At 45.2% G+C, this 71,931-nt stretch overlaps 1 protein-coding gene and 1 long non-coding RNA gene across 7 annotated transcripts; one reads left to right on the forward strand and one right to left on the reverse strand.

The window, feature by feature from the left end:
* Positions 1 to 28,172: 28,172 nt before the first annotated feature.
* GATA6 (GATA binding protein 6) lies at positions 28,173 to 59,594 on the reverse strand. 6 transcript variants are annotated; one of them, XM_044243287.1, is made up of 7 exons: positions 59,321 to 59,594; positions 56,776 to 57,938; positions 51,913 to 52,079; positions 48,255 to 48,380; positions 47,316 to 47,403; positions 47,122 to 47,225; positions 28,173 to 29,562 (listed from the first exon to the last, which is right to left on the reverse strand). In XM_044243287.1, the coding sequence occupies exons 2-7, from the start codon at positions 57,899 to 57,901 to the stop codon at positions 29,395 to 29,397; spliced, it is 1,779 nt and encodes a 592-aa protein (XP_044099222.1). In that variant the 5' UTR covers positions 57,902 to 57,938; positions 59,321 to 59,594; the 3' UTR covers positions 28,173 to 29,394. The 6 variants fall into 6 exon arrangements, with proteins under 6 accessions (XP_044099222.1, XP_044099225.1, XP_044099227.1 ...); XM_044243290.1 differs by lacking the exon at positions 59,321 to 59,594 and adding an exon at positions 58,654 to 58,993; XM_044243292.1 differs by lacking the exon at positions 59,321 to 59,594 and adding an exon at positions 58,649 to 58,993.
* Positions 59,595 to 60,434: 840 nt separating this feature from the next.
* LOC122902988 lies at positions 60,435 to 66,644 on the forward strand. The gene is made up of 2 exons (XR_006383902.1): positions 60,435 to 60,825; positions 63,782 to 66,644. It is a non-coding gene; the product is annotated as an uncharacterized LOC122902988 (long non-coding RNA).
* Positions 66,645 to 71,931: the final 5,287 nt, after the last annotated feature.

Below are 71,931 nucleotides of genomic sequence, written 5' to 3' on the forward strand. Positions count from 1 at the left end.
AGGACTGTTTCAAGAATAAATGAGGGAAGGCATGTAATCCCACTGGCCCTGTGAAACCAAGAAAGACAGACAATTCTCTGCATACAGATAGGTTGTACTGTACTTGCAGCCCAAGCCCGCTCAAGGACCCTTCATGGCACTTGGCACACACTGAGAAGAAATCATAACCATCCTCAGAAGCCATCAGGTGCATCTGAGAGACGTCAGAGCCAATAATCGGCTAATGTAAGGGACCCTCTATTGGGTATCCTCACAGCCACTGTCTCTTCCTTCAAAGACAGGAGCCAGGAGACAGAAGGTCTGGGGAAGATGGACAGTGTCTCAGTATCCACAGCACCTACCCCCCCATTACAGAAACCTGTGTGGGAGGGGGAGAAATGACCCCCAAAAGTGACCAAAAGGCAAACTGGAGATTAAGAGCATAATTGCAGGATATTCCTAAACTCCAAACTAACACAAAAGTATTATTGAGCAACATAAACTTTATGTAGCGTTTTGGAGAAGAGCTCATAGGACTTCATAGGAGAACGTTTTCATTGCACCTGCCAGAGGCAACTTTCAAAGTCTTGATTAGACATTTCTCTGCACCATTCTCATCTGCCACTCCCCTCCACCACCCCAAGCGTTTCTGGATCTGCTTCTACCCAAGGAAATTCCTGGTCCTGCCTGCCTCTTCTGTTAGATTTTTTCCTTTCCCAAGCCCCCAACTTTAAATTCTTTATGCCTGCACTGTGTAGAGCTGATTAGCCCCCACTACTTCATAGTCCAAACCTGGCACATTTCCAAAGATGGCTCTAGCAAGATGGCGTCCATCTAATGACATCCAGCATTATTGGAAGGCAGCTGTGGTTACAGATGTCAGAGTATATTTCCCCCAGTACAGCCTTGCTTGGATCCCACAGTGAATATATGTATTAGTCAACCCAGCATCCATCTGACCCCTTTTCAAGTGAACCCGTATTCCCCTTCTAGTATCTACCCTCCCCTTCATGCAGTCCAATGCTTTAATGGAACCTGACCTTTATCCTAGCTCCAGTGGTGAACCCTGAAGAATCTAAGCCAATTAGAGTATTCCCATCACCTTTGCCAAATTTCTTGATTCAGAGATGGCTGTGTAACTAATGAGGGCCAATGAGAAGTGACAGGGGACTTTCTGAATTTCTGAGAATGGAATTTCCTTGCTCTTCTGAGCAGACTGTGGGATGCCAGCTCTCTCCCACAGGATATGAAGCAGGTCCTGTAACCCTGACTGCTACCAACTGCCATCCTACAGCCCAAGATGGAACAGCCTTGGGGTTGGCAAAGGGAAATGACTCACAGAATCCGGGTCTTAACTAATGTTTTTGAGCCGCTGGACTTGTAGCTTAACACCAGTCCACCTCTGATGTCGGCTTGCCTGACTAGATACTCATTTAAGTCAGCTCTGGCTGAGGTTTTCGTGTCCTGCAATCAAAAGCATTCTGAGATATGCCTCCTTGTTTCTCATGTACTGATCCTAAAATCCAACTAGACCACAAATTCTTGAAGGGCAGAGACTTAGATTTCTTCTGTATTTCCTGCAGTCCGTGGGACAACACTGCAGAGATGGCAGGAGTTTGAGGCTTCAACAAAGGGCTGGTCTGTTATTATTATAAGATCCTTGAAGGAAGGGTCCTTGGGTTTTGAACATTCACTCTGAAGTATAAGAGTTCAAATTCCTGTCAATAAACAATTATTAACAAAAATAATGGCTTTGGATAGTTTGGAATCTTAACCATGTGGGAGTCATAATTATAAATTACAACTCAGCCTGAGGGAATTTGAACATTCTCCACCTTCTCATCCTCCATATTCCTAAGAATCGACTTCCATCCAGGCAGCATTGGGCCAAACCCCCAAATCTGTAGAGTCTTGGTGGTTTTTAATAAATGTACTGGTACTGATGAATTTGGAAACATAGATTTTACGGACTATATTAACAAACTTTGAAGAAATAAGCCTTTCAAGAGAAATTCAACTGAAGATTCTCTAAGGTTGAAAAAATAAAGAAAAATTAGCTTCATCAAGCAAGCAGCCAGTGAGTAGACATTCCTATAACTCAGGGTATAGACTGCATCATTTCGCAAATCATACGAAAAGCAGAACATTTGGAAGCCACCCAGAACTTGTGCCCAAATCACAGCTGTGCCGAACCACCTATATTCCGAGGAACGACTCTGAGCACATTCAGTGGCATCTATCTTGTTAGCAAATATATTCTTACTTGCAGGGAAACCCTACCCAGAAACCACACACACCCTATTGTGCTAAAGGATCTAGAATTTGTGCCGATTTTAGAAAAAGAAAGACAGGATTTCTTACAACACATTAAAATACTTCTGTGCTAACCCAGGACTGTGTCTTGGTCATTTAGTAAGATTTTCTGCATGTTTCAGTGATCAACCTGAAAACTCTCCAGAGCTCCAAGCCCACTCTGGAGCCTCACCCTGTCCCCTACACTCTGCATCTAGAACTTTCATGCTGTCACTATGAGCGCTCCTGAAGTCTGCTATTTCTAGGAAGCAGTCCCTGACTCCCGACTCCATAGGAGTCAGGGACATTTTCAGGCACCCTATCTGAAAATGAACTTCACAGAACTCCCCATCACTCAACACCCCACAGGCTGCTTTTACCATAATGGAAATACTCGATTTATCATAGGTATTTATTAATGTCTTCAATATGTATATTTATATGGCCATCATATGAGCTTCTGCATGTCAAGGATCTTGTCAGATTTACTCAAATTGAACAACATGGAAAAACCATAAGGCAAATGGAGGCCTCATCATTCCTTCTCCTTGGCTCTGGGCAGGCTGCCTTTCAGACATCAGAATACCTCTGACCACAGGCCATCTGCTTGTAGCTTCCTTTCTTTCTCCTTCCTCTCCTTCCTTTCTCCTTTCAAAATGGACCTGTCCCTTCCTCTGCTTTCTGCTACATTTTCAAATCAGCTGCATTATAGTAAGCCCTTACTATGTTACCCCATCCACTTGTCATAAAAGCAGGATAAGTGGTGGGAATCTGAGCCTGAGTTGTTTTGCGTGGCAAGTACCCACCTTAGGTGCTAAAGCCAGCCTTGGTAAAGGGCCAGCCGTGACACCCCACAAAAAGCAAAGCTTTAATAAGTGCTGCTGGAACAAGAATCATTTCCTATACATACTCCTTTTATTCTTCTGTTTCTTAAGATTTTATTTATTTATTTGACAGAGCGAGTGAGCACAAGCAGGGTGAGTGGCAGGCAGAGGAAGCAGCAGGCTCCCCGCTGACCAGGACCCTGGGATCGTGACCTGGGCCCACGGCAGACACTCACCCGACCGAGCCACCCAGTGCCCTTCTTTTAGCCTTTATAAAGCACTTTCACACGTATTATTTTGTTAATGAAGATGTTGATACACACACACATGAAAACAGAGCTTTAGAGTTCAACTCCCTCTCTAAGCATGCCACTAGGATGTTATCGGGACAATGAAGGTATTTGTAGTTTCTTTAAAGGCAATTTTTACAAGTTTGGGGAAACCAGTTTTGTTTCCCCTAGGTAGGTTCACTCTTCTACCTCCTCAAGATAGGCAGAAAGGGACTTGAAGCCATTCTCATCTTATTTTCTATTCCGTATCTCTCAACTATGACCAACCCCACACCTTGGAATGTTGTGGGAGGGAAGGAGAAGCTATTTCTTCCTGCTTAGAAATCTGATCGCAAGACAAGCAACATGTCAGGAAGCAGTGTTCTTCAGAGGAAACATGTAGGACTCTTCGATCCCCAAGGACTACGTAAGGGAGGCAGCCTTCCTCATCCTCTCCCTCAGGAACCCCCTGCCATTAGGCTATTACCCCATGGATAATGGGATGAGAGAAGTGATCTCGGGAGAGGAGGAAGCTGGGGACTCAGGAAATTGGGGACTGATTTCCTCAGGGATCAACAGCCTCTTAGACCCAACCCAAGAGCTGAGTTTCCAGCCAGGACCTCTACACCTTCACACAAACATGAACATGGCACGCAGGGGTGTGCCTGCCCAGCCTCCAGGTGGTACGGCAATTCCTGCCTTCTCCCCAAACACGTACGTTCACAACTCCCTGGATTCCAATTGGGAGTAGGAGGTAGAGAGTGGAAAGGCAGGTCAATCAGATACTTAAAGATGAAACATCCCAGGTGTGAGGCCAGAGGCCAGGTGGCTCTGCATGAAAGGAAGGTGGCAGTTTTTGTTTATCTAGAAAATGCAGGAGGGGAGGTCTGGCATTCTCATATGCCTGTTTCTCTATTCTTTTCATCCAAACTGAGAGTTCAACACCTCAAATCACTGGAGAAAGTTATTTCACAATATCTTGTGAATTTAACAAATTCTAGCCACAGCTTACCCAAATCTTACTCTTTGCAAAATTCCCCAGAAGACATATTTTTTATTAATTTTTTTAAGATTTTGTTTTTTTATTTGACAGAGAGAGCATGAGCACAAGCAGGGGGAGGGGCAGAGGGAGGAGGAGAAGCCGGCTCCCCAGCTGAGCAGGAAGCCTGACACAGGGCTCCCTCCCAGGAACCTGGGATCACAACTGAGCCGAAGGCAGATGCTCAGTTGACTGGGCCACCCAAGTGCCCCCTATACTAGGAGATACAAAACCTCATCAGGTTAGGGTTATAGAGGAGGCACTAAAGGGAATTCAAGGGCATTGCACAGTTCATTATTTAGTGTTTCCAAAACACTAGAATTTTTTAGTGTTCTGCTCTGCAGAATACTTAGGGTTCCACAGTTAGACTACATGGGAAAATGCTACATATGATTTCCCCCTCATGAAAATTCCCAGTGTCTGTGAACATATTCAATGCTTTCTGGATGGCTGGATGGCTCAATTAAAATCTTTATCTCAGGGACACCTGGGTGGCTCAGTCGGTTAAGCATCTGCCTTTGGCTCAGGTCATGATCCCAGGGTCCTGGGATCAAGTACCCATCAGGCTCCTTGCTCAGTGGGGAGACTGCTTCTCCCTCTGCTTGCCTCTCCCTCTGCCTGCTGCTCCCCCCCCCCGCTTATGCTCTCTCTCTCTCTGATAAATAAATAAAATCTTTAAAAAAAAATCTTTATCTCAAAAAAGACAAGATATAACAAGTGTTGGTGAGGACAGGAGTAAAGGGAACACTTGTGCCCTGGTGGCAGAAATATAAACTGGCACAGCCACTGTGGAAAATAGTATGAAGGTTCCTCAAAAAATTAAAAATAGAACTATCATACGATCCAGCAATTCCACTTCTGGGTATCTACCCAAAGAAACAAACCTGCTATCTTGGAGAGGGATCTGCACTCCCATGTCCACTGTGGCATTATTTACAATAGCTAAGACATGGAAACAACCTAAATGTCCACTAACTGAATGGATAAAGGAAATAATAAAGAAATATTATCCAGCGATCAAAAAAAAAAAAGCCCAAAAAACAAAAACCAAGGAAATCCTGCCATTTACGACAACACAGGTGAACTTTGAGGGCATCATGCTAAGTGAAATAAGTCAGACAGAGAAAGACAAGTAATGTATGATCACATTTTTACATCGAGTCTAAAAAAACTGTACTCACAAGAACCGGTGGTTGCCAGGGGCATGGGGTGAGGAACAGGGCAGGAAATGAGCAAAAGTGACCAAAGGAAACCCATTTCCAGTTGGAAGATGAACAAGTCTCAGAGATATACCATACAACATTGTGACTATAGTTAACAACACTGTATTACGTATTTGAAAGTTGCTAAGGGAGACTAGAGTCTTAAAGTTCTCAACACATACCCCAAAATTATAACTATGTGTTAACTAACCTTATTGTGGTGATCATTTTGTAATATACACATATATCAGATCACTGCAGTTGTAAATCTTCAACTTATACAATGTTACATGTCAATTACATCGCAATAAAGCTGGAAAATAAATGTAATTAAAAGCTCGTGTCTTTTTGACACCTGTAAGCTTAACAGGCACAGAAGAGCTAAATAACAAATTTAGCCTTAGGGATAACAGGCACTTACCTGAAAAGCTACACATTAGAAACTATCCACAAAAACCTGTTCTGGGAAAGGATGACATCATTTTAAGTAGAATTCCAGTAAATTCTACAAGTAACAACTTCAAGAAACAATCTCAGGGAGATACGGATATAGGCTTTCCATTTTTTATGGAAGTCTGTTTATTGTCACATCCTTACGACCTTCAGAAATCAAACTTGTAAACCCCTGGCCTTGTCCATTTCAAGGAACGCAGTCAGATGACTGCGTTCAGTTCCACACTTAATCCAGGTATCCGGATTAAGACCTGAATCATGAACCTCTGAATTGTGGCACACTGCACTTCTAAATGTTCTCTTACCCACTAATTTGCTGACATTTCAAACAAACGATGTCCACGAAGTAGATCTGAACCCGGGCTTTACTTTGCAGGATCAAAGAACTGATTGAGCCAATGAAGCCTGTGAAGTGGATAAAAACAAAGTGGAGAGATGACACGACATAAATATTTGAGTGTCAGCCTCTCAGTTGCTCACAGAACTGCTGGACGACGATTGCCTGGTTCTCCTCCGTATGGCCTGGTCACCCTGCTCGCTCCCCACACTGGGCTATGCCCAGAGCAGGACCCTGAATGCTGCGAACAGAGCACCCACACCCATCCGCAACCATGCCTTCCCTGGTCTGGTTTAAGCCACAGAGCTGTGGCTTAAAGTCACTTAAAAAGGGCTAAGATGGGGGTGCCTGGGTGGCTCAGTGGGTTAAAGCCTCTGCCTTTGGCTCAGGTCATGATCTCAGGGTCCTGGGATCAAGTCCCACATCCGGCTCTCTGCTCAGCGGGGAGTCTGCTTCTCCCTCTCTCTCTGCCTACCTCTCTGCCTGCTTGTGATCTCTGTCAAGTAAATAAATAAAATATTTTTAAAAGGGGGGGGCTAAGATGGTAAATTTAAGGGTATATGTATTTTACAATTTTTAAAAAATGAAAAAAATTCAATTAACAACTGAAGGACACACCTAGCATCTATAACACAGCTGAAGAAAAGTTAGCCTTAATACTACTACTACTAACAATAATAGCTAACATTTACTGACCCCTTACTAAGGTTCTTATTTAAAAAATAATCAGAGAAGGAGACAACCATGAGAGACTCTTAACTCAGGAAACAAACTGAGGGTTGCAGGAGGTGTGGGGGTTGGGGGCATGGGATAACTGGGCCATGGGCATTAATTAGAGAGGGCATGGGCTGTGATGAGCACTGGCTGTTATGTGCAACTGATGAACCACTGAACTCTACGTCAAAAACTAATGATGTACTGTATGTCAGCTATTGAATTTAATTTTTAAAAAAAGGAGAACAGTAAAAAAATAAAAACAATCAATCCACATAATAACCCTATGTTGTAGAGAGTAATATCTTCTCCATTTCATAAATGAAGCACAGAGAGATGAAGTCACTTTCCCAAAGTCACACAGTAGTAATAGTGGATGTACCAAGTAGTAATAGTAGATGTAATAGTGGACTCTAAATACATATGTAGACCATTCATGTAATTTAAAGGTAATTTGAACGCTTATGGATTGCCTATTAGAGGCTGAAAAAAGTATTCGCTGCTGGTAGGGAACCAAAACGTGGCAAGGAGAACCTAGATCTACTGGAGATTCCAATCAGCATTCCCAGGGCAGCATTACCCACAGTATTTCTGGGGTAGTTACAGCATTCCAAACACGACTTCGTAGTGTCAAGTCTCCTTCAACTCACCCATCAGAACATTTCTGTTTAAATGCATCCTGTGGGCTTCACGTGGTGTCTAATGGATGCTTTTAGCTGAGTTGGCTTTCCTCCCCTCTTCCAGTTCTGTTTCCTGAAAATCCACAAGGCTGCCATTTCTGGGCTGCAGGTATTGGCTATTTCACAAACAAAGTCCAAGGAATTTCCTGGAATTTCAACAACACAAGAATGATACCCACGAGGCAGGCAATAAGAAAGGATGATAAGGGCAAATCACCGAATACTCATAAAGACAGAAAAAGGATGCGATTGCACCAGAAATTATTATTTTCCCTATCCGAGAGACAACGTGAACCTCGACGAATGATGTTGAGCTTAAATTCTGATCCGACAACTTATTGCCTTGAATCCCTTACTGTCCTTTGCCTCCATGTCCACGTCTATAAAATAGAAGTAGACCAACATCTACCTCACAAGTTGTTACGAGACTTGAGAGGATGTGTATTAAAGTGCTTGCTGAGCTATCTAACAATATGTAAACAGTTATAGGCATCTCTCCTATGCGATTTATATTTTAAAATTCACAAATTCATAACCATCAACACATTTCAAATCCAAAGACATATTCTGCATTAAAAAACCACCCATTTGGAGAAACATCCTGCTCATCTGTGTTATTTGAAAACCTGATGTGAAAGGTCCTGACCACACAGGATTTTGATTTCTATCCTATTTGTAATTCCTACACAACTAATGAAAGACCTTAACTGAAATCATCAAGGGAGGTTAGGTATGTATCACTAATATCTTAAAATAGTCAAAAAGATAACCATTTACCCTCTGTTGATGTCACAGGGAATGGATGGTCCCAACAAGAGATTTTTAGACTTGAAACATCCTCTGTCAAGTTTACCCTCCATTCAGAAACTTCAAATATTAAAACATCAAAACTGTCAAGAAGTTCCAGTCCCATTGCTCAATGTCACTGAAGGAAAACTCAGCCGTGTTTTTGTGCCACTCCCTTGTCCAAGGCCCTGAGTTTAACTTGGGACACAAAATATACCAGCAAGTGTTGTCCAAGTGCGCAACACCCCATCCGGGTGCCTACTTGGATGTCAGGATCTCCCAGTAGCAGAAACCCCAGACTCTTCACTGAACACATTGGTGAAAGCTCGGCATCACCCCTTTCTTGTGAAGACCTTTTCCTTAGTGGTCTTCCCAGGAAGCCCCATTCATTTGTAGCACAGTTTCTACTCTCGTCTTCCAGTCACTAACACCTCACAGCCACAACAGTAAGAGCCCCGGCAATGCTTTCTCTTCTCTAGGCGGGCATGTAGAGGCATGGCCCTTGCCTTGAGGGCTTGTGACATAAGCAGGACAAGAAACAATATTTAGACAAGACATCAGATGCAGGGGCTGATAAGATTCAAATGCGAGCTGTTCTCCTCCCCTCTCCATCCCCCAGAGGGCAGTTCTTCAAAAAGGAGCTGGGATAGGAGAGAAGGATCGATCACTCTGGGAAGGCCCTTCTGGGGATGGGGTGATCGATCCTCACCGAGAGTCCAAGGGGTGGACGGGGGCTGAAGAATGATGGTTGGGAAAAGGAAGAGTAGGAAAAGAAGGCAGACGCATAAGCAGGAACTGAGGCGGGATCATTTTTTTTTTTTTTAAGATTTATTTATTTATTTGGCAGGGGGAGGAGTCAAGGAAAAGGGAGAGAGAGTCTGAAGCAGACTCCTCGCTAAGCCTGGAGCCTGACGTGGGGATTGTTCTCACCACCCTGAGATCACAGGCTGAGCCGAAATCAACAGTCTAACACTTAACCCCCTGTGCCAACCAGGAGCAAACCCTCCCCCCACCACACACACACACCCTGAGGAGAGACATTTTTTTTTTATAGATTTTATTTATTTATTTGAAAGAGAGAGATCACAAGCAGGCAGAGAGGCAGGCAGAGAGAGGAGGAAGCAGGCTCCCCGCTGAGCAGAGAGCCCGACGCAGGGCTCGATCCCAGGACCCTGGGATCATGACCCAAGCTGAAGGCAGAGGCTTTAACCCACTGAGCCACCCAGGTGCCCCGAGGAGAGACATTTTAAAGGGACTGAGAAAGTATTTCAGACAGTGGCCCCTGGGAGATGGCTTAAAAGCACTGAACGCGTCCCCTTCAGTGGGGACTGAAGCAGAAGACTGGGACCATCCTTCCAGCAACCTTCCTTCAATGGTCCCTATGGGTATTTCCTAGAGGAGACAAATTCAAAGAGGACAGAGTTTCTACACACCAGAATGTTCCTGGCCATTTCAATAACAGAAAAACTAGAAACAATCAAAATGTCCATCAGAAGAATCTGGTTAGCACACGGAAGGTGTCAGTGTGGTAAGTGCTGTACAGACACACTGTGGAAAAGAGCATCATTACGGCAGTATATCAACACGGAGAATTTGTGTGTGGTGAACACGAGAAGCACAATACGAAAAGGCTATGTTACAACGAACTCGCCACAGTCCTCCACACACACATAACGTGGAGCAAGACTAGGAAAAATGCAAATATGAAAAACAAGGACTGCAGTCACATTCGGATGGTAGTGGTATATAGGTTTTTACCTTTTTTTCAGACTTTTTCGGCATTCCTTCTACGTGCACCCTTCCAGTTTAAAACTCTTCAATGCTACGGTGGTTTCATTAACGGAAACATCCTTCCAGGGTTAATCCAAGTAGCTCGTGGGGAGCAGAGTGGGAGGAGAGTTGTTCTTTTTAAACATCCACCTATAGGGGGTGCTTGGATGGCTCAGTGGGTTGAAGCCTCTGCCTTCGGCTCTGGTCATGATCCCAGGGTCCTGGGATTGAGCCCCACATCAGGCTCTCGGCTGCTTCCTCCTCTCTCTCTGCCTGCCTCTCTGCCTACTTGTGATCTCTGTCTGTCAAATAAATAGATAAAATCTTAAAAAAAAGAAAGAAAAAAGCTTAAACACCCACCTATAGCCTATGCGGCTGCAGCAGACTGAGGGGCGCTAATCAGCCATCTCTCACATTTGCTGGGGAAGGAGCCAGCTGGGGAGGGGTCAGGGGACCACCTGAGCATGGAACACAGGTCACTCAAGCAAGGGACTCAAGGGAATTACTGGCTTGGAAGGGAAGCTGTGAAAGCCGAAGATACTGAACAGCCACTTGGACCATTTGCCTGCGATTCTGATACCCCGTCCTGTCAGCAGCAGCCCGGCTTCCCGAGGGTGTCATGGCTCCTCATGTGACCGCTCAGATGTGACCTGGGCTGGGCGTCCCTCAGAGGAGCCCAGCCACTTCGCTCAGCTTTGCTTTCCTGTGGAGTTTGTTTCTTAAAATGTAGCACTATGGATAAAATTAAGAAAGGTTTGGGTAAGTGCTTGGCCAGACAAATGGAGGAAGGGGAGAGAGTCCTCCTAAAGAATCATTTTGCCTATTGTTTCCTACCCAGGATCTTAAATCTCCTGAGAACGTGCTAACTTGGGGGAAAATCCCACAAACACAAATACACAGGGTTAATCTTCTCCCTCAATGGCTACCAAGAAAAGCATCCCCCATTTTAGCTGACTTTGTCGGTACTTAAGCAGCACAAGTGAGACCCCAGGGTCTAAGGTGGCCAGAAACCTCGGGACGGGAAAGAGTCCCGGAACCATGGTCCATGTTACCCACGTCGCCCTGCGGCTCCGCACTGAAGGAGGTCACTTCATTCACTGAGTTTCTCTTTCTTCAGTCCAGAGGACGAGCACACGACCTCTCTAATACCATCGCTCACCCATCCGCTTCCCAGATACTGTCGTAAGAACTAAATGAGATACAGGAATGAAAAGTTTTATAAAGCTTTATACATAGGCTAGTAATATTATTAAGTAAACCAAACAACAAAAAAAAACACAAAACCACAAGCAAAACACATTAAAGGGTGTGTTTCGGGCATGTTATTTGCCCCTAGATGCTGCCTGTGAGGGCACAGCTTGGGGAGTGGGCGGGAATGTCCCTACACGGAGATCCAGGGCTGCCCGGTGTCAGCAAAGCCCTTGAAAGAGCCACCACCACAGATCCCAACCATCTATGGAAGAACAAAGGGGGAAACATAGCCCAAAACAACAAAGAGAAGCAAAAGCCAGCGCCTGGCACTTCTGGGCAGGCAGAAGCCCAAGGTGGGAGCCTCCAGGCTCTCATGACTGATCAGCACAACCTGAAAGGGAACAGCATGTCCCCTGCCCCCTCCCACCAACTCCAAACCAGGGGCTGCTCACTGTCAGCGGTGTGGGCCCCTGAATCACCCACACGTCAACGCCCTGGGTTTCCCTTGGCTCCTCTCCTACCGGTGTTGCCAGATGATGAGATCATGGCACTTGACAAAACCCTCTCTTTCAAAAGCACCTTTTATCCAAATGGATAAAAAAAGAATTTAACAGGCTTTATCTTTCTGGCTCTCCCATCTTTGGCAAAGCCTACCAGCTCACATACTCAATTGTGTTGGGTCAGTTTTTTTTTTAAATATATATTTTTAGAGCAGTTTTGGGTTCACGGCAAAATTGAGTAGAAAATACTGAGAGTTCCCATATACTCTGTCTCCCCACACATGCACAGTTGCCCCCACGATGGATAGCCACGCTGGACTGACACATCTGTTGGAATCCATGAACTTCCTCATCACCTAGAATCCATCATTTATAATAGGATTCACTCTTGGTGTTGTATATTCTATGATATATTCAGTTTTCAAGGAAGGAAATAGGCAAGAGGAGATCAGAAATTCACAAACCGGTCAGTAAGCAAGGACTCCAGGCTCTAAAAACAGAACTTCCTTCTCTCATCCTCAGTAGAAGGTTTTCCTTGAACCATCAAGCAAAGGAACACCTGATGTGTATTATCATGTAGGACAAGTTTTTTAAAAAATCAAGTTGCCTAAACCAGTTGCTTCTCAAACTTTCCCATAAATATATAACCCTAAGAGTCTTGTTAAATCCAGATTTTTGCTTGAATGGGTCAGTGGGGGAGGGCAGCACCCAAGATGTTCCAACAACCTCCTAGGAGATATCGATGCCCCTGGACACTGGACCCCACCCTGAGAAGAGAAACTGAATTTGAGGTGTATTCGATGGGTTGGGAGCTTTCAAGTTAAGTGTATCTGGGTTCAGATCACAGCTCTGCCGCTGCCTGGCTAGCCAGCTAATGACTAGATCTATAAAAATGAGATGATCAAACTTACCTTGCAGGATCTCATGAGGTCATGACTGCGAAGTTCAGTTAGAGCTGATACTCAGTGAACTGAGCAGGAATCACCATTACTTATTTTCATTGCTTTTATCAATGTTCCATTTGCTTTTATTCTTCAAAATTTTGTTTATTTATTTAGAGAGAAAGCATTTATTTAGACAGAAAGCATGCACAAGCAGGGGGAGGGACAGAGGGAGAGAAAATCTCAAGCAGACCTGAACCTGAGTGCAGAGCCCAACCCACAGCTTGATCTCACGACCCTGAGATCATGACCTGAACTGAAATCACAAGTCAGATGCTGACCCAACTGAGCCACCCAAGTGCCCCTGTTATATCTGCTTTTGATCAGTTCTGCTTATACCCACCTTCGTTTAAAAAGCATATTAACCCCTTTTAGACAAAAGCTATGCAATCTCATTAAGAACACCTCATAAAACCAGATTAGCATGTGTTAAGAGAATCATGTAACCCAGAAGTTTAAACAGATCCCCCCAGTTTTTTCTCCCACTGTGTTGTTGTTGTTGTTTTTCAGGATTTTATTTATTTATTTATTTGTTGGAGAGAGAGAGAGAGAGAGATCACAAGTAGGCAGAGAGGCAGGCAGAGGCAGAGAGAGAAGCAGGCTCCCTGCCAAGCAAGGAGCCTGATGTGAGACTCCATCCCAGGACCCTGGGATCATGACCTGAGCCGAAGGCAGCGGCTTAACCCACTGAGCCACCCAGGTGCCCTTCCCACTGTGGTTTTTGTGAAAAATCAAAAAAGAGAGTTTTCTCTCTACCCTATTCCCCTCAAGGCTCTGGTCTGTATTCATACGAACTATATAATGTTAGACTCGGACCAAATTTTAAGAAGTACCAGCCCAACTCTGATTTCAGTAAGAAAATTAAGGCCCAGGGGTGCCTGGGTGGCTCAGGTCATGATCCCAGGGTCCTGGAATGGAGCCCCGCCTCAGGGTCCTGGGATCGAGCCCCACGTTGGGCTACCTACTCCGGAGGGAAGCCTGCTTCTCCCTCTTTCACTCTCCACCCCCTGCCACCCTGCTTATGTTCCCTCTCTCGCTGTGTCTCGCTGTCAAATAAATAAATAAAATCTTTAAAAAACAAAAAAACAAAAAAAAAATGGAAAAAGTAAAGAAAGAAAATTAAGGCCCAGGAAGATTAGGTTATCTTCCCAAAGTGATAGTTACATTTTCTTAGAACCACAAGTAACTGGGTTTGATTAGGTTAAATTAATTAAAGGAGAGGCCATCAGACTGAGGTGATTCCAACACCATAACAGCCTACATAAGCAAATCCAACCCAAAGCCTGGAAATGCCTCAAGGTTAAGAAATCCAAACCTGGGGGCGCCTGGGTGGCTCAGTGGGTTAAGCCACTGCCTTCGGCTCAGGTCATGATCTCGGGGTCCTGGGATCGAGTCCCGCATTGGGCTCTCTGCTCAGCAGGGAGCCTGCTTCCCTCTCTCTCTCTCTGCCTGCCACTCCGTCTACTTGTGATTTCTCTCTGTCAAATAAATAAATAAAATCTTTAAAAAAAAAAAAAAAAGAAATCCAAACCCGGACAACCAATCACAAATGGCCAACTAGGCTTTCCACACTGGGCAGCCACTTAAGCTTTTAGCCAATCAAACAATTTCCTTGCTTTGCTTCTGCATCTTCCCTATAAAATTTTCTTTTTTTCTTATTTATTTATTTATTTATTTATCCGTGCTATAGGAATGGGGTGGAGGGCACTAAAAATCCTAGAAACAGTATCCGGTGACACCCAGAAAATGATGTGGGTGACAAAACCATCACAGCCTGTTTTCGAGTGATAAGCCATGGGAGAAGCTTCTGGACCTTCAGAGGCAGGCAGATCGCTCAGAAGGGCTTCTCAGCTATGTCTGTCTTAATATGATCAAGCCTTCCTGCACCATCCATCCACCCAGCCTGCAGTTCCTGAGGTTGCCCATACAGAGCATACGATATCATTCTACAGTATCCCTCTGGGAAAGGCTGAAGAAAAGAGATCTTTGTTGCAAGCCTCGGTGACTGTTTATTAAAGAGAGGAAAATCCTCCTGCAACCTCCCCTCCCACCCCCTTCCCCTGAAAGAAGGGTAACGGCTTCTTCCTTAAGTCTGTAAAGTCCTGGCTCAAACTTCTGCAGACTTCAAGAAGAGTCAGGTAGCTAGTGGATGTTATTCATAGAATCAGGTCTCTCTAGATGGATTATGAACCTGGTTTTTGCCAATAAAGGTTAGGGAAAATCTCTAATGGTGGCTAGAGTGGGGCAGAGGCTAATGAGAAAGGTGTGGGGAAAGTCAGGAATCCCTTAAATCATTAAAACCAGGTTGTATCTGGGCTGCCTCAATGGCTCAATGGTAGAATATGTCACTTGTGATCTCGGGGTTGTAAGATCAAACCCCACTTTGGGCATAAAGCTTACTCGAAAATAAAATAAAATAAAAAATAAAATAAAACCCATTCTTATCTGGAGAATGCCAAAAGAGGTGATAATTTGGCATATTTAAATGTAAATGTATGGTGGATTCACATACCTACCTGACCACCGAAATCTGTTCCTAGAACCCCCCAAGGGATTAACGAATACTGGTAATGTTTTACTTCTTAAGCTGTGTGGTGGGTACCTGAGTATCTCATGATTATTCTTTGAACTGGAATATATGCAGATACATATGCTCTTTGGGTTATATATTTCACTGAAATAAAAATATTTAATTAAAGTCGTCTCTCTTCCCATTGCCTATGCTACCTGAAGTTAACAGAATGAGTCGATTAGTGGATCAGATTTGAGAGTTTATCTTTTCTCTGCAAGGTCTCTCCCTCTGTACTTCTTTCCTCTATGTGGCTTCCTGTTTCCTGACCCTGCTGGAACGTGAGCAGCAATTCTTTAAGAAGGCTATTTGTGAACAGGACTCAGGGCAGTCTGTGTCTTTGTGTGTTCAGGGGTAAGGCTGAGCCACAGGCCCCCTGTCCTCCACTGCCTGAGGGAAAGAGAGATCAGGCCAGTGGAACAGAGGACTCCCTCTTGACGGCCCACCTGTTTCAGGCAAGAGACAAGCTGTTGGACGGGCCACAAACTGCAGCCTCTTGGAACCCAGCCTAGCACTGGAAGGGATGCCAAAGGGCGCAGGCTCTAGAGAAACAGGTATCTTTGGTGCTATGCTCACTCTTTTCTCATTCTTTCTCTCACCATATAAATGGCGGCCATCAGCTTGGATAGAGCTGCTTGGGCTCCAGGCCTTGGGAAGTATCCACCGCAGGCAAAAGTGAGCTTGCCTTTCTACTTTTGTAAAAGAAGAGCAAGGAACCCCAGATCCTTGGCTCCTGGTTAAAATCAGCCCTGCCAGAAACAGCTTTGTGCGCTCCACATGGAAGTGGAATTGAAGCAAGTGGCCGGCCGTTGACCTGTCCGTCTGTTGACCTGACTGGTTTGTAGTACCCAATCCCAAGAGCCATGAGTCTAATGGGACAGTGACATCAACTGCCAACTGCAGCCACTTGGGGTCAATGAAAATCACATTCAGGGGAAAAAAAAATTATGTGAATAACTTAAGAATAGAACAGCTGAAAGAAACCGGTCAATGGAAATTAACATCAAACTGGAGCTTGAATGAAACCAGTGAACTACAGGGTGAGGACGTCTTGGTTGGGGACAAATCTGCTAGGAAGGAAATGGTCAGGCCCTTGTGCTCACCCCTGCTGGAGGGCAACATGAGCCGGCCTTGGGTTCCAGAAACACCAGACGTTCCCCATCTTCCACAGCTGGTAAAGAACTTTTTCCCAGCAACCCATGGAGGCCCATTTTTAGTTACTCATCATTATCTGTCATTATTCCTACTGTCGATGGTCTTCTAAATCTTTTGCTAGGAAGCAGCATTAAACAGATTTATTTTTCAATATACAAGCCCCTTGTGGCCTTGGAGACATCACGACAGGGATTAAAACCATAACAGGATTAAATAACTCCAAGAGGTCAACTCCAAACCAGGGATGCCCACCTCCATTCTTACTTCTCCCAAAACTGTTCTCAACCTAAGTTTCTAGTCGTAATTACTTTCATTGGTGAGGTACTTGAGGAAAAAAAATAAAATACGAAACTACTTCCTGTAATGATTAATCATTTCTTCCTAGAATGGAAGAATGGCTGATTCCTAGAGTATAGCTTATCTGTTAAAAAAAAAAAAAAAAAAAAAGGCACTCTGCGGCCTAACCCTCCCCTTTCTCAGTTGATAGACTCAGATAGTAACCACACCCTAGGTCGGATCTGGGGGCTTTTTGTGTTTTTTTAAGCAGATAGAATTCTTCCACACCCCTTAAAGTAAGCCTCTTGCCTCACAGTTAAGTGGCACTGTTGGTCTCCAGAACTTCAGAGACAACTGAGCGGATGAGAAAGGAGTTCATCTTTATTTCAAGTTTACCTGGTGTCAAGTACAATGCTTGTCAGTTCACATACAGCATTTCATTTAATTTCACAACAACCCCAAAAGATATCCCATTACTCTCACTCTGCAGATAAGTATACACGGAGAGTGTCAGGAAAGTCAAATATCAAGACCACGTTTGCACAGCCGGTAAGTGGAAATGCAGGGTTGAAGTCGAGATCTGTCTTCTTCCAAAGTCTTGGTTCTTCCCAGGATCCTCTGTATCCCTAAGTTTCAAGGAAGCTAATAGAGAAGGTGAGTCTACCTGTCATTACCCGGAGTTTGTGCTGGGAACATGTCTTTTTGATGAGGCATACTTTTTAAAAAAGTATTTTTTAACCTAAAAACATGTCTCAAACACTGACTAGATGAACGACATCCTCACATCACCATGATAAGACGACACCCCTTTTCTGGTTCATAAACATGTGATGTCAATTTTTAATACCATCTGAAAACACAGTCATATCCAAAAAAGTGAAGCAATCACAAGCTGTGAATTCCTAACAAGTCTCTGCGAATCTTGTACCCACACTAGAGGAGCAGAGAAATGCGGTCTTAAAAGGGAGAAGAAAACGTTAAGCTGCGTAAGTCTAAACATCCAAGCAGAAGCCCAGAAGAACCCAGTGACTTGCCCAGAGTCACACAGCTAGACCATGGCAAGCCAGGCTCAGGACTCGGCAGAAGGGAGTCAACAGCTCCCACCCTTCAGGAAAACACCCTTGTACAGAACAGTCCCCACCCAGTGACAAGCCTACGGTGAAGTCCCCAGTATTAGTCTACATGATGCTCTGAAAATAATTTTTAGATGTAATTAACATATGAGCAGTAAGCTGAGTTAAACAATTACCCTGCATAAGAAGGGTGGGCCTCATCCAGTCAATGGCAGGCCTTAAGACTTTCCAAAGAAAAAACGCCTCCTCAGGAATGCAGCATAGAAATGGGGCCAGAGTTTCCAGACTACTACCCTACAAAGGAGACTCAAGACTCCAACATCAACTCTTCCTTTTTTCATCTTCAACTCATTTCTCCTACCTCCCACTCCCTGCCTCCGGCAACCACCCATCTCTTGTCTGCATCTATGAGTTTGGGTTTTTGCGGAGGGCTTTGTTTTTGTTTTTGTTTTAGATTCCGTATGTAAGAAAGATCAGATGGTTATTTGTCTTTCTCTGCCCAACTTATTTCACTTAGAATAATGCCCTCAAGGTACATCCATGTTCTCACAAATGGCAAGATTTCCTTTTTTATGGCTGAGTAATACTCAGATGTCTCTCTCTTATCATCTCCATGTGTCCATCCACTGATGGACACCTTGGTGACTTCTGTATCTCGGCTAATGTAAATAACGCGGCAGTGAACAGGGAGTGCATGTATCTTTCTCCAATACCCAGAAGTGGAATTTCTGGATCATATCGCAGTCCTATTTTTAATTTTCTGAGGAAGCTCCGTCCTATTTTTCCTACTGGCTGCACCAGGTTGCATTCCCGCCGAGAGTGCATGCACAAGGGTCCCCTTTCCTCCACAGCCTCACCAACCGTTGTTGTTTATCATCTTTCTGATGCTAGCCCTTCCAACCCGTGAGAGGGGATATCTCCTGCAGTTTGGATTTGCACTTCCCTCCTGACTAGGGCCATGGAGCACCTGCACATGCATCTGCTGGCCATGTATGTGTCGTCTTTGGAAAAATGTATATTCAGATCTGCGCGATTTTTAATCAGATTTTTTGTTTTATTGCCACTGAACTGTATGGGTTATTCATGTATTTTGGATATGAGCCCCTTATCAGATACGTAATTAGCAAATATAGTCTCCCATTCATTAGATTGCTTTTTCATTTTGTCTGATGGCTTCCATTGCCATGCAGCGGCTTCTTAATTTCATCTTCACTTTTGTCTTTGATTTTGGGGTTTGATTCAAAAAACCATCACGAAGACCTTCATCAAGGAGCTTACCACCTATGCTTATTTTTTTAGTTTTATGTTTCAGTTCTTATATTCAAGTCTTTGAGTTAGTTTTTGCGTATGGTGTCACAGTGGTCCAGTTTTGTTCTTTTTCATGTGGCTGCCCAGTTTTCCCAACATCATTTACTGAAGAGATTGACCTTTCCCCTTATACATTTTTGGCCCCTCTGTTGTAAATTAACTGATCATATGTGTGCAGGTTTATTACTAGGCTATCTATTCTGTTCGACTGATCTACGTGCTTTTCTGCCAATACCACACAGTTTTAATTACTATGTTTTTATAATATCTAGTTTAAAATCAGGGAGCATGCCTCCAAATTTCTTCTTTCTCAAGATTGCTTTGGCTGGTTGGTATTTCATGGTTCCATTCAAATTTCAGGATTATTTGCTTTTTCTGTGAAAAAAATGCCCTTGGAATTTTGATGGAGTTGCACCAAGTATGTTGACTGCCTTTATTTTAACAACACTCATTCTTTCACTCTGCGAGTATGAAGTGTCTTTCATTTATGTCTTCCATTTCATTCATGTCTTGTAGTTTTCAGTTCACAGGTCTTCCACCTCTTGATTAAATTTACTCCTAGGCATTTTATTATTTTTGATGCAATTATAAATGGGATTGCTTCCCTAATTTCTCTTCCTGGCAGTTTATTAGTGTACAGAAACACAACAGATTTTTGTGTATTGCTTCTGTATCCTCCAACTTTACTGAATTTATTGGTTTTTCGATGGAGTCATTAGAGCTTTCATGAGGGTGTTCTATATATATCATGTGATCTGCAAACAGTGACAGTTTTACTTCTTCCCTTCCAACCTAGATGGCTTTTCTTTTTCTTATAATTGCTCTGGATAGGACTTCCAACACTATGGTGAATAAAAGTGGTGAGAGTGGACATCCTTGTCTTGTTCCTGACCTTAGAGGAGAAGCTTCCAGCTTTCCACTGTTGAGTGTGCTGTTAGCTGAGGGCTTGTCATACATGGCCTTTATCTTGTTGAGGTACATTCCTTCTATACCCACTTAGTTGAGAGTTTTTATCATAAATAAGTGTTGATCCAACATCAACTCTTCACAGAGTTATCAGCTTGCTGGCCTGCCCTATGGATTTCAGACTTGCTATCCCCCCCCAATCACTGCATGAGCCAATTCCTTAGAGGGGAAGAGAGAAGAGAATATACACACAGAGATAATATATACATGCACTTACCAATACACATATAGAAGTACACACACATGTCCATGTACCTATGCATATATGGTTCTGTTTCTCTGGAGAACCCTAATAGAGGATGAATGAATGAAATGTGGTTCTTCTAGGTTGCATATGGGAAATAAAAAGCAACTAAATCAGTGAGTGTTTACTTCATAAACGCACTCTCGTAGAACCATGCTCAGAGTTATAAATGCTGTTCCTCCCTTCACAAAGCTTCACAAAGCTTCACAAAGCCAGGCTGACATGGTAATATCACTCTTCTTTTTGAACACTGAACACTGCAGCCTGGAGAGTTTAAGCAACTTGGTCAAGCCACAGACCTGATGTGTGGAGCCAAGATTCAAAACGTGTTGACTGCATGACTCCGAAGGCCACATTCCTTCCCACCTCATCGCACTTCTGACTTACTCGTAACATCGTGAGAAGTCAAACGTGGAGAGATCTCAGGGAAAATGGAGCAGGCCACAATGTCAACTGCTTTGAAGAGTTTGATCAAGGAAGGACAGCTGAACCGAGCAGCCTCCTGCATGGCCCCCGTCGAAGATACAGCCACCAACCAAAGGGTTTCTCTGGTCAGTTCCAAAGTAAAGGAACCTCTCACTCATTTGGAAAGGAAAGGAGGCACCTTCTAGGAATGTCTCCTGGAAGGATTCAACTAAAAATTTCAGCAATGAATCTAGTGGTATCCAAGTATGAGAAATAACAAGTATTCAACAAAACGTAAATGGGGAAAAAAATTTAAAAAATAAAGTCCTAGTCATAAGTAGGTAAGGAATAAGAAGTGTGTAAGAAAGAGCATAGGGAGGATTAAGAGTTACAGAAACATTAAATATTACATAATCTATGCCAGTGCGTTCCCCCCAGACCAACTGGTATTCAGTAGGTCTTTATAAATGACAGGTAATACACACAACACGTGCTCCCAATATGATTTACCACAAGTAAGATGGATTGTGTTCTCAAAGTGTACGGTTCTCCGAATTAAATGCACAACACAGGGTTTACAAAGTTCATTCGACTGGAGTCATCTCTCTCAGCCAGCTTAGCTACTGGTCATTGCTCAGCGGATTGGAGCCAGAGATCTTCCCTCTGCCAGATTCAACAAGGGAGCATACAGAATGCAGTCTCTTATTTACAAACTGTGAGGCCTACAAAAACTTTGCAGAGTGTATCTGTCCATTTGGTGATAAATGATCTCCAGGGGCTCAGAAAGGGAAGCTGTTTGGGTTAGCAAGTTTAGGTGTTTGTCCCGATTTCCTGCTCTCACAATATTTTCATTTATTCCAGCAAATACAGCCTGATGATTCACTGGAGACTGATGGTCATTTGTGCTACTCCCTAAAGGTAACTCTGAGCTGGTGTTTGGGGACATACGCAATCTCTGAACAACTCTATTGGCCCAAGTCTCAGTAGCTTGTTAATTTCTAAACTGATTAACAAAGCAAGCAATGCTTACAGTAGTAGAAGTTACTAGCCTCTGCCAAAGGCCAAATTTTTGCTCACAGTGTTTGGTTCTCTAGTTTCACTTAGTGACCTCTCAGCCTAGCCCAGAGCCAAGGCCACTGAGTCAGAAGCCTGGAAACCCGGGGTCCACAGGCCAGCACGACTTAAAACTCTCAAGACTCAGTTTCCTCTGCTGAACCTCAGGAAGGTCCCTTCCATTTCTAAGTTTAATGAATCCATGATCTCTAAGTGAACAAGTACATTAGAAGGTATGTATTTCCTCAACCAAGATCAGGGCTTCCCACCAATACCCAGGCCTCCAGCAGTGCAACAGAAACTGCATGTCCCCTCAGAAAAAAACAGAGAATAAACTGAAAGAGGATAGGAAAATTCAGAATGATTCCGGGAAACAAGCTCAATATACACTTATCATATGTAACAACTAATTAGAAAAATGAGACTCTTAATATCAGAAAGTATGAAACACCTAGGGATAAACTTCACTAGAAACATGTACAAGATCTAAATGGAAAGTTTAAAATGCTAATGGGGGATGCAAACAAAAAATATCTGAACAAATGAAATGATATACTTCAGCCTGGATAGGAAGAAGATGTGAATTCTCCCTAATTCAAAACTTTAGTTATTATCCCAATAAAAATACCAGTAGGTTTTTTTTTTAACTGAACAAGTCGAATTTAAAGTTTATATGGTAAATAAAGTGAAAATAGTGATCAAGTTTTCATTTTTAAAAAAAAATTAATGAAAAGGAGTTAGCCCTCTTGATCTATATAGTAAAGCAATTTGGGATCAAAGCATGAACAAACAGATCATTGATACAGAATAGAAAAATCCAGAAATAGAGCCAAATATATATAAAAATTTATATTATATATATCCACATAAGAATTTATACAAGAATACATATACATATGAGAATCTACATATTTTTTTAATTCCCATTTTGAATCAGTGGGAGGTAAATGGATTATTCAAGAAATGATGCTGGGACAATTCGGTTGCCATTTGGAAAAACATAAGGTTAAATATATATTCTACATATTACAACCACCAAAAACAAAAATTCCAGATGGAACAAAATGTAAACCTCAAAAGCAAAACCATAAAAGTACTAGAAGAAAACACGAGATTAAAAAAAATCTTAACAGTGGAGAAGGCTTTCCTAAATATTATGCAAAACTCCAAAGCCATAAAAAACAAGATTGATAAACTGAAATACCTTTAAAAAAGAAAAAAATCATCATGGTTTCTTTTAAAAGTATACACAAAGTCAAACGAAAAACCAGGAATAAATATCTTTAAAGTGTATTTCAGACAAAAGGCTAATGTCCTTCATATACAAAGAGCTTCTCAAATCAATGAAACCAGTAACCCAGTAGAAAAAATGGGTAAAGAATATGAACAAAATTGGGCAAAGAATTCACATAGAAGACTACACACATGGCTCTTAATCATAGGAAAAAATGTTCAACCGTATTCACAATAAGATAAATGCAAAACAAAACTCAAGAGATACAAAAATGACAAAAATCAGAATGTTTGCTAACAAACGTATCTGGCTATGGGAAAACATGCAGTCTTGTACATTGCCTGTGGGGAATGCAAACTGAACCAACCTCTGTAGGACCAATTAAAAGTAGAGATACCCCTTGACTCAGTAATGCCACTTCTAGAAACTCACCTTATAGGTGTATCTGCATCTGAGTGAAATCACACAGATAAGGGATAATTGCAGCACTGCTCAAATAGCAAAAGACTGGAAACAAATATTCTTCAGTAAGGCACTGATTAAATAATGAACTACCCAGACATAGTAGTGAAAAAAGCAGTTAGTGTGTATAGTACGCTACCAGGTATGTAAAAAAAAAAATGAGTATATGTACTTGTATATGCTTATGTATGCATTGATAGTCAGTGCATATAATCAATACAAGAAATAAATTACATCTGGGAGAAGAACAGAATGGCTTGGGGAGTAAGTGATAAGGGTGGCAATTGTTTTTCACTGTATTCCAATTTTTAACCTTTGAATTTTATACTATTCAAGCAATTTTATAAATAATGCAAGGCCAAAAAATGCACAATCTTCAGCCTTACAGGACCTGCAGAATCAGATTCTCTGGGGAAGGAGTCAGGGACTGTGCAATTTTCACACACACAATGCATGATTCTCATGCACACGAAGTCTGAGTACCCCTGACAGAGAGCATCATTAGTAATGTTCATTTAGCAAAGTAATAATAGCAACAATGATGTAAGCACTAATGAACACTTATTTAAAAAGATAAAGCCCAAGACACCACTGCCAACATCTTGCACAAGTTTTTCTGAACAAAAAAATTCCTTGGCACAACCAGGAATAGAAAGACTTGGCACCATGATGAAGCATTCCTTGTTCTCTCGTGTTCGGTTTTAACCACTATTAATAACTTTGCCGGCTTTTTACACTTTGCAAAAGGCTTTACCCTCATCTTTTGTGCCAGGTAAGGGCATTAACAAGCCTTACTTGGAGTGCTGTAAGTAAACTGCTTGTAATTCCTTCAAACTCTTTTCCCTTACTTTCCGGCTAACTACACCCTACCTTCCGTGTTCTAAAGAAACGTGTTGTGGGAAGAAATACATTAATTAACTAGGTGTCTTCAATCCAGGTAGACCTATATTGCAAATCACAGTAATGGACTTCTGAGATGCTGAGGGAGAGGAGGACCACCTAGCATCATGTCTCAGGCAATTCTGGCTTCCCTTCTGCGTTCTTCAGTTTCTTCCCCTTTAAATCAAGATGAGAAATAACATGATGGAGAGAGTAAGAGCACGTGCTTTGGAACTGGACTGCTGGGGCTCAAATCCTGGCTGTGCAACTGTGTAACCTTGGGCAAGTTACTTCTCTGTGCCTCTGCAGACACATCTGTAAAATGGGGATAGCACCACTTCGTTCCCTTGGGATGAGGATTACATGTATGGACATTATGTGCAACACTTTGTACAGAAACTTGATATGTCTGAGCTAGATAAACATTTGCTATTTCAGACCAGTCTTGGAGTGTTAAAGGAACAGAATTCACAAAAAGAGAGATAAAACCCCAAGGAAGGGTGGAAAGACCCGCAGGAAAACTCTCAATGGCTAAAGAGAAGACACAGAAAGCAAACAATGAAAAGCTGGTTGTTTCCAAGAAATAAAAAACCAACTGCAAGATATTGTAGCAATGGGGCCAAGCAAAGCAAAGCTGTTTTTTCCTTGTTCTGCGGACGACTCAGCTGCCAGACGTTTCCATTTTCCGGTCTGGGTCCATATCGCTGTATTAAGTTTTGTGTCAGGGCTCCAGACCAAGCAGGTTCGGCATGAGCGGTTAGGGCAGTACCTCTTACAAAGCCCCTATGTTCCCGAGTATGACCAGGCTTCTCACCCTCTGTGGCTCAAGGCAGCAGGCAGACGGCACATGCACTCTGGAGACCAGAACCCAAGGTGGTGAAGAGACTGAAGACAGCTACAAGGGAGTCCAACTGCATCAGCTTCCCACAGGCACACCATCGCCTCGGCACAGAACCTGCACCTGGGCCTGTGGGCAGCAAATGCTGATGGGAGGGACCTCCGAACAGCCATGCTGCCTGATTTCCACATTTTATGGCTGCTCAGAGACAGAGGTCCAGAGGGAGGCAATGACTTACCCCAGCACCCCCATTGCAGCAGAAGGTTCGGCCACACAAAATTCATCTCGAAGCCTCCAGTAGCCAGAGCTGTAGGTACCGAATTTTTACAACAAACCCTGTTTTTGAAAAATCTGGTCTAACAAACGTATTGGTATTTCTGATGGGCAGTCAGATAGAATTTAATTATAAAATAATTAAATTCTATCTGACTGCCCATCAGAGCTTCTGAGCAGGGGATAGGTAACGACCGTTGCCAAGCTGACTTGGTTATTTCAACCCAGAAACAAAATTCATTTTCATCAGCAAGAGCTGCTTTGCCCTGAATGAATTGTTTGATCCTGCTGCCGACCTGGCCTCGCCTACAGTTATTTCCTCCTCCGAGTCCCAGATTCGAAGACCCCATGGAAAAATGCCAGGACGTAGAACTGAACGCACCACAGCTGCCACACTGCCCCGAACTCCCAGTAGCCTGGAACCCGGCCCAACCACCGGAGACTTACTGCACTGCCCTCCCAGCAGCTCATCTAGCTATGGGCTGAAATTGCATCAAGTTTCCAAAGACTGGGGAAAACATTTCCCATTAGCAAGAAATTCATTTATTTGTGGGGGGGAAATGAATGGCTCCCTTTGCTTTCCTGACCCTCCCACAGGCACCGGGAAACACCACAGTGACCCCGGAGAGAGATCCCAAACAGAGCCTTCAGTTACAGAAGGTGGCCTGAAACGGACAGGCGACAGGAATTCTGCCACCCATGGTAATGTGGTCCGAGGCTGAGATGCACCATCTATTTAAACGCCCTCCCTTGAGAGACAGGACTTGGTTTTTGTAGGTCATCCTCTACTGGCATAGTGCTGATATCACATATTTGAAACAAATTACCTAAGTTCTATACCTAAGACTGTATAAAGATACAGTCACAGGTGAGAAAGTTATTGTTTAAAGGCCTACTTTAGGAGAGTTCATGGTGTTAGGACAGGCTACATACACACACATACACATACACGCAGCCCCACTCCCCTCGTTCTTGCTGCTTGTATTTTAATGAAAGCTGAATTCCTTCCCTTTTGTGTTCTTTGAAAAAAAAAAAAAGCGAGCTTTAGTAACCCAATGGTGTGCTGGGTTTGGAAGCAGCAACATCTAACACCATTCACAGGAAAAAAGATGATCTAGAAGCCCCAAAACGAGTAATTCATTTTCCAACCAACTCCTCTTATTAACTCAACTTATTTTATTTAATTCAACTCTTACTCTCAACTTACTCACTCTTTAACGAACTCCGAACCCACCAGAAAGCAGTGAAAGTAATGAGAATCAGAAGAGAAAGAACAGGAAAAAAGTAGTCTGGTAACAATTTTCTTCGGCTCTCAGACTAACCGTTTTCTTTTAAATAGCCAAACTCAGCACTATCTCTCCTGTGCCTCCTCCCTCCATCCCTCCAACTCTGCCACCCCCCTGGGCTGAGGAAATCCCTCATTTCACTCACCCCACACTTGTTCAGAAAGTGCAAGCTGGTCAAGGGACACCATACCCTCACAGACCGGAAACTTCTGAATACCCCACAGGGAGTAAGATATTCCAAAAGCACTTGCCACCCTCCCTCCAAGTCAGCACTTAATGCTTACTCTGTGCCCACACTGCTCTGGGCAATTCATACCGGTTCTCTCATTTAATCCTGAGAGTCATATGCTAACTGGACTGGTTTTAACAAGGAGGAAAATGAGAATAGGGGAACCTCACCCAAGGTCAGAGAGGCACTGATGCAGGTAGAGGAGGGACCTACCTGAAGCCTGGCAGTCTGACTTTACCAGATCATTCTTCTAGACCCCTGTAGAGGTAGCAGGGTGCATGTGGGACTCTGTGGCTTCCCCGAACACACATACCCCTCAGTTCAGAGTCTCACTTGCATTACTGCCCACCACAAAGCAAAATTCCGCCCCCCTTGGAAGACTCCACGTAGAGTGACTATCAGCGCACAAGAAAGAAGTAGAACATGTCCCACATTTCAGGAGCCAAAATGAAATGCCAGAATCCTGGTTTTCTGTTGTGAAACAGTCTCCTGGTTTTCTGAAATCCAGAGACTGTCCAGATCACCTCCTACCTTCTGGAAGAGTGTTAAGGACTTCAACCTCAGATGAGCTGGGAGACTTCAGTGGCAAGAGGAGAACTAGAAGGGAAAACAATTCTGTTTCTGGGTTGTGAGCATGTCTTTAAAGACTCCAGACTCTCTAAATGTTTTCAAGGATGAGTCCCTACACACAATGCTTATCATCTCAGATCCTGTCATAGACATGGGTCCTTTTCACTTACAAAAGTCATTTCCCCAATGATAACTGAAGGCGCTAACTCACTCCATGTGCCAACTTCAAATAAACCAAGGAAGAAAGCAGCTCCAAAAGGACACTTCATTGAAAGTCGAAAGGCAGTTTGCAAACACCACGTGCACTTGTTTTATGTGAGTTATCTCTAGCCACATACAATATCCAAATGAAACTGAAAGGCAAGGAACTCACTGTACAGAAGACAAAACAATACCCTTTTTATTTTTGAAACTTTGGAGAAATGTTTCCATACGCCATCCCATTTAAAAAAAAAAAATTAATGTAAACCAACCTGCCTGTGGGTCAGTCATGCTATAGACTTCATCGTAGTGTGTGTAGATGCCTAGAATATTTACAAATGTTATCTGTTAGGTAGTCAAGTTTTGTTGCAATTTTTCCAGCACGTATTCCACAGTAAGAATGAAGAGGGGATCCTGGTATTCTTGTATAAAAATTCTTAACAGATGGTTAAAGGCAATTTTCCTGAGAGAAGATTTGTTCTTGAAATATTTTTTCTTTCACAATTGGAAATATAGAAATGGGATGCAGTTGTAGAAGGCGGCTAAGAATGTCTACGTTAACATTTTTTTCTTTTAAATTATTTAAGTACCATTAAGTTAAAATGTTTACATTCATTATAAAAAATGTTGTTAAATCTTATGCAAATGATTTAACACTGATTGCTGCAACGCAAATTGCACTTTTTAAAAAAATTATTGTTTACATGGAAGAAAAATATCTTGTTTGCTACCCTGTTTACAAATCCCGACTGACTGCACATCAGTCACACAATATGCACTTTGAGAGAACGTCAGTCACAGTGTACGTTAGTCATAACGCAGTCTTGCGAACTGAGTCACAGTTCTGACTCAGCCTCCAGAGGTGTGTGTACCAAATGGCCTCAAATGGTCTTCTCCATGAAAGCAGGTGAAATTCAAGGTGTGGAAAAGGTACGAAGAAATTCTGGAACAACCAAAACCAATCAGAAGAAGCACATGATTTGGGGCAATACACGTAAAACCTTTAAAAAAAAAATTTCTCTCAATATTCCTTCGCAGGCAAGGCCCCAGTCCTAGTCCCAGGTTCAGGAAGTGGCGCGGCAGACATGAGGTGCCCCTGGCAGGCCCAGAGGCAGGCTGGCTGAAGGGGCCGTGGGCAGGGAGGAGGCAACAGGCTGTGGGCTGCACCAGCCCTTCCCTGGAAGCTCTCGGTCTTTTCGCGGGCTCTTCAGAGACGGGGGGTAGGGTGGTAAGGCAGAGCAGGCCTCGAGGGAAAGAAAGGAAAATACATCTCTTTCAAAGTAAAGGCACAGAAATCACGCATCAGAGGAATGTTCCATCAGCATGCTCCCCCTGGTGTGGCCGGCTTGACCCAATGCCCACAGGCCATGCGGCCTCCTGCTCCTGGGCAGTGGGCTCAGGCCAGGGCGAGGGCGCACCAGGAATCCTGTCTCACCGAAGATGTGACTTCGGCCGGCGAGGCCAGGCTGACGCCTATGTACAACCCATCTTGACCTGAGTACTTGAGCTCGCTGTTCTCGGGATTAGTGCTCTCTCCTGTGCCAGACATCACCGAGGCGCCCGCCTGGCGGAAGAGAGAGACAGAGAGTGAAAAGAGAAGGGGAGAGTCAGTTATCCGTTAAGTCTGTCAGGCGGCACTCTCCTGCAAGGAAAAACCTGGGGTCAAAGGAGATGGGACAGTGTGGCCAGCCAGAACATGGAGCCATTGGCCTCAGCCTGGCCGGGTAAAACTCCTAAAACACTTTCCTGTGAACTTGGGAGCTCATGGCAGCAATCACCCAGCAAAATGCACAGCTGGACCCAGGCGGGAGGCCTATTTATAAGAAAGCACCGAACTCTGAACTCTCCTTTCTGAGAGTGAGACAAACCACATCACCTGGGTGAACAGGTCTCCATGATGCCCACGAAATCTACGCATTTACAGAGAAAACGGAGTACACCGCACACACACACACACAAACACCCGCCACACACACACACACAGAGCAGAGCCACCACTTAGCGCTTATGCCAGAAAGTCTAAGATGGAAAAGCTATGCACCTCAGCAAGGCCTAATAAATGAAATTTTTGAGCACCGACTTCATAGAAAACTAACTCGTGCGTACACAGGTTTTAGTATCTACCGCATTTACCTTCAATTCTTGCAAGGAGAACGGGGCGTTTTGAAAGCAGAGCACAACATAAAGAAAATACTAACACCCAGTACCTGTCATGACCGTGGCCGTGATTTGTTGAAGCCAAAGGTCACTGTTCTCTTGTTTCATTCCTTCCCTCCATCCAAATGAGAAAAGCCAAATAGAAAACATGATGTAACTTAGTAGAATCAAACCAAAAGAACTAAAATCATGTTTACAGTACAGGTTGAGAAAAGTTGCCTTTGACTTAAAAAGAAAAAATAAATAAATCTAGCCATAACTAGCAGGACACCCAGGCAGCTCCATGTGGCTCCGAGGACAGGGTCAGTGTCGTGAACAATACCCAGAAAGACAGTGCCCCGTCCACACACAGTGCCCCTGAAGGTTGAAGCAGCTCCAGTATGTCAACAACAACGTCTTCCTGGAACATCCTTACTAATCTGAGCTAAGGCACACACACCACCTCCAGTGTAAGAACTTGGCCTGTACACATGCATCAGCCTCAACTCCCACCTGCAGAACATTCCACGGTTCCCTCCAGCGACACGCAGTGCTGACAGCCAAGTACAGGAAACTCAGGGTGTTTCCCTCAGCATTTATATGCATGCTGTGCCTGGTTAAGGAGTTAAGGATCTAGGGGCACCGAGTGGGGTCCTGGGATCCAGTCCCGCATCAGGCTCCCTACTCAGCAAGGTGTCTGCTTGGCCCTTTCCCTTCGGCCTGAAAGCCCAGAACCTCGCCTTAAGTCAGACAGACTGAATGAGCTCACGGAGAATCGCAGTCCAGAGCAGGCTCGAAGACCTGCAAGGCATGAAGAGGAGCCTTGCTAGGCCAAGTCTGAGACAGATGCCCCTGGGGGGTGGGGGCGGGGGTACAGTATCTTCAGTCTGTCAACAGACAAATGTCCCTTCCACAATTTGGACAAAAGCATCCTGAAACCTGAGAAGCTAGCACCTGGGGAAACTGAGTGAGGGGTACAGGAGGAGCCCTCTGCATCACCTTTGCAACTTCTCTATAATCCTAAGATCATTCCAAAAAAAAGTTTGTTAAAAAATTTAAAAACAGGGGTACCTGGGTGGCTCAGTGGGTTCAACCTCTAACTTCGGCTCAGGTCATGATCTCAGGGTCCTGGGATCTAGCCCAGCATCAGGCTTTCTGCTCAGCAGGGTGCCTGCTTCCCAACCCCCTCTCTCTGCTGGTCTCTCTGCCCAGTTGTGATCTCTGTCAAATAAATAAAATCTTAAAAAAAAAAAAAAAAAAAAGATGCCTGGGTGGCTCAGTCAGTTAAAGCTTCGGCCTTTGCCTCAGGTCGTGATCCCAGGGTCCTGGGCAGTGTCCTGCATCGGGTACCCTTGCTCAGTGGGAGCCTGCTCCCTCTCCCTGCCTCTCTGCCTCTCCCCCTGCTTGTGTTCCCTCTCATGTATTTTAAAGTAAGTAAAAGCTGAAGATTAAAAAAAAAATCTAGGGATGCCTGGGTGGCTCAGTTGGTTAGGCAACTGCCTTCAGCTCAGGTCATGATCCCAGGGTCCTAGGATCAAACCCCATGTCGGGCTCCTTGCTTGGCAAGGTGCCTGCTTCTCCCTCTCCCTCTCCCTCTGCCTGCTGGTGCTCTCTCTCACTCTCTGTCAAATAAATAAGTAAATTTAAAAGAAAAAAAATCTAGCCATGATTCCATACTTAAATGACAGCTTTTCCTCCTGAAAAACTCAGAAGTCTGTTATTTCTCCCTAGCTTCCAGGGTTTTATCCCATAAGTTACTGAGTATTTGCTTTTTGACATAGGCAGAATCAAAAACATCCCTTGGTCTGGCTGAGCTGATGTGACATCTACTTCAGACAAACGTTGAGGCACCAGACACAGGCTGCACTGAACAGAAGGTACTCTGACCCTTCTGGCTCCACTCAGGGCCTGGAAGTCAATGTGGTTCTGCTCTTCATAGACCTAAACACCTTGTTTTCTCTCATCCTCACGGTAACTGCATGAGGCGGGGGTCTGGCCATGGGAATTCCTAACTGCCCATCCCAACTTCCCCATCCCACCCCTCACAGGTAACCAACCAATCCTTCCCGTTCCTGGCGAAAATAAGGGTTTGTAAAAAATCCAGTCACAACAGTACCACCACACTCCAACCTCTTTTTAACATGAGACTTAAACTGAGGGCTTTGGGTGCCTAAGAAAGCAGATTTTGTGAAGTCATTAAGATGACTGAAACTTAAAATAGGTTTTGAAATGACTGAAATAATCCTTTCGAACACACCAAAGCAATGGGTTTGGTTACCCATGAATATGGTAATTCACATTAGCCATTAAGTCCAGAAACTTCACTGTGAGCAAACCCAATGTGGACCCAGATTCACCCCCTGAATAATAAACAAAAGAGTGACATTCTATTATGAAAGGACTTATTTGAGAAGGGAGCTACTAGACAACTAATACAAAGAGTGCAATTATAAATGATTTATCACATTCATCCAACCTCATACTGATCTACCTAATCCCAGAAAAAGCACTAAATCCGACAGCCACGTTTGTTTTCTGAAACAAAAAGGGTACCTGGACTGGCCCAGGAAGCAGGCTACCTTGCCTCGCCAGACATGCTGAGATAGCAGAGAGGTCAGGCAGCAACAGGAAACATTAGCAAGGTGCTTCTGAGAGCCAGGCACCGGGACCATGAGCCCCAAAGAGACAGTCAATCCCTGGACAAGCTCCCAGGCCACATACACACTGGAAAGCAACAATCATCAACTACCTATCATGAATGACAAATGAGTGGCTGAGATACGGAGGTGGGGCAATAGGTCAAAAAAGGAATCAGAGGGGCAGGATTCCTGGGGACAGACCGCATGCAGCCTTGGTTCAGCCATCTACTGAGTAAGGTCACCGCTTCTCCAAGCCTCCTCCCTGGGTAAACTTGCCTTCACATCACCCATCAGGCTGTGAGGAGTCAGTGCTTCTAAAAGATCAGCATGGTGATGCCTTGCAGTGCATGCAGGACACACCAGAGGCCTTCTGAAACAGGATAGGCAAAGAAGGCAAGGAGACAATATGGGAGGTAAACCAGAAGGCCAGGCTTAGAACTCTCTATGCCTCAGCTTCTTACCTAGGAAATGGAAATTTTAAAAAATATTTTATTTTACAGCAAAAGAGAGAATAAGCAGGGGAAGTAGCAGAGGGAAAGGACAAGCTGATTCTGCGCTGAGCACAGAGACCAATGTGGGGCTTGATCCTAGTACCCCAAGATCATGACCTGAGCCGGAATCAAGAGCCAGATGGACACTTAATCAACTGAGCCAACCAGGCACCCCTAGAAAATGAAGAAGAGGCACCTATGTCCTAAGGTTATTGCAAGAATTAAATTCATTAACATACATAAAGCATTGCCAACATTATAAGGATGACACCAAGTATACAATACTGTTACTATTTTATTATTCTTGCTAAGGAGTGCAGACCTGATTTAATCTCCCCAAGTCTGCCCTTCACCGGGTGAGTTACCACCATCACTTAGCAGAAGCAGAAGGGGAATTCATTCAGAACTAACTGAAAACCATCCACTTCAGCAATGACTTTCTTCTAATTGTTACTGACAACTCTTCAGAACAGGAAAAAAAAAAAAAAAAAGGTGCCCCCTTAGCCTTTTAAAAGGCTTATGGGCCTTCTTCAAATAAACTACATTAAAGAATCCTAGTACCTTGAACATTATTCTTAATTAACACTTGAGCATTAATTCCAAAAGCTACCAACGCAAGTACCCATTGTCTTCGTTGTTCAGTCAAAAAATGTTAAGCTATGGCAGACCAGGACTCCTGCATCAAAGGGAAGGCAAACCCCGAATTACCTGAGTGACCCCTATCAGCTCATCTGAAATCAAAAGCAGCATCTAACGACTTTCTCAGAACAAAATGGAACAAGCGCTTGTGCCAACACTTGAGAACCCTATTTGTAACTATTTAAACACGAAATACTGCAACATACAGCTTTTGTGTATCAATCATACCTTAATTAAAAATGTTTATGTAATGATACATAATGAGATCATAGTAATGAAATGAGACTGTGATAACCCCAGTCCCCTCATCCATGGCCAGTAGCGCTATAATGTGGTATATGCCTTGGAAGGCAGTTAGCAAAGCTACCAAGAACCTTATACCCCAGTTAGCTCTGTAATTTCACTTCTGGAATGTGTAAGGCAAGAATTCAAAGGAAGGGAAAGGCCCCACAGGGGAAGACATCCATTGCAGGTTAACTTACAATAGTGGAAACCATGGAAATAATCTAATGCCTAATAATAAGGGATGGTTTGGAAAAGCAAGGTACATCCGCTCAATGAATTATTAGGCAATTATCAAAAATAGTAAGATCACATAGCGAAGTGGAAAAAATCCTGTAATGCAGTGTTAACTGAAAAACAGCAGGATATAAATTCTGTCATCATTAGGATTTATGCACATACGAAAAGTATTTCAAGGGAACCCAGTAGCATGTGCATACAGAAGACCATCTATCAGCCATCAGTACCTTCCTTTGAATATTTTAACTGAATGGCACAAGGCAGTCTAACTTTGGGGAAGGCTTTTGAAAACAGCAGCACCAGAAATACAAGCACTTGAGGGATGAACCAGACTGGAAGGAGTCATAAAGTAGCATGAAAAAATAGGGAGAAATCTGAGTGGAGTCACTAAGTGGGACCAGAAGGGGTCCCCATGCACCCCTTGAAGGCATCTCCATCCATGCCACCTGCCACCGGCTGGACCCTGGCTGATGGGTGCAACGTGGTTCCAGATACGCTGAAACGCTGAACACACTACATACAATGGGAGAATCTGAGCTCTTGACACCAGTATTCTGTGTGAAAAATCCAGAATCAGCACAACTCTCCTTATGAAACCTGGCTTGTCCTAATTGTTTGTCTAAATGGTCTTTCCCTCTTTGATGAAGTTCAAGAGCTACCTGATCCAAAATCAATACAACTTGGAGGAAAAATGAAAAGAAAACTTAGAACCCTGGACCCGGAACACACCAGAAAATTATAAGCGTAAATTCTGATTGGTGAGTATGTTTTCCCACATCTAGTTAGACCCCTGAAAGGACCCTAGCTCAGATGGCAGTTATCTGAACACAGAAAAAAGCCGGTACTTCACTAACTGAAACCCACCTCACCCGCAGCGTTCCTGCAGGAGCTCTGAGGCGAGCATTTCCACAATGCCCACAGCTGAACCATCCTTCCTCCTCTGGGCAGGCAGCTCACGCAGGCGGAGCGCCCCACTTTCTCTGATCAAAGTGCATTATGAGGGTGGGGCAGAAATCTGTTCTGTGTTTCCATTCACGGCTTATCTGCCCTCCACCCTCCCACAGACAACTGAAAATGGAGGCACTTCCTGTTGAAAGAATGTGTTATCAGCTCCAGACTGGGCCAGGGCTTAGCACTGAACTCAGGCCAGGTTAGGTAGGAGACCCAGCTGAGTGGCTGAGTGGCTGGGCTGGCAATCTCCCTCTTCAAGGAATAAATGATTTCAGGACTAACAACCCAGGCTTCTGCCTGGCAGTCACATGGACAGTCACATGGAAAATGTCCACTAGCCTGTGAAGTAGGCACAATTCATCTTTAGATCACACCGTTTTTTTTTTTTTTCCCCTGTGCGAACAACTTTTGGATATGATCTGGGAAAAGTCGAGATTTTATTTATTTATTTATTTATTTATTTATTTATTTATTTATTATAGTTTACTTGAGAATGAGTGCACAAGGAGGCAGAGAGGCAGGCAGAGGGTAAAGCAGCCTCTCCATTGAGCAGGGAGCCCAGCATGGGGCTCAATCCCAGGACCCTGGGATCATGACCTAAGCCGAAGGCAGATGCTTAACCGACTGAGCCCCCTGGGCGTCCACTGAAGAGTCAAGGATTTCTAATATGATGAACTCCTGAAGTCAGTGTCCAGCAGTGTCTGGCTCACAGGGGGCTCTCACCAACCCTGTCAATTCTCTTATCTTTTCCACTACTGCACATTTCCCTTACAGGCAGGCCCAGAGACAACTCCTAAAGCAGCTCTGGAGGACACAGCCATTCCAGAACACGGCTTTTCTAGCTTGTGAGTTACAAACATCAATTTCATCTCTGAAAGGAAGGAAACCAAAAAAGGAGAGACTACTGGAATGTGTCCAGTCCTCTGTGTTAGAATCTCTCTTAACGGAGTCCTGAGCAGAAGAAACACACACACAGAGCCCCAGGCAGGTTGAGGTGAGGGTCTCTGATCATTCCCAGAGCGGAGACTTTGATGATCATCACACTGCTTCCTTAGCTAGAATTCAGACTGTCGGCTTCCGTGGCCTCTGGTCTGTCCTTCCTACACATCTACATAAGCTTGTGGCTACGGCTTTTTCTTGTGTGAGGGAAAACCAGCCATCCCTCACTGCCAACACTCTCTTCTCTGCTTTTGTAACCTCTTAGGTTAGGCTCTCACAATGCTTTCCAGAGGCCTGCCTCAAACAAAAATAAAAATAAAAATAACCATATGTAAATTCCAACAAAAAAGAAACACTTTCAGGTAAGTGAACTTGAACTCTAAAAACTGTACTTACTTCTGTTTGGAGGGAGAGACAGAACTGGCTCATCAATTAGAGTTTAGGTGAAGTAGCACAAGGAGACACACACACTCGGGTTCCATCTCTATCAGGACCCTTAAAAATCCTAAAAATTGTCAATCACAAGAAAACCCTTTATGTCTCCCATTAACAACTCAACTCCAAAGAACATTAAGCACCTTCTCTCCCAAAGAGAGTCATTGTGCCCGCAGCCACTGACCTAATTCAGCTTTTAGCAGAATATTTTAGTTATTTTTTGTGTGTGATTTAACAAGCAAATTCTTCAATGGAGAGCTCACTGGCTGTCCTCTTGGGTCCTTTCGCCCCTTCTGGGCCTCAGTAGGCCAGGGTCCATCCATACCCCAGGATGATGCCCTTTTTAAGGAGGGAAGAGCAATTCTATGCACACTACCTACCCTGGTTAAAGGAGACTGTTTTATACACCAGTACACATTCAAATAGCAAGTTTGTAATGGTGAAGAAAGGCATAGCCCAAAGTTGAAATGACCTTGAACTAATAGTAAAATGCTAATTACAGGGGCACCTGGGTAGCTCAGTCGGTTCAATGTCTGTCTTTGGTTCAGGTCATGGTCTCACGGTCCTGGCTGGGCTCCCGGCTCAGTGACGAAGGAGCTCTTTCTCCCCTTCCCTCTGCTCCTTCTGCCTTGCTCCTGCTCTCCCTCTCTCTGTTCTCTAATAAATAATAAAATCTTTTTTTAAAAAAGCTGATTACAAACGTAAATGGTGGGGGCGGGCATGACTTCAAGTCACTGGCATTCTGAAGGAAAAGTTTATCTTCTAAAATGAATCAAAACGGAGGACTCTATTCTAGTCAAAGTTGTAAAGGATCCTGAGGAAAGATTTAAACCTGGTGAATTATGATCTTTTACAACAGAACTGCCTTTTCAAATTGGATGAGTTATCTTAATCTCGCCATCTTAATCGGCAAATGCAGACCATGGTCGGAGAAGCCCGCAGCATTTGCAATAGAGCATTATGAAGGGAAAGCATTAAGTGTTCACAAGGAATGAAAAATTGTGGCTATCAGAAAAACAAAAATATTTAACACGTGGTTACTTTAGGGACGCCTGGGTGGCTCAGTTGGTTAAGCCTTTTCAGCTCAGGTTGCGATCTCATGATGTCGGGGTCCTGGGACTGAGCCCCATGTCAGTCTCCCAGCTCAATGGGGAGTCTGCTTCTCCCTCTGCCCCTCCCCTATCCCCTCAACACACACTCCTACACGCTTTCTCAAATAAATAAAATCTTTTTTTAAAAGATTTTTATTTATTTAACAGAGATCACCAGTAGGCAGAGAGAGAGGGAGGGAGGGAGGAGCAGGTTTCCCGCTGAGCAGAGAGCCCCATGCAGGGCTCAATCCCAGGACCCTGGGATCATGACCTGAACCAAAGGCAGAGGCTTTAGCCACTGAGCCACCCAGGTGCCCCTCAAATAAAATCTTAAAAAAAACAAACAAACGAACAAACAAAACCATGCTTACTTTGTTAATACCACGAGTCTGCATTTCTTATAATTTCCCCCCTTAGAAACGTAGGGAGTTATTGGGGTGGGAAAAAAAAACAATGCCATGAACTCCAAGATTATGTTTAAATAGTGCTGCTCTTCTTCTCTTCTTGGGCTTCAAAGAGGTCTGTGGGCATCTCCCACTTACACTACACAATGGTCTTGAGGACCAGATGGTAGGAATTACTTTTCCCTTTAGGAGGAGGAAAACAGAGGCTTTACAAAACCTTGGCAGCTTACTATAGTCACACGTACAGCTGGAGCTAGCGCCTGGATGCCTGAATTTGTTTCCTTCCAGCTGCTAATCTGTGAACCCCCAGAATAAACTTCAGACCCTACCGAGACTTCACCAAGAATCCAGCAAATAAGCTTAATCAGGGCTTTAAATTAAAAGTGTGTGTGTCCTTAGTAAGATAAAATAGGATTCCCAAGTGTGTGCCTCAGCTCCAGTGAAACGAGGCCACGTTAACAATAAAAACAGCAGCATAGCAAGCAAATTTAAACAACCTCAGATACTGACTTGGGACTATTGACTCACAAGACTCCAACAGGAACACAGAGATCAATACCTGTCATTTATTTTTCAAGTGTTTCTTAAAATCTGAGGTCAACAGAATCATCTGTTTGTGATCAGTCCCACAATTTCCAAGTGCTGACTCTGGTGCAACCAGAGCCGAATTATGGATTATCGCATATACCAACACCTGTCTTTGGAGATGCTTTTTTAAAATTATTAAAATTTCAGGAAAAAATTAACAGGTAGGTCTCAACAGGAACAAAGCTAGCAGACTGTATTTAATTCATATCCATTAGATTCTCATATTGCTAGTAACTCTTGGCAGACACCCACGAAAGGCATAATAAATTACTTTCGTTCCAGTAAAGGAATTCATTTTCTTCGAAGATTCATTTAGCAATAACATTTCAGAGCATTCTAAGCCAGGATTTCTTAAATTTGGCCATGTTTTCCCGTAACATTATTTCATGTTTTGTGACAATTTGTATATTCTTATAGAGGCAGGGCGGGGGATAAAAACTACAAGGAAATCTGTAATCTGCAGAGAAATATGTGTTCTAAGATGAAGCCTTCTAACTAACTGAGGCCATGAGAAGGCGCAGGACAGCCTGCCCACACCTCTTCCTCACCTAGCATTCGGGCCTTCAGACTGTGATAATGAGTCACTTATTAAACAAACCACAGTCCTGTGATAAATTGCGTGGATATATGTATTAGAAACTATTTCAAGGATGATACAGTTGGGCTGACTCCGCATACATATATAAACGCACTGGATATTAAATGCATCTCGAACTCTTCCTCCTCACTCCCCTCCTCCCCGTAACACACAGGCATGCACATACACACAGGCGCCGAGCAGACAAGACAGAAAGGGGGATGTCCAGAAAAGGCCTTGAGATCAAAATGAAAGTATGCGAACTCCACATGCTTCCATGTTCCCTGCCAGGTTGGCGTGTGACTTTCTCAGCAAAGGCCAATGTGGTCAGACAGGAACGTGAGTTATTAGAAGGAACTGAAAGAAGAAAGGGAGCCTGGCACGTAGGGAGGGTGAAGATAAAATGCCAACAAAATATTTACGTTCATGGCTTGTAGCGAGTGGCAAGTGGGATATTAATAACAGTGATGATTGGTCAACTCCCTGGGAGTGGTAACGGCCCCAGGACGGGGAGGCAGGAGACATCGGTTCCAGCCCCGGCTTCAACACCAGCTGGTTCTGTGACCTTATGGAGTCACTCTGGATCCTGGCTTCTAAATGAGGCAATCATAAAACCTAACTGCAGCACTCTCTCAGACCCTGGTGGGAGATTAATGACTTTTTAACTCTTTTTATTCATTTAGAATAGAGTATCACAGGCCATAAATCCTGCGGGGAAATGGACACTTGCCTACCAAATGCTTTTTCAATGATTTCATAGAAACAAACTGAAGGCAAATTGAAGATTGTGCACAATTCCAACTTACGTGACACTCACGATTATTAGACGGAAATCACACACCATTAGAAGGATCTCCGTACTATGACCTTGTATTTGATATTTTAAGAGAGCCTTTACAATAATCACGTTAGGCTAAATTTCACTACCTGTTATCCTTTTATTATCCAATTAACACAGTCTTAGTACTGTAAGACAACTTATTTAGAAATACATGAAAATCTGTACAATGTGCCTTGTGTTTGGTTACAAGCAAATCACTTCTCTGGTGAAATTTTCCCACCTGCCTGCCACCTGCAGGACGGTTTTTTGATGCTCAAATTACTAATGAAAATCAGTCAGATTTAAGAAAGTATGTCTTCTCTCTGAAGATTTCACATCACCTATCACGTCTTACTCGAGTATGCCACACTAAAACTAGTATATACTACATGTTAATGAACTGAACTTAAATTTAGTAGAAAAAAAAAAAATCTTGTATGCCAGTGAGAACACCAACTGCCAGACCTAAGTCCAAATCCTGCCTCTTAGTACGTATATAACCTTGAGCCTGTTACTTTTTCCAGAGTCCCAACTCCCCCCTACCCAAATCAAAATGGAAATGGACCACCACAGGTGAAATGATATTTATGAATAAAAGAGAATGTACACAGAACGCCTGACACACGGAAAGTACTTGGAGAAGCAAGTTTCTGCTTTCCTAAAACCTGCTTTCTATGTCTGGTATCTTGTAAATGATGAAGTATGGACAAGGGAGGGAGCGTCTCAAGAGCAAGAGTACGACGACAAAATGCAGGGCTAACACTAATAAAATGCCCTGTTCTCCTGCAACCTAAAGGCTCCTGTAAAAAAAAAAAAAATACTGAGCTGAAGAGATGGGCAGTCATGTTTTTGTCCCCCTCCAGAAGCCTCATTCAGAACTGCTCTGCAGAGTCCAGTTTCTCTGAGTGGAAACAGCTCATACAGTACGTGTGGAGTCCTTCATGAATGTACCTTTCAGATACTTAACTATTGTTGGAATAATCAATAATGACCAGAATTATTATTTTGTGACCAACCAGAATGCCACAGTTAAATCCCAGCGTGATCCAATCACCTGGAGAAGAGGACAGTGTTGTCTCAATTTGCTAATACGGAAGCAAGCTACATGACTGGGAAGTGGCATTTTCCAATTTTCAGCATAGGATGCAAACATTAACACATAAAATCTATTAAAAAGAACTTTAAATATTAACCTACATAGTACCTAGCCTTTCTTCACAAGGCCTCTTGAGGACACCCAGATACCCTGGCAGCACTTGGGGTGCACATTAACTCTTTCGAACCCCTTACAGCCCGAGCTTTAGCACTACACAGCCCAGAAGCAGTGTTTCTTCTGACCAGGTCGTTGAATACAGTTATCACCAAGGAGGGACAGCAGTCGGGACACAGGTCTATCTAGGCACACAGCATCCCGGAGAATAAATGAGGCAGGAAGGAAGGTATCTATTTAGTATCGAGAAAATGACCCATTAGCAGTTAAGGTTCCCCCCACCCAAAGGGGCAGATCAGCCAGCATCCAATCTGAGATGGGGTCTTTGTCTCAGGCTGAGGACATCTGCCTCTCTTCGTGGAAGCTGTCTATTACCAGCAATGCACCACAAAGGTACAGAAACATTTCCTATCACCAACACACCATGCCTGGTAGGTGTCCGCTCTGGAGAACATTCAGCAGGCAGCCAGCCCACACCATCTCGCCCTCAGAAGACATGGGCACAGAGAACGAAGTGCCTGGGGCCTACAGCGTCTGCCCTGAGGCCAGTGCGTGCCACCAGCTCCTAGGAGGAGTCCTTTCCTTACTAATGATGAGGGGAAACCCTGCTTGTAAAATGTCAAAGCAGGAGCATGCTAGCATTTGTTTACATCAATTACCAAAACCCTTTGAAGAATGCTTTAACTGTGGGACTCTAGCACAGAGACAGATGTCGGGATTAGACAAAGTCCACATTTAGAAATGAAGGCACTCTGAGCCCCATTTAAGGGTGCCTTTATTGATTTCTGCCTGTTTCAAAGGTGTACCTTCCACTTCTTCACCCCATCGCCTCACCTCCTGCCTTTGGCTCCACACCCGATGCTCCAGCAACACCGGACACTTACAACTATGTCCTCCAAGTAGCACCGATGCCCAAACTCCTTTCTGGAGTGTTCCAGCCCAGCGTTTCCTTTGCCCTGAAAGTCCTATTCCACTCACTCAAATGCACTCTGAGCAGCCATTTCCCACTACGAGGTCAGCATTAACCGCTCCCTCCTTTCCATTCCTACCCCAAGGTGACCCTCGTTTAAGGCACCTTCCACATCTGACTGGCGCTCAGTCTCTACACAGGCTCCCCCACCCCTACCCACATTAGCAACAATCTGAGATTAGGTACCTTGTTTTTACTCCGTTGTAAGCACCACCTTCCAGGGCACAGTTATTTTTTTAAATCCAGCAAGGACCATAAAGCAAGGATTAGTCCAACAGAGTTCATCTCCATTTGTTCCAATGTTGGATGTTGGATGTTTCATGATGACTTCGACATTATAGTTGCAGTTTTAATAATAAACTTAAGTAGCTTTTAATTTTTTTAGAGTAATTATTTATGGAACTACTTTTAGGCAGGCAAATGTGTTCACGGATTTCTCATTCGCGGACATTACGTCTTACTGCTAATTTCGTCCCCAAATTCATTCTTCCTGTCATGAAGGAAATTGTGAAATACCTTTTATCTATAAAATTTGGGGACTGAGCTACAAAACATATATGTACAGTTATGTACGATATCTACAGAGTACACATATCTATTACACATACACAATATATAGATTTTACATATATGTAGAATAATTCTCCAGTTTTATTAGTTTTTAGTTACAAATCACAGGAGGGGTAAGAATATTTATAGATTATTGAATCTTATTTGGAAAACAATAATAATTTGGGAATTGCTAGAACAGAACATGTTTCCTATTTGCCTCCGAAGTACCAACCAAAAAAAAAAAATACCTGTTAAGATGTAATTTAGTCAATAAACGGAATTCAAGGAATGATTTAAATATTCTTACAATCAATCCACCAGAGAATATAAATGCCAAAGTAAATGTTACCTATTTAAGTCAACCGAGTATCTCTTTTTCAGTAAACCTCTACATGTTAAGAAAATTTTACCGCGTAAGACCTTTCTTGGAAAATGTATCTATGAAGTTCAAAAAGCACAAAACTAATCAACTACCTACCAAAATTTAAGTTTAACACGTTTCTTAACAAACACAAGAATTTGAAAGAAAAAGACAGAGGCTGTTTTAATACTAGATTGCATGGCAGTCAGCCTTCCCTATCTCAAGAAATAAAACACACTGCCTTCCCTCTATCTCCAACACACACACCACACAGGAAACCGAGAGAAACTGAGTCATTTAAAAAAAAAAAAAGAGTGCACAAAACTGTATCATAAGGTAGCCAAGTCAGCAACCTGATGACCATCAGGAGAATTGTCTTCTTTTTCCAAGAGGTCTAAATTGAAACACAAATTAGAAGTATACAGAAAGAAAGCTAAAGCACTGTAGCTTTATCGTACGTAAGGCAAGACATGAGGCCTCAGGGCACCGCAAAAATGTTTACGTGACCCTGAGACACTTGTCAAGCCTTTGCTCACAGCAGCAGACAACTACCCTCCCGCCAGAACACTCAGCTCCTGCCAGGGTAGCTCAGGAACCAGCCACAGGAACCTGGTTGCCCCCACAAGCAGGCCAGGGCAGGAATATGAGGATTTAAAGGAGCCTGCTGGGAAGCCTATACTACTGACCATCTCCTATGTTGCTTTCTGGAGGGGCGGGGGGAGTTAAAAGAACAGCAGGTCTGCTGTGGACCACTGCAACCATCTTTGATTTTTCCTTGCTGTTCTGATCATTAAGTTGCCACTTACATCATATGCCCTCCCCTTCCTGTCTTCCACTGGGAGTATGCCTAAGATTAGCCTTTGTTTTGTAGCTCTGATGACCCTATGCAAGTGAAATAACCCTGAACTACAAATTTCCACCACGTCAGTCAGCCACGGGGGCCACTGGAGATCAATGGGCTGGGCCCATCATCAAAGGAGGCTTAAAGGCTGGCTGAGCCAACGGGCGCTGTGTGCTGAGTACCAGGCACAACCTTGCTCTGTGCATGGTACTGTTTTTCTCACCTACAGCACTTCCCCAAATCCTATAATCATCCAGTCATCTCACCAGCCACCTCCAATGTTATAGAAACTGTGACCAAAACGGGAGGAAAATGACACCTCTGGTCAGCACAGCCACCTTTCCCAAAATGCTTCCACCAGCAGCTCACAGACAACTCCCCCAGCCAAGTTCTCAGCAGACACACGCCAAGACCCATGCACAGAAGGCTCTGAAGGACCTCAGGAACCACAGGGCACACACACTGGCACTCCTCGGTAGTCACCTGGGGAGACTGCCTGGGTCTATAACCATTATTCATGGAAGGGGTGGAGGGGGACAGTTCCCAAAGGCATGTGGGCCTGTTCTCCAGCCCTGTCAAAGAGGGGTTGCTGGAGCCATCCTCGATGGACTAACGGGTGAGCGAACCCTGGGGGAGTGGGGTCCCTGCAGGGAGAGGAGGACAGGCAATCTGCACCCCTGCCCTGGGAAAAGGTGTCAGGAAACCTTTGAGGTGGCTTGGGTTCACACAAGCGGGTGCTATCTTTCTTTCTTTCTCTCTCTCTCTTTCTCTCTATCTCACACACACACACAACACACACACACACAACACACACACACACACACACACACACACCCTGCCCTCCAGTCAGCAGCTCACAGGGCTGGCTCTGGTAGAGGCTGCCAGGGCTAAGGAGTGCTGGGGGGCTTACAGCACAAGACGGTGCATGGAACCGCGCTCCAACTCCACCAACCTCCAAAATTCTTACTGCTCTGCCGCCTGGCCTCTAGCAAAGAATGGAGCATTCCTCCGAAGGGCGAGGGCCAGCAAGCTCTCTCCAGCATGCAGGCTCTCAAGGGAGATGAAATGCCCAGCCAAGCCGTTGGGGTATGGCCTGCACAGCTCCCGAGGTCCCTCCTGCAAGCAAGGCCAGAACCAGACCCCATCACTGACTTCCCACTGTTCCTACCTCGGTGGAGGACAGATCAGCCTCACAAAGGGCTCTTCCTGAAATTTCAAATCAGAAAACCAGGAAAGCAAAAGGAACGACACATCCCCAAGTCCATTGTTGGGCAAATACCTGTATTCCTGTGCCATTTATCATTCAAATCTGGCTTTTTCCAGGCTTCAGCCAACCCAGACAAACTCAAGTGACCAGAAGCCAGCAGCCATCCACAGTTCGGCTGAACAGACTGACACCCAAGCCAAAAACCTGGATGGCTGCTCCCCCAGAGCTTTCAAAATCCAGGACCTCGTTCTGCCTCATCTAGCTGCTACAGAAGTGCTGCTGAGGACTTAGAACATAAGGAATAAATAATCTTTATTTCTCCATTTCCACGTAAGTATAACTGTTCTATTTACCACTGGAGACTCTTAAAATTACACCTAAAACAAAACAAAACAAAAACCAACATCATCTTGCAAGAGCTACAAATGTTCTTTAACCTCTATCTGCAACAAACAACCGAAAGGCTTTTTTGCCTTGTGAAAATTCCGAACTGACTTCTTGGAAAGAAAAAGCCGAAAAACAATTTGGGATGGAGGACCAACAGAAATATCAAATTTAATTTTTTTTAATGTTTCATTTTTACTTGTCTAAGCTGTTGAAAATATGACAAAAAGAACCAGCTCTGTGGTTCCAAAACCCAGGTCGGAAGACGCCTCGAGGGCAACAAGCTTCAATTTCACCTGGGGTGCTGGTTCAAAAACACAATTCTCCAAGCCCCACCCCACAGACTTTGACTCAGAAAATCCAGGGTGGAGCCCAGGAATCTGTAGCATTTCAAAGTACCCCGAACAGGGCAAAGCTACATGTAAAAAAACAAACAAAACAAAAAAACAACCAAACAAACAAAAACAATTACTAAGTAAATAGGGGTTTTAATGCCTGTGTTTTGCCTTAAACTAGCATAATCCTAAAAAAAAAAAAAAATCACCAGGGCCTGCTGTCAAGTCCTGTGGCCCAGATCCGGCTTCGGGATCCCAGGGAGGCCTAGGGTAAGGCCTGGTTGTTCTTCAAGAGCATTCCAGGTAAATTTGGAAAACAAATTTAGGGTGAGAAATCACCCCTTTACACAAACTGGGATCCTCTCAAATCCCCCAGCATCCTTACCCTTAGGAGCATGAATTACAAACCTCACAAACCAAGTTTGGGCAAAGGCTGACGCAAGCCAGGTTATCAAGAAGGCGCATTACAAGGCCAGAGCCCCCAGCCAGGGGCCAGCAGGTAAAGGATGATCAGTAAATACGTCACCATAGAATACATAATGCTAAGCTTTGTTTTAAATAAATAAATAAACAGTAAGGGAAGGAAGAGGACAACTAAGGGAAAAAAGATGGGAGTCGCTATGATAAGCAAAAGCAATGTCAAGGCCACAGGCACAGACGTCCATAAAACCTCCAAGTTCATAGTTGTTCTGATCTCCATCAGAAATACATATATACAGCAGCTCAGACAGTAACCTGGAAATAAAACAACTTCAAGCACTTCAAACCAAAACTTCTTGCTTTTACTTGGGTTAATTTAACCATAAAAAAATGATATAGATCTTAATTAAGAGGTTTGTAAAGTACTTAAGTTTGTCATTTTGTTGACATTCAAATGTAATCTCCTCTGAAAACTATTCTTAGGTATCAGCTAACTAAACTGAACTGTTGGTTTAGATTATTGTACTACCAGATAAGATAAAATTTGAGATAATTTACAGCAGAGCAACCCACTAGCTTTGAAAAGACTCTTGCGCTGCTTTCACACTTACCCCTGAGGCTGTCGGTTGTGTTGTAGGTGAAGTATTTTTGCTGCAGTCATCTGAGTTTGAAGAGGTGGAAGTTGGAGTCATAGGAACAGAATTATTGCTACTACCTGCAACAGTCAAAATTAACCTCATAAATATACACATATTCTAGTCTCACAGTTGGCCAATACCTTTCAATAAAATAGCATTTTATTTACCAGAGCAAGCCTTTGACTTATTTATGTTCTTAGGTTTTCTTTTCCTGGTTTGAATTCCCTCTTTTTTCATAGCAAGTGGTCGAGGCACCTAAAAAAAATTTTCATACAGGCTTTAAGTTTAATAAATACTATACTGAAAAAAAATCCAACTTTAACTGAAGAACTCAACATCGGTACTGAAAGCCCTCGTTTAAAAGAAGTTGGCATCAATTTCAGTCCAATTTTTATACATGCTCAACAGATCCCAAAATGTACAGACTATACTTTCCCTATCAAATGCAGTTTCCTTTGGAGAAAAATGAAATGATTTGCCAGGGAAAATTTTTCCTTCAACTTAACTGTTTATCGTTTTTAACAACTTCAATTGCAGAGTAAAACCGCTGGGTACGCACTTTTATTTCAAGAAGGTTGTGTCTTCTCTTCCTTCTACACATACAAGGTTAATTTCAAGACTGATGTGTTGTTAATATTTCATGCTATCCTTCAGAAGATGTTGCTAACTAGGACTACCGAATATATCTCATTGCTCCTTTGCATAAACGGACCTGATCATATTAAAAGTCAAGATATAAACTAGTTAACTGTGCATTTCTAGTTGGTTCTATGCTTTTTCTTTTTTGAGTATACAGTTTAAAAAAGTCACTACTACGTTTGTTTCTAAAATGCAGATTTTTCGTTTCATTTGGAAGTACTTTTTATTATTTCTACAATTGGGGTGTCTTACCATGGATGTGTGTGACAGTTTAATTGGCAGCATTTTCTTGTTTCTTACTGGTATATAAGGTTAATTGTATTCTAATTAACATCCTCAATTCAGTAACGTGCACAGAGAACATCAGATTCCTCACTTTCATTCCCTCTCCTTGACTTTTTTTTAATGGACACCACGTACAAATGAGAGACTAGACACGTATACACAGGAGCAAACAGGTGGCGCACCCCATGGAGTTTCATGTAGAGTCCACAAGCATTGCACACAGGTTCGCCCTCGGCATTTCTGCGCCACAAAGTGGTGGTTGTGGTGTGACAGTTGGCACAGGACAGTCCAAGCCGCCGGGAAGAAGGCTAAAAAGTAGCACAAAAAAGTAAGTGTACAGATGTAAGTGACTACGCATCTGCTACATACATTAATGTATCCTTTCCCTGTGGTCGTAAGCATGGACCTTTTATTATATATTATTTTTTTTAAAAATAGAAGGTCCCCTGAGAAAAATATATAAACTAATTAGATGATCTTCCTGAACCACATTGGGTGCTCTATCCCACAAGTGTGTTTGGGTTGCTCCAGGAATATTCATGCAGAGACTGAGTCACAATATCGGCCAACTAACTGTGCTCACTGCTGTCAGAGGTCTGGGATGTGTCATGAAACTCAATCACAACCTCCCCTCAACTGCAGTGTCACAAGTGTCTTTGGGCAGTCTCTACTCCACATGGAAGCTGGAGATAATCAGGGTCTATTTCTCAGGTATATGCATAGGAGTAACCCCAAAACTACAAAAGACAGGCAGACAGAAAACAGAAATAGATCTTGTAAAATGTACAGAGTTTTTATAAAGAAATGTATTAAATACATCTCTTAATTATCACAGTTGCCTGCCACCTGCATTCTTGTACTCGTTTTACAAGGGATAAGCAAATGTTACAGCACTGTTTTAATGCTGGCATTGTCTTACAGTGATAGGGATGTATTTTCTTTCCCTGTTAGTGGAGTCCCAACTTCTGCTCATAGGAAGAATTAAATGGTATTATCAGAAAAGGCACGGTCATTCTGATTTCCATGTTCCCTTTATGCCCATAACCTCCTTAGAGGGAATTTATCTCATCTGAATTATGTGTGAGTTATAAAGGAGGAGAGTTTAAACTAGTAGTGTTAAGTTCCTACCCCAAATGCCAAAATCTAGGTAAAATTACCTAGATAGGCAACTAAAAAACAGCGCCATGACTCCAGTAAAAAAGCTGTGAGGAAAAATCCAAGGACATACATTAAGTCAAAGGTTTTTTTGACAGAATTCGGAAGTTAGCTATACCAATTTCAGAAAAGAATAGTTTCCAAGATGTACAATAAAAACTGGAATTGAGGGTGTACTGAATAGCCACAGGTTTAAGGACAGATTTATCAAATCCTCTGCTTACATATTTAAAAAACATTGAATTTTGCATTTACGTCCTATTTTGCAATTCACATCCTATTGTATTACTGTAGCACTATCCTTTACACACAAATCATACACTCTGGTAAACTTCTTAGCTTAAGAACTCAATGCTATGAAAAAATAGATTGACTTTTGGTTGAAATGTACATGTGTGCCTGACAGGCAAACCATTTGTGGGACTGTTTTTGCTAAAATGATAAAAACATATAAAACCTTACACATCGGGACTTGTTGCTTTCTTTTTCCTTTTATGGTTAAAATAAAATAATTTCCTAGGAGAGCCCGCCTTTCTCTTCATGAATGTGAATCAGCGAACTAGGGACAAGGAGGTTCATTTTATAAACAGGTCATTTATGACAGTTTCCAGTGGAATTTGAAGCCAACGTGAAGTAACCTTGTTATCAGAATTTGCCATTGTAACAAAGAACTTTATGACTGTCAACTGCAAATCATAAGTGAAGCCAGTCTCCATAAACATGAGAAATGAAGGTGAATGGGTTATAAAAGTTCCTTGTAACAAGTGATCTCAGTTATATTCATCACTGACAAGGAATTCAAGTTACACCATAAATCTCTTATTTTGCAATGTGTTACAAGTTCAAATTCACAGTGATTGGTTCTGGACTGCTGGCTAAACAAACCTGGGTTCAACCTTCTGAGAACTAAGCTAGATCCATCAAAACCATAAATAAGAAGCCCACAAGAACTAATTGATGAACACGCCCTTCAATTGGTATCATTTATAATCTATTTACAAAGCACAATGGCTGACCTTGGTCACGGCCAAGACACCTGCCACACAGAAGGAAAACCAACAGATTTAGATGTTAAAAACTCTTTCCTGTTAAGTGCACAAAACAAATGGCACTTCTAACATGGATGTTACTAGATCAAATTTAGAATCTAACTAGAACCTAATCAGCTACTCGGGAGTTCTACCAGTTTTTCCCTCAATCTCAAGAAAAGGTGACCTTGCTGAACTCAGCTAGAACTAAGTTCAGTGTACCTTTCCAGGGGGAGGGGAAAAAAAATCAGTTTTACTGTTCAGACACGAAAACAACAAACTTCTCAGGATATTTTCTGACCACTACTTTTTCTTAATACGATGCGTTAAGAAATGAAAACCATAGGAAGGCAGATGCTGAAATGAAATGCAGGATGCCCTCTGAAGACTGTTTTAAGCTGTGGGAGGTTGTAATAAGTTTAAGGCACATACATTAAATTAGCCTCAGCCACTTTATTTTAAATGCATTAAAAACAAAACAACCATAAAACTAATTGCTTCTCTTTAAGGTGTCAGACTTCCATTGTGATGCAATATCACCCTAATCTATTTAACACAAACAACATGTGTAGCGTTTGTTCCTGCTAATTAGAGTATAACAATTAAATAAATTACTTGGATACTTAAGAGGTCTGGCATCTCACTGTAAAATATTTTACTTTAAAAGGTATTAGGAGTATGAATGCTTGGTTAAACAAATGTTAGCCCTACACAGTGGGGCCTGTGAACACTTTCATTTATTTTCTCTAATCACTACAGTGGTAAATGCCCTCTCCTAAAACCACACCTAACTCTAAGATTTATCCCTGAAGAAATCAGAATTCCTTAATTTAAAACAGTAAAAAAATGCATTTGGACTGTGAAAATCCCAACTTGAGAAGCACCTACGACTGCCTTTCTCCCCCTTTAAGTTCTATGTAGTGTTCTGAACAGCTAGATTTCAAAAGTAACAAAAGTTAGCAGAAATTTTCATCAAACTCAAAGGCAATCCAAAAGACGGGAGGAAATTTGGGGGCTAAAATTTGTCTCACTTCACAGAAGAGGTAGATGGGACCCAAAGGTGTAAGAACAGCATTAAAGAACCCTGAATGAGGCTGTGGGGAGAAAGCGAGTGTGGGTTTGTAACTGTCATATTCAGGGGGCAGAGGAATAAACAAGCATGGTTCTTCAAGAATAAAATCCAAACCAGACCTAACAGTACATGGTGGAAAAAGATCTCCCCCCTTCATCTGACCAGGATTGGTATACTCAGTTTTCCTCCCCGGAGGTTACTGTCACTACTATGTGTCCTTCACAATCTTTCTAGTGCATTTATAAATACATCTAGAGATAGATCAATACAGACTTGTGTGTTATTTTTAAAATGGGAGCTCCCCACACCTTCCTCCTGCACATTTATAGACATCATGCCCTGGGTGTAAGTGTGAGGGAAAGGCTATCTTTCGTTCCCCGACGCTGGTTTCGGGGCAACCTGCACTCAGGAGCTCGAGGGTGTGAAGAGGACATGTGTGTCCCCGCGCTTGGGCAGACGTGGCGCCTGCGGGCCGCGCCGCACCTGTTCCCGCGGGGACGCCCAGGGACAAGCCGGCAGCGCCCGGGCCACAGCAGGAGCGCCGCTCAGGACCGGGCCGAAGGCGAAGACGGCGCTCGCACTCACCACGCGCTTCTGCGGCTTGATGAGGGGCCGGCTGAGGCCGTTCATCTTGCTGTAGAGGCCGCAGGCGTTGCACAAATAGTGGCCGGTGCCGTCCCGCCGCCAGAGCGGCGTCTGGATGGAGCCGCAGTTCACGCATTCACGGCTCTCGGGCAGATCCTCCAGCAGGTCTGCGGCGACAGAGGGGACAGGAGGAGGCCGGGTGAGGACGCGCCGCTCCCGCCCCTCCCCGGAAGACCCCCGGCACCCCTGGCCCCAGGGCTGGCAACGTGCTGCCCGCCTCCCCGCCGGCGCCCTTCCCCACGGCTCCCTCTGCTCAGCAGCCAAGTCAGGAGCCGGCCGTGGTCGCTATCGAGCGTCTGTCCAATACTTCTGCAGCCCTGGGGCGCGCCCAGTGAAACCCCAGGAAAGAGCTGGAGATGGTGCTGCAGGCCGAGCCCCAGCCATCTGCCTTCAGTCTCCAAGGACTCGTAGGTGTGAGAAGCTGCGGCCAAGTCGGTTTGGGTCCCCTGACCCCTCCTTTCCGGCTGTTCCCAAGCGTCTCAAAACTGAAATCCATCAAAATTAGTGTGCCCCTTGCCAAACCGAGCCGACCTTACAGTATCAACACTGATCACTGACCCCTGCACCGAGCCCACAAATATCCTGGGACACAGTCGGGCAACCTTATTGCTTTTATCCCAAGTAATTTTTAAAGTACTTACTGTCTGTCACCCTTCCTTTTCTCTAATTAAAAAAAAAAAAAAAAAAAAGGACACGTAAAATCAGAAATACTGTTCTTGGGCACTTTCTCAGTTGACTGTAAGTAACTCAGGTCTCCCCAGGGGAAAAAAGCACCAACATTAACAAGCACAGGGATAAATGTTAAGTTTTCTTTTCATGCCACAAGACTTAAGTAAAACTTTACTAATATATTTTGAGTTCCACATAGGTCTAACTGCTTCTATCTACAAAGAGCTGGTATCTTATTGACTCAGAACATTACTAAATAAAATTTTCATACATAAAACGCTCAATGAAACGTTCGTATTTTCATACACTAAACTTGCAATATACCTCAATTTTGTCACTTTACTATTTGGTTCATTTTTGGTGTTTACAACTAACTTAAACCTGTTAGTAAGAGAAAAAAAATCAAGAGTAAATGGTTTTAACATTTATTACTTCCGCTTTAATTTGTTGACTATGAATGAATAAATACTATCTAAAATGATAGGTACTTATTAAGTACTTTAAAAAGACACTTCATAAAAGTAAAAATAATTCTGTTTAGGGTTATTTATAGAGGATTTAAATATCTAAATTTGGCTTTTCTTCACGAAGCATTTCAGAATTAATTTTTAAAGTAAATCAACATTACATTCTAAAGCTTCATTTGAAAAAGTGTTCTAGCAAACCTTTTCTTCTCATCCCTGAGCAGTTTACAGCTGGTTTCTACCATCTACTACTAGTTGTAAAGATATTTAAATGTATCTTTGGCTTGAATACTCTTTTAATTCCTTTAATCTATTTACCCCAGAAAACAAGTCTCCCGCCTCCTGGAGAATTAAGTTGAAAAGAAACTAGCATCCTACGTAACTGGAGTTCAAAGTTATCGCAGGATACTGCAACTTACAACACATCACAAAGATTTATTCTTCTCCCCCCCTAAAAGCCACTATTGACTACGGTAATCAGTAAAATGCTCAGGACTTCAAGGACACTGAAGTTAAACAAGGTATTTGTCTTAGTTGTTGACTTTAAAATGTTACCTATCAGAGACCCTCTCGATAGAGGAGTGGGGGCATTCCCTGGAGAAGCCAGCCCTAGGCCTGGCCTCCTGATTCCCCCAGGCTGGAAACAATAAAGACTCCCAGGAGAAGACGGTGAACTCTCCAGGTAAATCTCTTTAGTCAACTGAAAACCCAAAGACAAAACTTGAAACTCGACTTTGCTTAAGTAAAATTTAGGAAGTTTGCTTCTGTCTAATTAAATCTCATCTAGACTCCCATTTTCTCCCTACCGCTACAGCCCTTACCCAGCAGCTACCATCTACAACGGACTGACGTTAAGAAAAACTCTAACAATTAGAAAATCTTAAAAAGTGCTGACGTTTTTGTTCACCAGTTTCCCCCTATGCATCATCTCCCAACAGGACTCATTTGGGCGCCCCCCCCCACCCAGAGAAAATAAAAGGCTCTGGGGAGCAGAGCGCAACAGCGAATGCCATCCCGGGACCCAAAGAATGGAACACACTTCAGCGGGGATTTAGGAGGCACTGAGCTCAGGGACTGAATCACTGTGAAGACTCACCCCAAGAACCCCCCACCCACCCACCACCAAAATCCAGCAGGTTCCCGAAAGCCTCCATCCGCACTGTGTAGGATGAAAATGCTGAGGGCTCAGGTTTTAGCCCTGCTGTTTGCCCTGATCAATTAAAAAGAATACCTTCAAAAATGGTGTTATCAGAGTGGAAAAAGGAATCTAGCTAGGAAGCGGGAGGAGAACGGCTGGAGGTCAAGGTTTCTCTAGCTCTTAGAACGCTGGTGAGGGCAACAAAAATTAGGTCTTTCGCCTCCCCCACCCCCAAAACCAGCTGATTCTCAGTAGCTTCCAGCCTTCTTTCAACACTCTATGTAAAAGCTGGGTGTTCCCAAGCCCCTCCCCAGAATTTTTGGTTCTTGTTTAAACATACTCTGGATCTACAGAATATTTTTCTAATTTTGCAATGTCCTATCTGGAAGTTCAATGAAAAATTGGTGGTATAAGAAGCTGGCTGGTTTTTTTGTTTTGTTTTTTTTTTTTTTATTTGACGGACAGAGATCCCAAGTAGGCAGAGAGGCAGGCGAGAGAGGAGGAAAGCAGGCTCCCCGCTGAGCAGAGAGCCCGATGGAGGGCTCCACCCCAGGACCCTGGAATCATGACCTGAGCCGAAGGCCTCTGCCTTCACCCACGGAGCCACCCAGGCGCCCCAAGAAGCTGGTTTTAAATGAAATCTGCTAACTCGCCTGCAATTGCAGCATACTGCTTCTGAAATGATGAAATGATTTTCTATACAAAACAAGCTACTTTAAACATCAGAAGACTCTGATTAGGTCTTCTGGGACTACTTCTCTTTCTCAGGCCTGTGAAATGCCCAAGACTATGGGGAGAGGAATAGGGAGACCACACTTAAGGTGTGTCCCCGCCTGAAAACAGGTGCTGCTGCAGAATCTGGCTCCAAATGGAGGTGCCCCCTACCCAATTCACACACCCTTTTGGATTCCCAGCTGGATTCCTGACAAAAAGTCTCACCCTAATCCGTCCCCCCACCCCACTCTTTGAAGATCTTCAACTCCCCGTCTCTCAGCTACAGTGGGGAAACCAGCCATGGGTCCCTATGCTGCTCAACAGGGGACAATGCTCTGCTCTACTCCAACAGGGAGTACTCCACACCCACTCTCCACGACGGTCAAGACGGTCTCCAGGGCCACTTTTGCAGAGATAAAGAGGAAAGAATTCTGAGACCAGAATCTTAGGAGACAGAAAAGAAGAACCTGCTTCCAAAAAGCCTGTTGCCCCCCCTCCCAGTGTTACTAGGAGGAGGATTCAAGTCACATCCTTCGCTTTCAGGCCCCTGGCATTTTCCAGTAGACCTTCTGAATACAAGGCTGGCAATTCATCACTTCACTCCACTAGTTAGGGCCCCTGAAAGATTTGTCGTCCCAAAAAGGAACTCTGAGACGCCCAGGAAAAGCCCAGACCTGGAGTGTGAAAACACCAGGTAGGATAATTTAGGCTGACATGTCTCCTGCCTCTTTGCCACCTCTCTCTCACGCCTCCACTCGAACAACTAGCCCCCGCCGTCCCCAACAAGATTTTCTCTTGAAGTCTGTCAAGTTATCAAACAGGTTAAATACAAAGACAGACCCCCATGAAAGCTCCTAGAAGAACCCAGCATACTGCATCCCCCTAGTGCCTCGTCAGGCCAGACACCACAGTTCATAATCTCTGCTTGAACAAAAAACAAAAACAAAAACAAAACACTTTTCACAGTGGGGTGTTTCCAGGTGTTTTGACAATTGTGTTTTCCCAGTTCACCCCGCACTGCCCCCAAACACTGGAAGAAAGGTACCGGTGGCATGGAAAACCTTAAAAAGTGGCTGACTGAACTCTGGACTTGGGAATGATGTGGGACCTCCAGGATCCCTGATTCCCAGGACTGGCAGGGGCCAGCAGCAGAACCAATTCCACACATGTCAAGCAAAAGGGCCCCTCCACCAGCTTTCCCTCAGCACAGTCACAAGGCTGACCTGACCAGTCCAGGTATCCTCTTCCTCCCTCTCTCACCGAGGACCAAGCCAACTACCTCCTTAGCATCTTTTCCACAGTAGAGTTCTTAAATCCCCTTCTTAAGAGAAACACAATTCCTTACCCCTACAGAATTGAACTAGGAGAAACTATTACGTGAAGGGATTAAGAAGCAACTACCCAACACCCTCCCAAACTTACACCCCCCCGCCGCAAGAATCTCATTCTTCCACTAAGGCAAACTAGAGACTGTGACAAGTTCCTTCCCAAGCCTTTTTTTTTTTTCCCAATTTGCCCACCCCATTCATTTTCAAGCCCCTCGAGCTTCTCCAAGGCAGTGAGACGTACACGCGACCTAAACCTCCTTCGTGGAAAAGAACCGAAACAATCCACAAAACAGAAGCACCTCATCGACACTGCCAGACTCTGGGGGTAGGCCTGCCAAAGTTCTGCAAATCCTCCCTGGGGCTCGGCCGACCTCTAGGCACCGAAAACAGGAAAGCCCTTCGAACAAAGCCCACGTCAAATAGATGTTCCACACCCCCGTCCACTCCAGAGCCTTAGGACCCCACTCCCACGCAGCAGATACCCCCTTACCTGCGCTGGGGCCCCGCGGCACCGGAAGCGGGGCTCCCGCGCGGCTCTGCAGGCTGTGCAGCACTGGGGTCTCGAAGGGTCCTGCGGGCCATGCGGGGGTCAACGGTGCACCCACGTAGGGCGAGTAGGGGTTCGGGTGGTGGTGGTGGTGATGGTGGTACGTCCCGTTCAGCGGCCGCGCGGCCGACAGCGAGCTGTACTGGTGCTCGCGGCCGCCCATGGCCGCCAAGCTGCCGCCGCCGCCGCCGCTCACGCCGCCGGCTCCCCCGCCACCAGCTGCAGCGTAGCCCCCGGGGTCCCTAGCCGCGCCGTTGGCCATAGGCGGGCTGGGCGAGTACGGGAAACGCGCAGAGACGTGCGCCGCGGCGGAGCCGGCGCTCCCGGGCCCCGCCGCCCCGCCGCCCGCCGGGCCGCCTCCACTGCCGTACGGAGGACTGTCGGTCGAGGCTTGAGGCCAGCCGGGGTGCGCCCCTGCGCCGCCCGCGTGGTTGGCAGGCCCGCTGCCCGCCCCCTGCAGGTAGGGCAGGCCGGGCAGCATTGAGCCCACGCGGGTGGTGGGCACGTAGACCGGGGAGCTGGCCGCGGCGGCGGCTGCGGCGGCGGCGGCTGCTGAGTGTACGAAGCCGCCGGGCGCGCCGTCGTAAGCGCCCGGCCCCTGGCTGGAGAGGGCGGCGAGGGTCTGGTACATCTCTTCGGGCTGCTCGGGTGCGAAGGGACTCAGCTTGGCGCCGCGGCTGGACCACAGCAGCTTGCTGGCGGTCGCGGCCTGGTCGAGGTCAGTGAAGAGCAGTAAGTCCTCCCAGCTCGACAGGGCGCTCCCGGGGCCAGCGACCCCGGGCGCCGAAGGTCCGTGGGGAGCCCCGAAGGGATGAGAGGCGTACGGGCTGAGCAGAAGCGAGCGGGCCGGGGGTCCCGCCGCCGCCTCCGTGTCGAGCTGCGGCGTCCTGCAGTTGCTGGCGCCGCCGGGGCCACGCTCCCCACCCCGGGAGCAGCAGGAGGAAGAGGAGGAGATGGGGGAAGGCGGCGTGGAAGGCTCCCGCACTGGAAAGGTTCCGGAGTCGCTGGCGTCCGCGGCCGCGGCCCCGAAGCGCTTCGGCAGGCACCAGCCGCCGTCAGTCAAGGCCATCCACGGTCCGGCGCCTCTCCAAGCTAACTTCTAGCTCCTAAGACGGAGGAAAGGGAGGCAAAACAGGGAAAGAAAAATTACCAGAACCGTAGGCCGCATAAAACCTCATTCCCACTGCCTTTTCTAGCTAATGGGAATCCTCAAACATCTTGTTTATGCCCCGGGCGCGGGAGATGGGGAAAGGAGGGGATCGGAGCCTGGACAGCCGCCGCAGGGTCCTCCCAGGACCGGGATATCCGCCCTCCCTCGTCTCCACCGCCTGGGTCCCCTCGCCTTCCCGCCCACCCCCCTCCGCAGCATCCTCCATCTGCGCGCGCCAGATCCCAGGAGTGACGGTGAGACTAGCCGCCGTTCTTCTTCCGCCCCCGAAGTGGCTCCCTCTCGGCCGCTGACACACGAAAGAATTTTTTAAGTAGTTGTGCTTGTCGGCGCTGCCTTCTCCTGCCTCCCTACGGATGCCCCCCGCCTGGAATGCCTCAGTGTGAGGTCTGCCCGCGCAAAAATCATTAGCCTAAAAAAAGCAACCTGTCCCCGAAAACGAAACCGCCTTCTCTCACACTGGCTTTCCCAGAGCTTCCCTGAGCTTGACGGGACAGAACGCGAGCTTCGGAGAGAAGTACGATCCAGCCCAGGGAAGGTGGGGCGCCGGGGCGGAGACGAGTCTCTGACCTTCCGGGCCCAGGCACTGCTGGGTGCCCGCGGGGCCGCAGTCTCACGCCCAACCCTCCTCCCCGTGGCGCCGCACACCTTACACAGGCTGGCGTCTGCAGTCACCAGCGCGTGCGCTCCTGCCGGCTGGGCCACCCCCGCCCACCCCGTGGTCATCCCCAGCTGCCGAAAGGCCAGACCGTTCCGGAATCGGACGTAGCGGGGTGGAGCGCAGCGCAGAGAAAAGGAGGAGGGGGAAATGCAAGGGGGGGGGGGGCGTGAGACCGCCCCGCGGCCGAAGCTACCCCAAAGAGGAGAGCAGGAAGAAAAGACGGGGAGACTCGGAGGGAGTGGGATAGGGAGGCGAAATGCAGCCGGACGGGCCTCCTCCGAACTGCTTTTCCAAATCGCTTCGACTCCTCCGAGATAACCATACTAAAATTAATGCCCACACACAGACCCGGGCTAGATAGCAAGGAAGAAATCTCTCTGCCCGCCTGATTGCCGGCTCCCGCCCCTTTGCGCCAGATAACTCGGAGATAAGGCTGCGCGCAGATAAGCGCTTCGGAGAGAGGAAGAGACAGCAGAAGTTGGTCCACCGTGTCCCGGGAACCTGGAGTCGCTACAGCCAGCCGCGACAGAAAGGAGACACCTCATAGCCAACCGCGGCCCGCAGAGAGTCGGATAGCCCGGGGCGGAGGGGCCCGCGACGGGTGCGGGGGGAGAGGGAAGGAAAGAGGAAAGCCCGAGCAAGCGAGAAAGCAGCCGAACCTCGAGTGCGCGCTGCGCATGGAGAACGGCCGCGACGCAGACTGCTCTCGGGCGTGGAGAGAGGTTGTGGGCGCCGGCAGGCGAGCGCGAGTCCCGGGTCTGTGCGGCGTTGCTGGTGAATAAAAAGGAGAGAGGAGGCGCCTCTTACTGCTCTGCCGGAAAACTGCAGCCTGCGCTCCTGATTGGATTCACCGAGCCCTAAACAAACAGCGCTCGCCGAAGGGTGCCAGGCTGTGGGTCGGAACTGCGCTGTGAGAGCAGCTGGGCGCTGGAGGTGAAGAGGAGGAGTAGGAGGAGGAGGGAGCGAGGGGAGGAGAGAAAAGAGGGTGGGGAGGGGAGCGCGGGCGGCGGGGGGAGGGGAGCGCGCCACCCCAACAGACAATGAGCGCCGCACAGCCTGCGGGTGTGGGCCGAGCTGCGAGTACTTTCCAGGAGGGGGGCCAGTCCATCGAGGGGGCGCCGAGTCCTGGGACACCCGGGGAAGCGCAGAGGTGGCGGAACGCTTGACCTGCCTGGCGACCCACACCCACCCGGCCCAGCACTTTCCTCCGCCCCCAGTTACACACGCACTCACGGGGGCGTGGGGGGGGGCTAGGTAGCACGAGAGGAGTTGGCAGTGCACAGCCCAATGCAGCCATCGAGGCGGGAGGGACGCTCCAGCTTTCGGGTCAATGTGCCTCCAGAATAAGGGGGAAAGTGCTTTGCTCCTCGGGCCTTCCCCGCTTCTCAGTCCACATTAAAAGAGCTTTATGCTCTGTCTTTGTATGTGAACTACCTTAAACTTGCACCGACCTCTATAATCGAGCCCCTGGGTCGTGGTGACCGTCGGGGATCGAGGTTCCAAAGATACGGGAAAGAAGGAACTCCAGTGCCCAGCTGCCTATATCTGCCCTGCTTTTTAAAAACAGACTAAATTCCTAGGAGGTTTCGGGACGTCGACACATCAGCTAACCTTGGGGAACTTTTAATTCGGGGTAGTGGTATACGTATAGTCCCCAAAGGTGCGCGTAATGAAAAGGGCTTCCTCCACCCCAGTCGCGTTCCGAGGTGCTTTCCAAGTTTTCGTGTCCCGTTTGCTCTGAGCTTATCCTGGAGAAAACTTCAGGTAAGTCTCCGGATAAGTCGTTGGAAAGGGGGGAGGGGGTTCACCTTCCCTGGACCCAGCGGGAACTACCGCTTCCCCGCCCCCACCCTCACCCTCACATACACACCCCTTCTTCGCTCCCTCCAAATGGTTATCACAACTGTGTACAAACTGATACGGTGCTGAGCCGGCAAAGGGACTGGAAATGAACGTCGCGGGGTTATCAGCGCGGATCTGTCAGCAGCGAGGCGCGCGGCTGCGGGTTCGTCCGCGGCAGGAGTAGTGATATATGTCTCCGCTCCCTTTCGCTCACAAAAAGATTTCTTCCGACAGACGCGACCCCAGAAGGCCGCGGAGAGAGAATTTTAACTAGGGCAGCAGGAGTTGCTTTGTGGGGATGGATTTTACATTTTTCTCCCAGGTAAATCGATGTTAAATGATTTTTCTAAAAGTCAGTCTCCCTAGAAGCATTTTGGGTTCTTGGGGGGGGGGGTTGTTTTTGTTTTTGTTTCTGTGTTGTTTTTGATTTTGCGTTTTTCCAGTTGGAGAGGGGAGAGGAGTCTAAGCAGAGTTGAACCGGCGTAAGTAGGTAGGGGCATTGTAAAATAATGATTCTGAGAGATTGTGAGACCTCGTCGTTAAAAGTATGTTTTCTCTCAACATAAATGTGAACTGTAAGCTGTCTATCCTAGGGGGAGAAGGGGACAGGGCCTGGCAGTGAGGAGAAGAGAGCGAAATCGAGGAAGTTGGCGAGAATTCTTTTTTTTCCATTCTTCGTTGTAAATTGCTGCTAAACACTTTTGAATTTTAAACTGCTGTTACGGTGGTCCATAAACCGTTCTCATCCAGTTAGTCACTTTTATTACGTTCCTCTTTGCTTTCCCCAATCACTGTGGTGGCTCCCAGTTTCAATGTGGCCACAATTCTGGAAGAGTGAAGGTGGAAAACTCTGGAACAGAGATTGGCACTGGAGCAGGATTCAGGACTTTAAAATTTAACCTGAGTTCGATCGAATGGAACTAGCAGAAGAGATGACCCGGTGTCCACCTCTCACTTAACTCCAACTAAGGCTTCCAAAGCCTTCTCTTTTGGCTTTTGTCTGAGTTCCGACCAAATTTTGAGCTTTTCAGAAGCTCATTTGTCAGTAGTTACGGAAACGTTGTGGACATTTGACTTTCCTTTGAGTCCAACTGTTTTTGAAATGTTTTTCGGTTTTACTCTTGAAAGCAGTTGGTTTTTTCTTAATTATCTCAGTGAGGTGATTTCCAATAGAGATGAGTTTTTAAAAAATTCTCTTTAGATTTTAACCTGTGAACAGCCTCCAAGCCTGAGCCCCCAAGGAGACCTAGCTCCGAAATTGGTTCCTGTTGTATTTCTTTATATTAGCAAGTATGAAGGTGTCTGTGTGAATTTCCTTGGACAACAGCTAAAGCTCTAGGGACCTGCTTTTCCCGCAGCTTCGCAGCGGTTGTGAGAGGGTGCACTAGCCTTGGGACCGCTGGGACAGAGGTGAGCAGCGGGGCAAACGCTGACTATAGCCTGTCGTTTCTAAGGGCTCAAGAAGGGACCTGGCTTTTTTTTTTTTTACTTTCCCAATTCCCAATCTCTCTAACACTGCCTAAAGCAAGGGTGGGAGGTTGTAATTTGCTCCTTTGTATGGTAGCAGTTTTTTAGATTGGTTTACCAACTAAAGGAGAGAATGGATAGTAAAATATTTTTCTTTTTAGTTAACTTAAAATCAAAACTGTTTAAATCCGCAGAGTTTCTTCAGGCGGAAAGGCAAGTAAAGCCTGACCCATCCAGTTTGCCATTTTCCCAAAGCACTGGATTCGGCCCCGGGGAAAACTTCCACTCCCGGGGTGGGGAGGAGTGGCACATTTTCAAAGCCACCCCCTAGGGGTTCCCAGGTCCCGCGCTGTGAGTTTCCTTTGAGTACCCCAGTTAGTTTGGGAAGGCGGGCATCATAGGGAACGCGGAGGAAAGAAGTGTACCCTAAACTAGGGAGGAACCCAAAAACTGGAGAAGTCCCCCCATAGTTCACCAGTAAATAGGCTCTTAACAGTTCTGTTTTCTTCGTGGTTCTTTTTTCTTTTTTCCTTTCCTTTCCTTTCTTTTTCTTTTTCCTTTTTCTTTTGCCTATCTCCTTTGGGGGTGGAGGGATTGCTAATCTTAAACGAAATTCTTTCTCTCCCGACTATTTAGACTCAAGGAGTGGTCCCTCCGGAGTGTGCCTTCGTCCTCGAGCCCACCTCCTCGTCCTCGGAGAGTTGCTGGCTCTGGGGCGCGACCTGTCCCCAGGGCTGATTTATTTGGGGCGCGCCGCCACACTACTATTCGCGATTCGAATCCAGCTAGAATAGAGCAGCCAATTGGGCAGGGGGCGGAGGCTTTGTTGCTAAATGGGAAGGGATGTTTGGGGACCCAGTCACGCTCTGCTTCCAGAGGAGCTGTGACCCCCGGGCGGGGGCCCGCATAACGACACGCCTTGACCCCTGCAAATTTAAGCTCATTACGCCGTCAGTTCCCCAAAGCTCCCGGCTGCTCCAGCGACCCTTGAGAATTTGTGACTTAAAACTTAAGTTTTAAACTTGAGTTTTTACAAAGCCACATCTCCAGGGCCTTTTCGCCTATACCGGATTTCTTACCGTTCCTGGGACGCTTTTGCCGAAGGACAGGGGTCACCCTGGTGTCCCCCCCAACCCCAGCCATCCTCCGGGCCCAGTAGTCGTCGGGCGGCCTGTTCTCGGACTCACCCGCTGTCAGTCCAGTGCAGGAGCTTGCGGAGAGTCTTGACGGTGTTTGGGGTGGGGGAGGGCGGGTGGTTTTGTTTTGTTTTAATTCTTTTTGTTGTTGTTGTTGTTGTTGTTGTTTGTTTGTTTTAATTCTTGAAAGCCCAAAAATATACGTTAGATATCTCAGATCGTGGCGGGGGGGCACGAAAACTGAGCAGCCTAGAAAATTGGGTCGCCCCCCCCCCCGCTCCCCGCCCCCTTTTCCCGCCGCCGGTCACTTCGGGTAAGGAACTCGCCCGGTCAGCGGCGAGCCCGGGCGGTCGGCATCGCGTCCCGGCGCGCGGCGGCTGCAGGCCCGGCCCGGCCGCCCCCGGCCCCGCAGTCCCGGGCCGCCCCCAGCCAGCGGCCGCCAGCACGGCGCGGAGGTGGGCTCGCGGCGGCGGCGCGCGAGAGGTCATCGCGGTGGCATTCCTCCCCGCGCGCTGTTTACGTGATTTAATGTATTTCATACGCCGCGGGTAAGTTAGGGCCGCGATAAGGGGGCGGCGGGAGGAGGGTCGCTGTAAAAGCCCCACGCTGGGCGCCTCCTAGCCCTCCCCTCATCCATTAACCTTTTTACTTTCTTCTTCCCTCCCTCTTTTAAAGCCTGTTATCTAGGCCACCCATGACCGACGAAAGATCTTCCCTCCCGGCTTCTCCCACGGCCGCTTTAAACCAAATAAATTTAGCTATTAAGGGCCAAGATGTCTGACAAAAGATCGAAAGGTGTCTATCCGTGATCGCTTAAAGCAGCGAAGGAGAAACTTGTGGCTCTCTGATCCCGATAAAGACATTCCACACGGCGCCGGCCTCCCTCCCCGCGGCCTGGTTGCGTCCTGACGCCTTGAGATCTCCGCTTCGCTGGCCAGATCTCCCCGGGCCCGGCGAGACCTGCGTCCGTCGCCCTGGGAATGCGGAGGTCCCCAGGCGGCCGGGCTTGGGGGTGCCAGGCCCCACGGTCCCGGGAGCCGTGGAAATTCAGGCCTGACCCGGCTGGGCTCCGAAAACAGACCCCCTGCACTTGGCAGAAAAACTAAACCGAGCTCATTAGGACCTGAATTACTATCCCTTTTGATTATTTTCTGATGCTGAATACTACTGTAGGCCATCCACCCCTGCCTTCCCCCCCTCAACAAACCCTGCGGGTTTGCCGAGGGTCCGAGTTACTTCACATGACTGGGCGTTGGGAGCACTCCCTTTGAACCCCGGTCAGAACCTGGTGGGTGGAACTTGGCAGCTAAATTAGACTGAGGCTAATGGGGAGGGTGTGGACTCCCAGAGTAAGAGCGCGCAGGTGGGAGGCAGAGGTCCGGCCATTCAATCATCCCCAGGTTGGGTTTGGTTATGAAGTGTGGTATTTATTGTCATTATTAATTACTACTGGCATCACTACACAAAGCTGAGGGCTGCCAGCTTGGCTGAGGCCCTGCCCCTGCGGGGATCCCTTCCCTTTCACTAAAGGTGAAGCAGGGAATATCCACTTTGCTGATCCAGGACTGGAAAGTGGTCTTGGGAGCCAGGGGCTATGTTTTGGGAGTTTGTGCACTGAATCATTTCTTTTCCTCTTTGGTAGCATTCCCCTATAACTCTTAAACACACATGGAAGCCTTTCCTACCTCTTTGTAGTATGTGTGGGTAAGAACCTCAGGGTGGTAGATCAGAGACTGTACTGACTTCCCTGCCGGGGAGATTCTCCCCATATCTTCTGCCATCCCCTAGTGCTTTATGGTGAAGTTGGAGACAGGAGTCAGAATTCCAAAGGCAAACCAACTTCAGTTTCTGTCACCTCGGTCTGGGCCCCAGAAGTGAAATCTGCCTCTCTTTTCTCATTGCCCTGCTCCAAATAAGGTGAACTCCAAAACCAGCCGTCTTATCTAATCCTTCGACCACCACCCCCACCCCAGCCTCCTGGGATAGGAAAACTCAGAGCATCGGAAGGAAAAAGACCATTTCTACTCCCCAAAAGGGGAACGAGATACAGAAATTTCCAACACACTAGACAGGCCCCAGGCTTTCCTTGGAGTTTGCTGGTATCACTAGATGGGCAGACAATGCCAATTCCAGGGTCAGAGTCCAGATGCCACTTCCCCAGAGCTGTCTCAGCTCAGAGACCTGGTTTTTCTTTTCTTAGGGGGTGTGGGGGGTGCATTGGTTAGGTGTTGCTAAGGAGAAGCGGAAAAGGAGGTTTTTGGATGTTTGCTAAGTAGGTAATGTTCAAGTCAATTAAAGGGGGGAGTGCCCCCAAATAAAAAAAAATAACTGCATTTGCCCCCCAGAACTATGACCTCTGCACTCAGTTATGTTACAAATATGCAGAGAATCAGGACCAAGAGTTGTGTACCCATATGCAGCCCTCCAGTTTCCTGCACTTGCTCCACAGCACTGCATGTACACTGCACAAAGAAGAACTAGAAGGGTTAGCAACTAGTTTTGAAGTATTTACAGTCTAGAAGTTTGGCACTTCTGTAGAGCCTCAAAGATGGAGGAAGATGCTTGATCCTTTCTCTAAAAAAGTACCCAGCCTCATGTTGTCTTGTCGGCTTCACAGTGAGTTTGTGAAAAAGGGAGTCACTCTGACTCACAGACTGAGGCAATTGAGATAGGTTTCAAACCTGACTCCGCCACATTCTGTGTGACCAGGACAAATTCCCTAACTTCTCTGTGCCTCAGTTTTCCCATCTGTAACATGGGGATGATAAAAGTACCTGTCTTACAGGATTGTTAGGGGATTAAAAGATTACTAGTATCTATACTGTATTGGACTCCTGTACTACACCATTTTTCAATTTGTTGTGTGTCTCAACTGTTTCCCGGAGCTGGTTCATTTCCAGGGAAGAACTACTTTGAGCACACTTTCAACTTTAAGTCCTGCCATTCGTTTAAGGTCTCAGGCATTCTCTGTGTACCAGCAGTGAGGATTTTATTTATTGCATTATAGTAGAAAGGGGTGGGGTGAGACAAACATAGATCCTTTACTTGGCTTTTGCTTCCTTTGAAGAAGAAACATTCTTGTTGTCCCCCTTTGCAAATGCCAGCAGCAGACTCGAACATCCTCTTTCCTGGAAATTAATTAGCTCCGGGGAACAGTTGGGTCACACAAAAAATTGAAATCTGCTGTAGTACACGCGAGTCTATTACAATATAGATAGTAATCTTGACAAAGATAGTAATCTTGAGGCTCATCCCTGAGAAAAGTATCCCAGTCCTCAGCAGCACCCCTCCCTGAGAACAACTTCTGGCAACAGCAGTGAGTTAACAGATGGGACCATGAAGGAGAGCAACCTGTGGGCTGACATTAGATAAAAGGGAGGGGGGGGGGCTCATTAAATGGACCTGGTCATCTGATTATACTTCTGTACTCTTCCCATGCTTTGTACCTTTCAGTTTGGTATTGCTGTATATGCAGGAAACTTTAACGTCCCATTTTGTTAAGAAATAGAAAAATAAAGATCACTTAGAAGTTATGGAATACATTATTGATAGAGGAAAATCTACGTCGTTCGAGCCATTTTTCAACTGATTTTCTTTCTGGGTTGTTGGTTTTGGGGGTTTGATTTGTTTGGTTTTTGTTTTTTCCGCGTTAGCACCCCATCTTCTAAAACAGGATCTCAGCTTCAGTAATGAAAACATAAAGAAATCTGTGGGACAAAAAGAATACCGTTCTCTAGATAAAATGACAGGGGAAGAGATTTGTTTTTCAGAAGGCACAGTCTGGAGGGAACATAAAAGTCTTCTGCCTGCCTGCAGGTTTTCAGCGGGGCTTGTGCCCAGAGCCTGTTTTTCTCTTGTCTCTGACAGTCCTGATCTTCTCTACGTTTGATTTACTGAGTGCTGTCATTTCTCTGCTCTTTACTTTCACAATCACACATTCAAACCTGATAAAGTTCAAGACCCTGAATACTTGCAGCTTTCCCAGATTTACAGTCCCCCTGCCCCCCACCCCGGCCAGCAGTCCTGAGCCTGATTGAATCCTCATGGACAGATGCCTTCGGGGATCAGCAGAGAGCCAGCCTGTCCAAGAGGGCTGGGTCCGTGGGGATAAGAGCCCCCAAGGCAGCTCTGTTAGCCAAAGCAACCCTTCCTTGGTCCCTCCCTTCCCCTAGAAAATGATTGGCAACATCCTCTCATTTTAGTTTCAACTTCCGGTTTGTAACCTGCCCGTGGGCAGGTACAGGAACTAGAACTTTTCTCAAAACTGTAAGATTTAAAATTGGTGAGAGTTGAGTACAAAATCACGGTTGGCTTCCATTTGTGCCTGATTTTCCTGAATCTCCTACTAAACAGCTTTGTGATTGAGGGGAAGCCACTTAACCTCATAGTGCCTCAGTTGCTCCATCCATAAAATGGTAGAAATATTACTTTTCTACAAACATTAATCACAAACTAACGATTCAGGCCCTCTTCCCTGCATGTAGCTCTGTCCGGGCCCCAGGAAAAAGACTGCCAGCACATGTCTGATCTGGCTCTTTGGATTCTGTCAGGTTAAATACAAACCTACAAGTTAATCTAAATACTATACCAATGGGCTAAACAAAAGGAAGCATTCATCTCCAAAGACTGAAGAGTTAACTCAGGCTCAAGTTTGCAAACCACTGAAATGTCTTAAGATGGGAGATGCTATCTAAATAACCTATTATTTGTCTATAAATACATAATAAACTTAAATCACAGGACATTGATGAAAAGCAACCACTGATGATGAATATTCTTACTTATAATATGGTTCCTATATGGACTTTGCATTTACTAAATTGGTTTTACGTGATTTAATACTTTCACTTTTCTTGAACTCTCAGAATTTTCTGAGTAAGGTAAACATTTTAGGCAGTTGTGGTTAAAGAAGGTCTTTAAGAAAAATCACTGTTCCAAATCCATGAACTAAAGAAGGTGTGGATCCCCCCCCCCTTTTAAAAATTCATTTTCTAAAAAAAGCTAAACTGGGAAAACTGGGCTTACCTTTTAGGGAAGCAAGCAAAATTGTTCCCTACCTTCTTCAGAAGGCTCTTTTTTGTTTGTTTGTTTGTTCCCCAACCTATCCAGTCAGCAGACATCCATTAGACTATATTACTATATTATATTACTATATTATTACAATGTTGCTTTTTCTGGACCATAATAGTACTCACCTCTACAGAGGTAAATAAAAATAGCAGCTTGACTTAATGGATATCAAATAACTTTCTCTGGCTACTCCTAAATGAGATTACTGGTCTGTTTATAATACCACAAATTAAAAGCATGCAATTATCCAACAAAAACAGTGTGAATATTACACCATTTTTAAAGACTGCCTACCACATAGCCAGTGCCCAGTAGACTCCAGCCAAAAGCCAGGGTGAGGATCCACAAATGAAGCTGTCAGCCTTTGCATTTCAAAGGCATCTTTTGTAAAGAACTCCCCATGCTCTGGACCAAAGTGAAAAGGCTTCAGTAAGTAGCAAAGAGCCTACGGAGTGGTTGAGCAAGTGGTTGAGCAGGTGGGTCGGAGGCAGGACGTACCCCGCTTTAGTGCTATGGCTGGACTAAGCACCCAGGTGGACATTGAGAGTATAGGTCTCCAGATTCAAATCCCAGCTCTTCAGCTTGCTCTCTGAGGTTGTGTTCTTAAGGGAGTTTTAAAGATCTCTACTGCTCATTTTTCTCTAAAGGGTGGTACTAACAGTAGCCACCCCAAAGAAAAGTGAGTTGACTCCGTTAGTTGATTTTTAGGAAGTGCTTAGAAGAGTGCCTGGCTCAACATGCAGATTTGAGCTGTTTAATTAATAAGTAAAAATGTACATTCTAGTTCAGGCCATCTCTTGGGGGAAGGAAGAAGAGGGGGAAGAGCAGAGGTACCAAGGGCTCAAGAAGTTAGGAAGGTGATCAAAGGCATAAAAAAACTAAAGATATGGGGGAAAGCCATTTCCTACTGGGGATTATTTAAGATCATAAACTCACTCTTTCTGTATATGGTACTTTACAGTATGCTGTCTTCACAGTGACAGATGTGTCAACAATTCTGAATGGAGTCCTAGGATTCTCTTTATTTATTTCTTTCTTTTTTTTTTTTTAATTTATGTATGTATATTTGAGAGAGAGAACATGCAGGGCCACAGGAGGAGCATCAGGGCAGAGGGAGAGAGACGAGCCAACTGTGCACTGAGTGTGGAGCCCCACGAAGGGCTCAATCCCACAACCCTGAGATCATGACCTGAGCCAAAATCAACTGTCGGACCTTCAGCCAGCTGAGCCACCCAGGCACCCCTGGAGCCCTAAGCTTTTGCCCACCATAGCATGTTTACATCAGAGGCAAAACTGAAGGTGGCAGAGGCAGTGAAACTCTTTCAGGGTGCAAATATTTTAATGTCTAACATGTAAAAAGATTCTTCTTTCTGGTAAATCAGTAGCCTTTCTCACTTGGGAAAGCACTTGGCCCCGGGTTTCTGCACCTGTTTTGTCCTCATGAGTTTCCTAGGCTGTGTCCGCAGTCACGACTGGCATGATTCTAATGATTGTAAAGCTTATCCCCAAACCAGCAAAGACCATCACAATGTGTCTGTACCACACACCGGCCCTCTTTCTCCTCCGCCGCCCACCCAGTGGCACTCCCATGATTACTGCTGCCTCCTTTATGGCCAGACAGTATCGTGATCATGGGGACACAGTATCGAGTCACAGGTGGCTCATCTTTACTACATCCCTGTGTTCCTCTAGTCTGTGAGAGTGGAAGGGTACAAATCACGTCTTGTTCATTTTTGTCATTTTTGTCTCCCCATTAACACACACAAAGTCCAGCACAAAGCACTCGCTAAATACACACTGAGTAACCCTGAGTATGCTAATACCGAAAACTCCAGGTACAAGGCTCCAAACTCAAAGCATAAAATCCAGCAATACCAACACCACATCATTCCACACTGAAAACGGTGATCTCTTTATATGACTTCCTAAAATTCCATTTTTTCCTTCTCCTCCTAAATAGAATCCTCAACCAGAATGACTGAACATCAACTTTTGCAGGTGATTTTTATATTGAGTAGAGCTGATTATTAAATGATACCTATATGAGTCATTTTCTGATCCAATAATCCTAATACACACAAATCATTACTAGCTTGTGGAAATTGGCTACTCTTTAAAGAAGCTGAGGCTTTGCGTGAGTTTTTGTGGACTGGATACTCCACGGTATTCTATTACCAACCAACTTAAGAATGCTTTCCATATTTCCCCCCTCTAATTCAGCCACTTAAGAATATTGTCTGTAGGGGTGCCTGGGGCCTCAGTCATTAAGCATCTGCCTTTGGCTCAGGTCACGATCCCAGTGTCCTGGGATCAAGCCCCACATGGGCTCCCTGCTCTTCCAGAAGCTTGCTGCTCCCCCTCCAAATCCCCCTGCCTGATCTTCTTTCTAGATGTCTCTTTCTCTCTGTCAAATAAATAAATAAAATATTTAAAAAGAGGGAGAATATTGTCTGTGCTCAGAATTCTGTATTACCCATTAATTTATTAAGCCAAGTGGAATGAGCACTTTAAAAGAATCCATGGCTAGTTGTTCCAATCAGGAAGAATTTATTAAGTATCAGCAGCATCTCCAGTGTCTTCATGAACATGAAGCAGAGCTCTTTTGTTTCTGTCACGCCAGTATTAAAGGAACAAATTTCAGTCTTGAGAGCAATGCCTTTTGCCATTAAGTATAACATGAAGAAACAGACTTATGACTGGCACACACCAAAAATAAAATAGGGTAAGTTCACATCAAAAAGGGGGAAAGAGTAACAAGAGTCACTTCTGAAGGGCTCATTCACATACAATGTCAAGTTCCTTTCATTTTTGCTGAACTCAGTTTAAGAATACTGTCGTCTATGTTTACCACTGTGCTGTTCGGAGTAGTCAGAATTTCTCTTCATTGGAGGGGATGTGCCTAGCGTGATCCCCGGTGCCCTATTTGAAGAAAACCAGCCATCATTGACACTGAGGGTCCTCCCTTCGCAGAAGCCTCCAAGTACATGGGAAATAGGGCAAGACCTGCTAAAGAAACTAAGGTCCAATACATTCTCACAAGCCACCACAAAAGGTAGAGCATCTCACAAGAATCCTATAGATAAAGGTCCTTGCCTCCAGAATCATTTTTTAAGGGATTGCACCATAAAATATCCCACTTCCCTGCACAGTCCCAGACCCACATTAGTTCAGCTGTGCTGCTTTTGTTTCACAACATCAAAAACAAACATCAGTATCACATTTTCTCCTACTTGCTTCATCTCTCCACTGATATAGGGACTGTGGGCCAGAGATAAGGACGAAGCAAAAGACCTCTCACTTCCTCCCTCCATGCGCCAACTCAGGGGCTCACCGAAGAGGCATTATTTCTGGACATAACATAAGTACACCATTCAGGGGAGAGAAGCGGCATATAAAACAACCATTCTCTTACCTACAGAGCACCTGCTTGCAACAGAACAGGGCTTTGTAGGAGATTGTACAATGGGAACCAAAGGGCGGAGAATGGGAATAATGTGGGGAAAAGGAGCTATTCCAATCCACACCCTCTGAGACTCAAGGATAATGAGATCTATTGACTTCCTGAAAATGAAGATACATGGAGAAAGCCCAAGACAACAGTTTGAAATGGGTCAAATCATCTTTGGTCTCTCATAACTAGCACCGTGTAACAGGCTACCCCACAGTCAGCCTTTGTGTCTTCGTCCCTCTCCCACCAGCCCACCCCCAGGCAGGTGGCCATGGGGCTGATCTAAGCTGGTGTGGTACCAGAAGTC

The sequence above is a fragment of the Neovison vison genome, chromosome 3 (assembly GCF_020171115.1).
Source record: "Neovison vison isolate M4711 chromosome 3, ASM_NN_V1, whole genome shotgun sequence".
Taxonomy (NCBI): domain Eukaryota; kingdom Metazoa; phylum Chordata; class Mammalia; order Carnivora; family Mustelidae; genus Neogale; species Neogale vison.

Bases quoted from the DNA above. Each gene is read 5' to 3' on its own strand.
- GATA6 (XM_044243287.1), bottom strand. From the start codon at position 57,901: ATGGCCTTGACTGACGGCGGCTGGTGCCTGCCGAAGCGCTTCGGGGCC. The intron at 48,381-51,912 runs GTGAGTGCGAGC...GCTACTTTTTAG, and splicing joins TCAAGCCGCAGAAGCGCGTG to CCTTCTTCCCGGCGGCTTGG. The intron at 47,226-47,315 runs GTAAATAAAATG...TGACTGTTGCAG, and splicing joins TAAGTCAAAGGCTTGCTCTG to GTAGTAGCAATAATTCTGTT.